This window comes from Hyla sarda, chromosome 3 (genome assembly GCF_029499605.1).
Source record: "Hyla sarda isolate aHylSar1 chromosome 3, aHylSar1.hap1, whole genome shotgun sequence".
Classification (NCBI taxonomy): domain Eukaryota; kingdom Metazoa; phylum Chordata; class Amphibia; order Anura; family Hylidae; genus Hyla; species Hyla sarda.
The window spans coordinates 76,918,794-76,990,882 of NC_079191.1; the positions used below are offsets into that span (position 1 = coordinate 76,918,794).

At 42.3% G+C, this 72,089-nt stretch overlaps 1 protein-coding gene across 1 annotated transcript; it reads right to left on the minus strand.

Annotated features, from left to right (window-relative positions):
* Positions 1 to 12,637: 12,637 nt before the first annotated feature.
* LOC130360969 (alpha-1,4-N-acetylglucosaminyltransferase-like) lies at positions 12,638 to 43,024 on the minus strand. The gene is made up of 3 exons (XM_056563529.1): positions 42,943 to 43,024; positions 25,288 to 25,709; positions 12,638 to 13,222 (listed from the first exon to the last, which is right to left on the minus strand). The coding sequence occupies exons 1-3, from the start codon at positions 43,022 to 43,024 to the stop codon at positions 12,638 to 12,640; spliced, it is 1,089 nt and encodes a 362-aa protein (XP_056419504.1).
* Positions 43,025 to 72,089: the final 29,065 nt, after the last annotated feature.

Genomic DNA, 72,089 nt, shown 5'->3' on the forward strand with positions numbered 1-72,089 from the left:
ACCATTTTCCATACTGTAGATTTTTTGTAACATGAGGGTGATGACATGATGAAGATAATAAAATAGAATTACCTACACAAATTTTTTAAATGGACTGACCATTGGCTGCTCATTCTTATGACTAATAACTATATAATAACTATATAATTGTATGCTGTCACTTCCATATTCTCCTGTAAATTGGAGTGTTTTATTGTTGTTATTATTGATGCATGCCAAGAACTCTTCAAATTTAACCTATTCTTCTTTCCACACAATAACCAGGTTGTCAACATAACTGTAATGTCCGTTTGTCTGTATTTTGTATTTTCTGCTTTGGGTCCTGTTCAGACATTGTTTATGTCTAAGCAGTTTATGCGTTAATTCTCCCTGGGAGAAGGGAGGAGTTATCCTTCTTGACTTCAGCACTGCGAGGATATATAAGACCTCTTCAGGTGCTGTTCTGTGCTGGTTTAGATCTGTATTTTGGCCATGTTGGCTTGATGTTCACTGTGTCTGTCGGTGCACATATCCTGAGTTTCAACCATGGTTATCCATATTGTTAGATATATAGATTTTAGCCTGCTTTTTTTTAGCACATTTGTTGGGTTTTAATATTTGTGTATGTTCATTCTGCATTTGCTTTGTGTTGCCTTAGTCTGTATTCATACTGTGTGTTTTGTCAGTCCTGTTTTGACCTTATTTGATCCTGCAACTCCAAGGATAGAATCCTTTTCTGAGCCTTGGACTAATCAGTCTATTTAGAAGTGAGTGGGTCTTTTGTCTGTGTTTGCTTGTATTTAGTATTTTTCTTTCCTCCTAGGCCAGTATCCTGATGACTCTGTGGAGAGTGCCCGCTGGCTTGGAGCCTATTTGGCTTTGGTATTGATGTCCCTCCATGTTTGGAGTTTGGTGTCTAGAGTGTTCCTTGTTCTGAGTCCAGTGTGAACAGTGCTCGTGATTTCCTGACCCGTTTAGTGTTCTGACATTCAGTTAACCTGTTCATCTCCTGCATCTCCTGGCTTTGTCTGCTGTAAACTTATCCTTATAGCTAGTCTGGTTCATATTAATATATCTGCTGTTTATCTTGATTCTGGTTTCTGAACTGTATGTTAGTATGCTATATCCTGTCCTGTTTGTATTTATATATCTGTTTGTTGGTTATTGTTTCCTGTTATGTTCCTGACTTGTTCCCTGACTTTGTACAGTTCTGTTTGTTTTGTTGACTTTGACACCAATGCACTTTAGCGCAAGGAAGGGACCGGCTCCAAGTTGTCCATCATTTAGGTTGGGTGGGTAAGTAGGCAGGGAAAGTGGTTTATAACAATAACGACCTAGCCATTGTGTGTAATCGATGAACAGGTTATTGGGTGTGAATACATAATCTCCCTATAGGACATATAGATGTTAGCTGAGGATAGAGAAAATTTGCCACCCATGCCCACTCCCATGCCCACTAATTTGCAAGTAATATTTCCCATTAAAAAGGAAAAAAATAGTGGTCAAAAGAAATTGCAGAGCCATGTTGATAAATGCTTTTAGTTCATTTCTGTAAGTACTGTATTTATTCATGTACCATTTGGTACAGGATAATCCCATATCATGGAGAATAGCAGAATAATTAATTTTCCAGATAAGAGCTAGCCTACAGCTGTGGCATGGATCCAGTGCTTCTGCTCCTGTGGATGAATCTGAAATGAAAAACAATTACATTGTTATTAAGCAACTCAATGTGTTATGTATAGTACAGTATTAAATCTTTACTATAATTATATTTTCGATATGAATTTGACAAGGAACTAAAGCACATTGTTTAAACATAAATGTATATAAGGGGTCACATGCATTCTCTGTCTATTCTGTACAATCCCAAGTAGGTTTTGTGATGTAATAGACTCCGTGTCTGTTTGCAAGTTCTTTACTATGCTGTTTTACGGAAAACCTCTAAAAAACAAGGTTTTCCACATATTGTGCTTCTTAACTGACAAGTTTGATTTTGAGTCTTTAAAAAGTCGGCTAAACCTTCCTAGTGATTTTTCAGAAGACCTTGTTTAGTCTTTAAACTGGAAGCTCTGTTTCAATTGTTTTGCACACATAAGACTCAACAAAGTCTTTAAATATCATGTGAGGAAGATTACATACAGGGAGGTTTCAGGGCATTTGGTCAAAGATGTCATTTGTCATTCGAACATTGTTGAAGTTGCATGTTTAGTGCAAATCGAGTCTCTAGACAGCCGACCAAGTACTATTTGATATATTCTTTCTCCTTCTTTGAACTATTATTTTTACTTATTTACTTTTCTTTACTTGCTATAGTTGTATAGTTCATATGAACTTCAGTATTGTACCTCAGTAATAAAGCCTTATTTATTATTTTAACTTGTCATGTACTCTTTGTTGAGACAGTTCAAACAAACAGGTCAAACAACTAAGCTCCATTGAGCTAACAACTATCTGAATGTATTTTAGGAATACCAAAGGTTAAGTTAGGAGGGAGAGAAATAGTGAATCCCACTAATATACCCTAAGTTTGGGTTCACTCCAGTTTTTTAGATGATAGGGTCTCATGCTGGGTACACATATGATCAGGGGCGTCACTAGGTTAAAACATTCTGGGCCCATGCCTTGAATGTAAAGCCTGGTGCCCCGAATTTCAGCTGCCATGCAAGTCTTGGTCGGGTAGTCACTAAGAAGCAGATCTCCACACACAGCACAGTGACTACCCTATCAATACCTGCTCTGTATCTCTAGATGAGCGGTTCCCAACCCGTACTGTAATTGCCTGGACTGTACCTTCTGTACAGCTGATTCCTTCAGTGCCGAGAAGGGAGAAGAACAAATCACATGACTGCTCATCATGTCATCTGCAGGGAGACAGAGAGGAGGCGGGGCTTGGCCCCAGTGTTTGGAAGTGGAGTATGAAGAGCCTTTGAAGATGCCCTGGAGAAGTCATAGAGTGTGCAGGCAGGTGTGTAAATAATGTGCACCAGGGTGCTGAACTACAACTTCCAGCAAGAAACACTGAGCTACACAGAAACGGAATGGACCTCCAGCTGTTGCAAAACTACAACTCCCAGCATTATAACCAAGGTGCCTCCATTCTGGGAGTTGCAGTTTTGCAACAGCTGGAGGTCCATCTATTTCATAGGATAGTTTTATTCTGGTGTCTGGCTCTGAGGGGGCATATTAGAGTTCAGGGGTCATAGGAGCACTGGCTACATAGTTGTCATTATGACTGCAAAGGGGGGCATAGTGGCTACAGAGTGGGCTACAGAGTGGACCCCCCTGTGATTGATTTAGAGAAGATGTCAAACAATGTGTAGTAGAAGTAATGGCTCTATACCACCCCAGTTTAATTACCCCACAGACTAAGAACCTAGAGAAAAACTAATAAAATATAGGGGTGTCGCTAAAATATAACATTTAATATTTTCTTTTTTTTTAAATCACCAGTATCAGGAAAGTGATACCCAGGAAAAAGCGTGTAGGGATACAAAGTAATAGGTCCAGATCTATCCCTTATAGATATGCGGGAATAATCAATGTGGACCTAACCAAAGTAGTATGAGGGATCTATAAGACTCATCTCTCATAATACTTAATACATCACAATTTGTATTACACACAACCAAAGGTATTCCCTTAAGGTATGCCAATTGTTCCCTACGCATTTCTGTCCGTGTGCCAGTGAGAACGCACAAGGACCTCCTTAGGGGAAACTATTAATGCTGTAGTAGATGGATGTAACATATAGCATATAATATAGAATGTGATGCAGACGGGCTTAAATTGCCCCCAACATAGTTTTCATTTTATCCAGGGAAATAGTCAGCCCGATTTTAACATGTGGGAACCAGTTAGCGCCGTCTGTGTACTAGTATAGATGGTCCTGCAGTGGCAGGAGAGGCAGGAAGGTGTCCCGGTCTCGGCATGGGGCTCAGTGAAGCCGGCGTCACTGAGCCACACACCGAGACCGGGTCACCTTCCCGCCTCTCCTCTACAGAAACGCGTAGGGAACAATTGGCATACCTTAAGGGAATACTTTTGGTTGTGTGTAATACAAATTGTGATGTATTAAGTATTATGAGGGATGAGTCTTATATATCCCTAATACAACTTTTTTTTAGGTCCACATTGATTATTCCCGCATATCTATAAGGGATAGATCTGGACCTATTACTTTGTATCCCTACACGCTTTTTCCTGGGTATCACTTTCCTTATACTGGTGATTTAAAAAAGAAAAAAGGAAAATATTAAATGTTATATTTTAGCGACACCCCTATATTTAATTAGTTTTTCTTTAGAGAAGATGTCCCCTGTGACTGACTTAGAGAAGATGCCCTCTGTGAGCCTATAATATCATGCTGTATACTACCTGATTGTGTCCCAGTTATGTTTAGTGAAACAACTACTTCCAGCATGCTTATATTGTATTGGGAGTTGTAGTTTCACTTGGTGACATTTTATTGTTGTTGAAATAATTTTCTGCAACCCTCTACACCACGGGCACCTGTCACGACAAGTAGGGAACCTGTTAAAAATTTAGCCCCCCCTGCTGCCGCTGCTGTCACCTGGGCCCCACCTTATCTTAAAGGGGTACTCCGGTGAAAACCTTTTTTCTTTTAAATCAACTGGTGCCAGAAAGTACAACATATTTTTAAATTACTTCTATAAAAAAATCTTAATCCTTCCAGTACTTATTAGCTGCTGAATGCTACAGAGGAAATTCCTTTCTTTTTGGAACACTGATGACATCACGAGCACAGTGCTTTCTGCTGACATCTCTGTCCATTTTAGCAACCGTGCATAGCAGATGTACGCTAAGGGAAGCATGGTGGCTCAGTGGTTAGCACTGCTGCCTTACCGGGCTGGGGCCTTGAGTTCAAATCCCACTATGGACAACAATAAATAAAGATTTATTATTATTATAATGTCAGCAAAGAGCACTGCGCTCGTGATGTCATCAGAGAGCATTCCAAAAAGAAAAGAATTTTCTCTGTAGTATTCAGCAGCTAATAAGTACAGGAAGGATTAAGATTTTTTAATAGAAGTAATCTACAAATCTGTTTAACTTTCCAGAGCCAGTTGATTTAAAAGAAAAAAGGTTTTCACCGGAGTACCCCTTTAAAACATAAAGTGGCCTCACTTATACATGCGTGCTATGGGTATAATGCTCGCTGGCTTGAAGTAGCATCAACTGACAGCCAATAAGACTAACCCCTCTCTCTGACCCCTATGTGTGGAGCAAAACTTTGTATGGTCATGCAATATTAAAGGGGTATTCCGCCCCTAGACATCTTATCCCCTATCCAAAGGATAGGGGATAAGATGTCAGATCGCCGTGGTCCCGCTGCTGGGGACCCCCGGGATCCCCGCTGCGGCACCCCGCTATCATTACAGCACAGAGCGAGTTCGTAATGACTGGCGATACGGGGGACGGAGCAGCGTGACGTCATGGCGCCACCCCTCGTGACATCACGGCCCGTCCCCTTAATGCAAGTCTATGGGAGGGGGCGTGACGACCACCACGCCCCCTCCCATAGACTTGTATTGAAAGGGGCGGGCCGTGACATCACGAGGGGCGGAGCCGTGATGTAACGATGCTCCGGCCCCTGTACCGCCCATCATTACGTGCAGAGCGAACTCGCTCTGTGCTGTAATGATAGCGCGTGCCGCAGCGGGGATCCCGGGGGTCCCCAGCAGCGGGACCACGGCAATCTGACATCTTATCCCCTATCCTTTTGATAGGGGATAAGATGTCTAGGGGCGGAATACCCCTTTAAGTGGCCCCACCCCCTTGACCCCTCCTTTTTGTGTCTCTGCCCTTAGCCATGCCCATGGTCCATGCCCCGGATCTTTTTGGGACCTAATAACACCCATGCATATGTTGTTACAGATTCACATGTTTTCTAAAAGTAGCTTAGTGTACATTGTGTCATATCAATACGTTTTTGGTTGATCAATAAAAAATGTATCTGGAAAAGTAGAAGGTAGACTGCTTTTAACAGCAAGATTTTGTTTAACTTGGCACAATGTTTAACTTTGTTTAACTTTGTTTGCTTGGCACAATGAACTCATTTAACATCTTTTTAAGGAGAACTTCCCATGGACACAATAAATTATAGTCTGTGACAACGTGAACAATGAAGCCAAGCATGGACCAAAAGCTTGAAGCAAAACCTCCAAATGTGCAATACAATGCCAGTAGAGGAGCAACTTCTAAAGCATGTAGGATAGCATGTTCTACTCCTATCTTAACTAACATCGTTAAACTGGTTAGACATGTAAAGTTAAATATTTTTGCAACTACATATAGATTATATATAAGATATATTTTTTTTTATTTACCTACCCACTAGCCCGACCACACACATAGAATGTAGTGGTGGTCAGTAACCTAGGAAACAAAGGGAGGAAAGCTGAATATCTGAATTTCTGAATATAGTCTAGAGATAAAGATTGAAGCAGTCTGATGCAAGAGAGGCTAAATTACATCTGTGTGGAATATGAAAGTGGGAGGTGTTTTTGAGAAGGGAACGACATACAGTTCTTAAAGGGAACCAATCAGCATATTTTAGCATATATAAACCACGCCCCTTTTCAGGACGACCATGCCCCCTTTGCGGTAGGCCACGCCCCCTTTTTTTGGCTTTTCACAGTGCAATGTCGGGTTTGTCGGATTTTCCGGGAGCACACTGGCGCAGACTGGCGCAGACATGTCTCAGACACTTTGCACCAAAATAACCAGACAAAAACTGGTCGGTTTCAGCTTAGTAAATGAGGCCCATTGTCTCTGAGAGATTGAAGCAGGGGTCTAAGCTGGCATCTCTTTTGGAGGGTTATCCATGACAGGTCCGGCATCAACTGAATAGATGTCCAGTCAAAGTCAATGGTAGGTTGGGACCTAGCTTTTAGCATTATTTCTTCCTTTAACAAGCAATCCGTGATACAGCAAATCACATCTCTAGGAAGAGGAGAGGACCCCTTAAGTTTCAGAGCCCTTTGGGCTCTATCCATTTGTGGCGGAGCTTTTAAAACTGACTTAAAGATCGCCTCCAGAGTAGCTTTCAAATCCTCCTCTTGTGGGGCTTTGGGTAGGCCCCTCACATGGATATTGTGTCTTCTCCCTCTGTTATGCAAGTCCTCTAGGTGTCTCTGATATTCACAGAGGGTAGAGTGTTGATCAGAGACTGTTGATTGTAATTATGAAATGTATTTGTGAGTGACATCGTGATCTTCTTCCAGGGTGTCTACTCAATGTGCCACTGAGCGTATATCTTGTCTCACAGTTGCGATCTCTGACTTGAGAGTGGCCTTCATGTCAGATAAAAAACTGTGAAAATCATCTTTCTTGGTAGTTGGCCAACATAATTTCTCCAGTCGGTTTCTCCCTGACAGGAGGCATTGTCGGCATGGGAGCAGGAAGGTTGAGGAGACCATGAAGTTTGATCCAGTCTCTTTCACAACGGAGAAGAGGACTGTTCAGTGAAGTCAAAGTCCCAAGATGCTGTAGAGGAAAGTGTCTTCTTAACATTCAGTGGAGGATATTTAGATTTTCTTTGTAGCTGAAGTTTGTGAAGGCATTGTGTGATTAGGTTGTTGTTGTTGGATATCCAACTCCACAGTAGATGCAGCTAGGAGTGAGTAGTCAGGTGTTTCCAGCAAATTTTCAGAGATAGTGCCGTCCCTGGAAGCAGAATCTTCCATAATGCTAGGGGAACTTGAGGTAGGAAGAGCTATGTTAATGTCTTGAGAAGAGTCAGAGAGGTCTTGAATTGGATTAAATCTATTAGACAGAGCGGTTGATAGCGCAGAGGTCGGTGAAGATAGAGCGCTGTAAGCGCTGTAATATGTCAGATCGTTTACATGCAGCAGCAGCTGTGGATTTGGATCCCAGAGATCTTGGCTTTGGTGTTGGATCTTTCTGTTTTTTTTTATGTCCTCCCATATGAAGACTTTAGGGACTGTGGAAGAGATAATAATCACTAGAATAATGTCTGATGGGTATTAAGTCAGATAACAATAAATATTCTTCACAGTAACTTGATGAAAGCTATCTGATAGAATAGGGTGCAATTCACAGATTCGTCTGAAGATAGCAGCAGAGTTCAAAACCTGTCCAGAGGAAAAGTTGCACAGTTGCCCATAGCAACCAATCAGCTTGCTTCTTTCATTTTTAACAAGGCCTCTAAAAAATTAAAGAAGCAATCTGATTGGTTGCTATGGGCAACTGGGCAACTTTTCCTTTGCACAGGTTTTGATAAATCTCCCTTAATAAGCTGTTGTAAGGCAATGAGAAAATCTTCCACACTGTAAATTCCTCCTTTCTCCAGCAACCTCTTTTGGAATTAAATCGTATTATCCTTCTGTTCCTGTAGACCTTTCAGCTCCACAGGTAAGTTGGTGTGAGCCAGGTAATTACAGCAGAATAGGAATGCAACCTCTATCAGTATTGATGTATGGGGTAATTCACACAAGTAATGTGGATATGGGTGAGAGCAAAGCTGAGGTAGAAGTATACCATATAAAAAGGCACAGGCTGCTGCAGGGAATTAACTAAGGAGCAGAGTTCACTGACCCTTATGGTACCTCAAGATGGCGGCTGTGGGGAATGTTTAAAATGGCGGCTCTTAGGAGTCCCCTTCAGGCCCTACACTCTGTTCGACTTGGATGAATGTATGAATACAGAGGAATTAAGGACGCAGAGGGGTAATGCTTTTAGTGCACTTAGCTTTTTGTACAGAGGAGGAGATCCTGTGGTAGAAGCTTCGGACTGTTAGTCGCTGCAGTGTTGTGTGAGGCTCCTGGATCCAGGTAGCGGACTACAGTGTCCCCTCTCTCTCCCTCCAGATCTCTGGACACTTGATTTTTCGGGGTCAGCAGTACCTCCGGAGGCTTGGGGTACCGATCTGGGTTCTCCGATATTTGCGCCCACGTCTCCCGTGCAAGCGGTGAGGAGGGGAGAATTCAAGCAGGTCTACGTCTCCCCAGGGTGATCAGAGGGCTGGACTGAGCCAAAAAAAAGTACTGGGGTAGTCAGGTAGGTGTCCACAATCTTCCCAAGTGTTGGATGTGTGGAAAATTTGCAAATTGGCAGGGTAAATACTACTTTTAATAGAAGCCAGGAGTGGAGCACGGTGAGCTTGCTTTCTACTCCATCTACTTCCGGCCAAGCCCGACTTGTCACTTTTTATAAGGGGGTTTGCGATTTAACATCATACATTTGTGACCACTGCAAAGTGAAAACTAAAATTTGCTTAGGTAAGGCTGTTTGTAGCTTTTTGCTTACTCAGACAAGTCGCACAAAAAAAGTAATAGGCGCATGTGCGACTTTCTGTGCGACTTTTCTATCCCAAAAAAGCTTCTAAATACCTTGATAAATTTCCCACATATCTCTAATCTATTCTCACTGTGATATGGCAAACATAATAAAATATAAACTGCTTTTATACTATTTTCCACAACTTTACTCTCATGCCTCCCAACTTTTTAAATAGTCAAATTTCAAAGTATGGATTGGACATTATTAAATACAATATTACACTGAGCTTGTATGAGAAAAGTGCTTTTTGCTGTGTGCTTGCATCCAACATATACCGTGGCATACTTGTGGCACCATAGAATAGTAGTCTATTTGTGGCTATGTTCGGCCTGTTTCACTGCAGTATACATTATTTGTAGGACAGAACAACATAGTCTACCACTTTTCCTACAAATAAAACACATATTATAAGGAATATGAACAGTGTATTTATGGCAATACAAAATACAATTTGTTAGTGTATCAAATATAATGAATATATGTCTGTCATTTAACAAATTATGAGGAGGTTTTGTAGTTGCTTTAGAGAGAAAAAGAAAATAAAGAAAAGGAAACAAATGTCATTATACAAAATAGGAGAATTGTATCTGATCACAACTTTGAAGGCAATGGACACCTCTGCACTTTGTCAATTTGTTTTCTAAATCCAGAATGAAGCAACATTATAAATAATCTTTATTAGAAATGTTATACATTTTAGCTACTAACCGTACAAAGATTGAATAAGTCTGTCAGAGTCAGTTTTAGTGATAACATCAGGGGGAGGATACAGATGAGCTCACATAGTAAATAGGGGGTGGGGGGAGGGGTGGGATTAAGGAAACAGGGGAGAACAGTGTGCTGGAGGGAATCATATAGGTGTGTGTACAATAATAATGTGTACAATAATAATGCAAATACAGCTCATAAAACACATTGACAGAGAATGTACAAGCAAAAGTATCAGGGACAGATTTACCCAATGGTCTAAGAGGCTGTAGGGCATGAACCTCTACTGCTAGGGAAGAGGGGGTGTGGGCTCTGATGCCATACTGATTCATGTGTTTTCTTTTTAAACATCAACCAGTCACAGCTTGTCCTCTTGTTGGTTGTGGCTTGGGTGACACCGGGCCTTTTGCTGAAGGAAGGTCCTACTCCGGGTTAGTCGCCCCACTCTGATAAAATAGGTTCCATGACATCTCAGATGTGTCCCTACCATGCCTGCTTTGAGCAGGTGAAGAATGTAAATTCTGCTCCTTATGTGCTGGTAACCAACAGATGGTTTGGGAAGGACAGAGGGGTCTGAAAAAGGGCAAAGGGGTCTGGAAAAAGGCAAAGGGGTCTAGGAGAGGATAGAGGGGTCTGGGCAGGACAGAGGGGTCTGCAGAAAACAGAGAGGTCTGGGGAAAGAGGGGTTTGGAGACAACAGAGGATTCTGGGTGACAGGGATTTTGAGGGTACAGAGGGGTCTGGGGAGGACAAAGGGGTCTGGGGAGAACAAATGAGTCTGAGATACAGAGGGTTCTGAGGGAGGACAGAGTGGTCTGGAGAGGACAGGGGGGTCATGAGAGGACAAAGGTGTCTGAGGAGGACAAAGAGGTCTGGTGAGGATAGAGGGGTCTGGAGGATATATAGGTCTGGGGAGGACAGAAGGATCTGGTGGAGGACAGAGGGGTCTGGGGAATAGAGGGATCTGAAAAGGACAAAGGCCTCTGGGGGACAGAGGGTCTAGAGAGGACAAAGGAGTCTGAGAGACAGAGGGGTCTGGGGAGGACAGAGGGGTCTGGAAAGCACAGAGGGGTCTGGGAGGACAGGGAATTCTGGGTAGAACAGAGGGGTCTGGAGAAGACAGAGGGGCCTGGGGGACCAATGGGTCTGGAAAAGACAGAGGGATGTGGGTAGGACAAAGGTGTCGGGGGGAAAGATGGGTCTGAGGGACAGAATGGTCTGGTTAGGACAGAGGTTATGGGGGAGAACAGAAGGGTCTGGAGAGGACTGAAAGGTCTGAGGGTGCCCAATAGCCCAGGGGCCTACAATTTTTTAATCCAGCCCTGGTGGTGTGGCATTCAAGGGTATAGATCAGGGAATATTTTCCTTTAACGATATGGATTATACGAGTGTGTCCACTTTCACTTTTACATAAATTGTACATTTTAATTCACTATCTAGCATTTTTATATGGCAAATATGGACAAAATCCCAAAACCCCTTGAACAGCACGAGTGACTGATCAATGGTAATATTTTTTGAAGTGTATACTTCTTAAAAGTTTTCATTTAAATCAGTCTGTGGTGACCTAAATTTAAATATTCCGTCATGGTTGGGGCCACTAGGGACAGGGCACTGGCTTTTGAATCTGGAACTATGAGAATATGCAGCCCTTTGGAGTAATTCCATTGGAGTATCATATAATGCATCATTAGTCCAATAGGATGCCACATATGGCCTATTGCATAATAAAATGTGGGGTGACTGGACAGAATCCGAATTGTTTACAGATTGCTTTGTGTTACCATAAAGTCATCTGTGGAAAAAAAAAAATTGTAAAAATTCCAAGTCTCTAGTGTACATTTTAGTGTCAGAACTGAATACCCATTTTAATGGTATATGTTTTTCTAGATCAAGTAGAGAAAGACTTCAAGTTCAAGTTGAAACCAAATTATTCTGCAGGTTAAAGATAAAAGGGAGATTCATCAGGACCCGTGAAGAGAAAAAGTTGACCAGTTGCCCATAGCAACCAATCAGATTATTGTTTATTTTTTATTTTTCAGAGGTCTTTTCAAAAATGAAATAAGCGATCTGATTGGTTGCTATGGGCAACTGGTCAACTTTTCTTATGCACAAGTTTTGATGAATCTCCCCCAAAGAGATTACAGAAGTTACTGATGGACTTGGCTAGTTTGTTTTATAATAGCTATAGAATTTTACAGTGATTACCTGGATCGCCTAAATCTACGTAAAAAATAGATTAATTGTCGCACAAACATGTCAAAAGTTTTGATTGGTCAGGATCTGAGTGTTCTGACCCTGACCAATTTTTAAAACAAGCCAGTAGAGCTTGCTAAGTGCGTTCTCTGCTGACTCTGTGCCACGTGTCTGTGAAAAACTTACGATGTATGCCCATGGGGCAGTCTCAGTTGCCGGCACAGAGAGTAGGGAGAGAAGTGCTCAGCCCTGTATTTTTCTCCCTACTTGTTCTAGATATCAATCGGGGTCCTAAACACTCATACCCTGACCGATCAAAACTTTTGACATGTCTTTTTGACATATCAAATGTTTTTAAAGTGACATGTACACCTTGACTTTTGGATAGTGTTTAGAAGCAGACATGAGAGATAGTCAGAGTAGGTAATTTTTAGTGTTTGTTGGTTGCATTTAGTATTGCAGCATATATGAAAGGACAGTACTCTTTATATAGATGTTCTGCTAAAGTGTTACTGCCAGGTACCATAGTTAACTTGTCTTTATTTATGAAGTTCCGGGGATGCACTCCATAGGAGTCGCTGAAAGTTGGCAATTTTTTCCAAATCGGGTAATATTGTCTCCACGCTGGATAACTGATAGGGTAAAAGCGCTGAGGATTGAAGAGAGTAATATTTGCACACATGACATTGTCAACACCATTAAATACAGGAACATCACAAAATGTCTTTAAAATACGCGTAAAGAGACGCGGTCCTTGCTGTCCCCATATACTACTATCATACTTCCGAACAAAGTCCTCCAAACATTCCTGGGTGAAATTATGATGAGAAGAGAAGCCGAAAATACCATTGCTAGACTGTTGAGGGCTTTCTAGAGACAGGAAGTTCTGAATAGGAATGGGTCGGATTGTGATGAAGTCCGTATCCATATATATGCCTCCATATGTCCAGATAAGAGCCAATCTACAGCCGTCAGAACTGACATGCAACCAGTAGTTCTGCTTTTGAACATCAAGCTGGAAGTAAAATAGAGAATATTTAACTCAGTGCCCATATGACATTATTAAGCAACACAGTCTGGTAAGTTATTTTAACTTTACATATGATATTACATATGAACTTCATAAGTAACAAAAGCAAATTAGTCAACCATAGATGCACATAAAGTATTACATACATACTTTTAGCATGTCTATTCTGTACAGTGCTTCTGCCTACAACTTAAAGGGGTATTCCAGGCAAAACCTTTTTTTATATAAATCAACTATCTCCGTAAAGTTAAACAGATTTGTGAATTACTTCTATTAAAAAATCTTAATCCTTCCAATAGTTATTAGCTTCTGAAGTTTTCTGTCTAACTGCTCAATGATGATGTCACGTCCCGGGAGCTGTGCATGATGGGAGAATATCCCCATAGGAACTGCACAGCTCCCGGGACGTGAGTCATCAGAGAGCAGTTAGACAGAAAACAGCAACTCAAATTCAGAAGCTAATAACTATTGGAAGGATTAAGATTTTTTTAATAGAAGTCATTTACAAATCTGTTTAACTTTCCGGAGCCAGTTGATATATAAAAAAAAAGTTTTGGCCTGGAATACCCCTTTAATTTGACCAGGTAGTTGATGTGATGTAAAGAAATCCTGGTCTGTTTTCAAGTTCCTCTCAATGCTGCCTTCCTTACATTGTACTTTTTAGCTGATCAAGACCCTTATAACTTGTCTCTCTTTTCCTAGATATCTTGTAGATGACCTTCTTTACCTTTAAAATTGAAAGTTTTGTTTCAATTTTTTTGTATACAGGCATACACATTAGATTATTTAGATTTATTTTTAGTCACCATTGATCTAGTGTGTATGGCCAGCCTCAGAAGACTTGGCATTGTTAGTAGAATATATCTGAAAATCTCATAGACCAATGATTCTCTTCTTTATTACCATTACCATTTCCACATTCAATAACCATGTAAAACATTGAAATAGTTTTTAGGTCAGCATTCTGGATAAAATTGGCCCTAGTGGTAAGCAAGCCGAGCTAGGCAAACCCGGATTCAAGCCTTCGCTGAACTTTAGAACTTTTACTGGTTCATTTTGCGCGAACTGGTAAAAGCGCAAAAACATATAAAAAGCATGGCGTTTTGGCGCCCAGAGGAAGCAGGAAGAGCCGGTGGTGGTGGCATGATGTCAAGGTGACCAGCATATCACATGATAACCCAGGTTATCATATGATTTGCTGGTTTCAGTGTCAATCAGCTCAAAGACCAATAGGAGAGAGCAAGGGGGCTGGGGGCAGTTTTACACAGGTGAAAGCTAACAAGCCAATCAGTGCAGTCTGAGCAGCAGAGAGAGAGAGAGATAAATAAATAAAGAGAGAGAAATACAGATAGGACAGACAGTGGCCCTCATTTACTATTGCAAACCCGACATGTTTTGTCAAGTTGTGTGCCAGATTCTGTCGTATTGCGACAGATTCTGTCGCATTGTGCCAGAAATTCTGCCAGCGTCAGATTTTGCTCCAGAATTTGCGCCAGAATTGAAAAAAACCTGACTAACTCTCCATTTTGCTGAGAAAACCTGAAAAGGGGGAGTGGCTGTCGGGAAAAGGGGCGTTACCTCAGAAAAGGGGCGTGTTCCCGACATTTTCACAAAAAAACTACATATTTACTAAGGTTTCCACATAAAATGTGGTGGATTTCAGCTGAGGAAAACCAGACAGATCAGAGCATATGTAAAAAAAAAAAAGCAAAATGTGGGGAAAGTGGAAAATGTAGGGAAACCTTAGTAAATACTGTGGAAAATAAATTGTAGGGAATTAAAACCCACAAAGAAACCTACACTCCACTCTTGGTAAATAAGGGCCAGTGTGTGTGATCAGGAGCCACAATCCTCAAAGAGGATATCCAGCGGTAAGAAATGTATCCCCTATACATAGGATAGTTGATAAATATCTGATCGTGGGGGGGGGGGGGGGGTACGACCACTGGGACCCCTGCGATCTCCTGTACAGGGCTGCAGGATAGGGGATAAATTTCTTACCTCTAGACATCTTCTTCAACCACTTAGGGACCAAGGGCGTATGGGTACTCCCTGGCTCCCTGGTACTTAACTCCTTGGGGGCGGAGGGCATACCTATATGCCCTCAGCCCAATCCCTTTCTATAACTCAGGGCCACATAGCAGGTCATGCCCGTGGCTAATAGTGCGCGACACTGATCGCGGTGCCGCATGCTATTAACCCTTTAGACGCGGCATTCAAAGTTGAACGCCGTGTCTAAAGTGAAAGTAAAGCACTGCCGGTTAGCTCAGGGGGCTGTTCGGGATCGCCACAATGAAATTGCGGCATCCGGAACCACTGAAAAGACAGCGGGAGGGTCCCTACCTTCCTCCATGCTGTCCGATCGCCCAATGACTACTCAGTGCCTGAGATCCAGGCCTGAGCAGTCAAGCGGCAGAATCCTTGATCAATGGTTTCCTATGAGAATGTAAAAGATCAGTGTGTGCAGTGTTATAGGTCCCTATGGGAGCTATAACATTGCAAAAAAAAAGTGAAAAATAAAAAAGTTATAGGGGTCAGAAGATGACAATTTTAAATGTATAAATTTTCCTGCATGTAGTTATGATTTTTTCCAGAAGTACGACAAAATCAAACCTATATAAATTGGGTATCATTTTAATCGTATGGACCTACTGCATATAAACGGAAGCCCCCAAAAGTTACAAAATGGCATTTTTTCTTAAATTTTGTCGCACAATGATTTTTTTTTTGTTTCGCCATAGATTTTTGGGTAAAATGACTAATGTCATTACAAAGTAGAATTGGTGGCGCAAAAAATAAACCATCATATGGATTTTTAGCTGCAAAATTGAAAGGGTTATGATTTTTAACAGGTAAGGAGGAAAAAACGAAAGTGCAAAAACTGGAAAACCATTCTAGTCCCCGCCGCTCACCAGGCTGGGACCGGACCAGGATGCCTCCTGAAATCATTCAGGAGGCACCCCGTGCAAACCCCTGGGGGGATCCTGAGACAGGCGATCTGTGGCGATTCCGGGTTATACGGGTCTCCAGTGAACAGGTGACCTGGAAAATAAGGGGAATCGGAAGTATCAAAGACACCCACGATCCCCCTGAAGGGATAGGAGAGAGGTGGAAGGGATGACACCCCTCCTATCCCTGCTATTGGTCGGTCAGAAGCAACCGACCAATAGAAGATTGGGGGCAGGTGGGGTTAAAGTTTGGTTCCCCCGTTCTGCCCACCCACAGTATTCCGGGCAGAACGGAGGACGGTGAGTTGCCTAGCAACATCTGGAGGGCTACAGTTTGGAGACCACTATACAGTGGTCTCTAAACTATAGCCCTCCAGATGTTTCAAAACTACAACTCCCAGCATGCCCAGACAGCAGTTAGTGTAAAAAAAATAATTTTTTTTTACACTAACATGCTGGTGTTGGCCCATACTTTTTATTTTCACAAGAGGTAAAAGGAAAAAAAGACCCCCAAAATTTGTAACGCAATTTCTCCTGAGTACGGAAATACCCCATATGTGGGCGCAAAATGCTCTGCGGGCGCACAACATGGCTCAGAAGTGAGAGCGCACCATGTACATCTGAGGCCTAAATTAGTGATTTGCACAGGGGTGGCTGATTTTACAGCAGTTCTGACATAAATGCAAAAAAATAAATACCCACATGTGACCCCATTTTGGAAACTACACCCCTCACGGAATGTAATAATGGGTGCAGTGAGCATTTAGCCCCCACAGGTGTCTGACAGATTTTTGGAACAGTGGTCTGTGAAAATGAGAAATGTAATTTTTGATTTGCACAGCCCACTGTTCCAACGATCTGTCAAATGCCAGTGGGGTGTAAATACTCACTGCACCCCTTATTAAATTCCGTGAGGGGTGTAGTTTCCAAAATGGGGTCACATGTGGGGGGGGGGGGGGGGGGTACACTGTTCTGGCACCACAAGGGGCTTTGTAAATGCACAAGGCCCCCGACTTCTATTCCAACCAAATTCTCTCTCCATAATCTCAATGGCGCTCCTTCTCTTCTGAGCATTGTAGTTCACCAGCAGAGCACTTGGCGTCCACACATGGGGTATTTCCATACTCAGAAGAAATGGGGTTACAAATTTTGGGGGCATTTTCTCCTATTACCCCTTGTAGAAATGTAAAATGTTGGGGAAAACCAGCATTTTAGTGAAAAAAAAAAATTATTTACACGTCCAACTTTAACGAAAAGTCGTCAAACACATGTGGGGTGTTAAGGCTCACTGTACCCCTTGTTACGTTCCCTGAGGGGTGTAGTTTCCAAAATAGTATGCCATGTGGGTGTTTTCTTGCTGTTCTGGCACCATAGAGGCTTTCTAAATGTGACATACCCCCCAAAAACCATTTCAGAAAAACTCACTCTCCAAAATCCCATTGTCGCTCCTTCCCTTCTGAGCCCTCTACTGCGCCCGCCGAACACTTGACATACACATATGAGGTATTTCCTTACTCGAGAGAAATTTGGTTACAAATTTTAGGAAGATTTTTCTCCTTTTACCCCTTTTAAAAATTCAAAAACTAGTTCTACAAGAACATGCGAGTGTAAAAAATTAAGATTTTGAATTTTCTCCTTCACTTTGCTGCTATTCCTGTGAAACACCTAAAGGGTTAACACACTTACTCAATGTCATTTTGAGTACTTTGAGGGGTGCAGTTTTTATAATGGGGTCATTTGTGGGGTATTTCTAATATGAAAGCCCCTCAAATCCACTTCAAAACTGAAATGGTCCCTGAAAAATTCTGATTTTGAAAATTTTGTGAAAAATTGGAAAAATGCTGCTATACTTTGAAGCCCTCTGATGTCTTCCAAAAGTAAAAACATGTCAACTTTATGATGCAATTATAAAGTAGACATATTGTACATGTGAATCAATATAACATTTATTTGGGATGTCCATTTTCCTTATAAGCAGAGAGTTTCAAAGTTAAAAAAAATGCAAAATGTTCAAATTTTTCATCAAATTTGGGAATTTTTCACCAAGAAATGATGCAAGTATCGACAAAATTTTACCACTAACATAAAGTAGAATATGTCACGAAAGAACAATCTTGGAATCAGAATGAAAAGTAAAAGCATCCCAGAGTTATTTATGCTTAAAGTGACAGTGGTCAGATTTGCAAAAAAGGCCTGCGTCCTTAAGGTGAAAATGAGCTGCGTCCTTAAGGGGTAAAAGTAGAATATGTCATGAAAAAAAACAATCTTGGAATCAAATTCATAAGTAAAAGCATCCCAGAGTTATTAATGCTTAAAATGATAGGGGTCAGATGTGCAAAAAATGAAAATGGGCTTGGTCCTTAAAGGGTTAAGCCGCAATCTTTATCCTGGAGCCACAATGCTTATCCTAATTTTAACATCCGCAATGCACAAATCCTATAGGGGCTATACAAGGATCCACGGAAAAAAAAGTCATTATTCCCAGCCTCTATGTGTGGGCTGATACTAGGAAAACCTCCTGTGTATTCCTACACAAGCTTAATATTGTACCACAAAGCCCAGCAAGCTTAGCATGTCAAGGCTCATAAAAAAAAAAAAAGACCAGAACAAATACTGAACGGAGCAAAGTTGTACTGTGGCAGACCTGTCTCATAGCAATACCTATGCAAAGCGCCCTAAATGTAGCATAGCACTTTTACCCACATATACAGGGATTAAAGGGGTACGGTGAAAAACTTTTTTTTTTTTTTTAAATCAACTGGTGCCAGAAAGTTAAACAGATTTGTAAATTACTTCTATTAAAAAATCTTAATATTTTATTAGCAGTTTATTAGTATTAGCTGCTGAATACTACAGTGGAAATTCTTTTCCGTTTGAAACACAGAGCTGTCTGCTGACATCATGAGCACAGTGCTCTCTGCTGATATCTCTGTCCATTTTAGGAACTGTCCAAGGTAAAAGGAAATCCCCATAGCAAACATATGCTGTTCTGGACAGTTCATAAAATGGACAGAGATGTCAGCAGAGAGCACTGTGCTCGTGATGTCAGCAGACAGTTCTGTGTTTCAAAAAGAAAAGAATTTCCGCTGTAGTATTCAGCAGCTAATAAGTACAGGAAGGCTGAAGAATTTTTAATAGAAGTAATTTACAAATCTGTTTAACTTTCTAGCACCAGTTGATTTAAAAAAAAAAAGTTTTTCACTGGAGTACCCCTTTAATAGCAAAATCAGCATACTTACAGCTTGCAACTGACTAAAAAGTGTGTTTCAATCAAAATGCATCAGCCTGATTAAAACACTGTACATTTATTTCTCTGGTTCAATAAAACATGCAGTATATCTTCCTAGTTGTTAAATATCAGCAAAATAAAAAGGTTGTGCATGTGTCACAAGGATCTGCAGTTTTCATGGATATTATTGGTTTCCTGAAACACGTATTGTGTCTTCCTAGTTGTGTGATATCAGCAAGGTAAAAACCGCCTGCAAGTTACATGCATTTGCCCTGGTAATACAGTTTTCTTGGATACTATAGGTTTCCTGAAACATATATTACATCTTTCAAGTTGTGTGATAGCAGCAAAGTTAAAACCACCTGCAAGTGACGTGCATTTGGCTTTTTAATACATTTATGATGAATACTATTAGTTTCCTGAAAGCAATGGCGTAGCGTGGAGCTACTATATCCAGAAAGCACTGTGTGACACTATTGATTTCCTCAAACACATCTTATGTCTTCCACATTGTTTGATAGAAGCAAAGTAAAATCCGCCTGCAAGTGACATGCATCTGCTCTGTAAACAGAGTGTTTGTGAACATTATTGGTTTAATCTAACAAAATCTTTAACAATACCCGGAAATATGTCTAGAAAAAAGTATTCTAGTACAGGGGCACCGTCAGGTGGTGATGTACCTAGCTCTTTATGATATCCTGCCGTGTGGAAATTCTTTACTATGTTACCAGATGCAGAAAACCAAACACAGTGCCGTATCTGAAGTGAGAAAGTAAGGCACAGCCAGGCTCTGACTTTAGGAATTAGGCCTCTATGTCAGAACATGGAGAGGCATCACAAAGCCTGACTAGAAGAATACCCAGTCCACCAATGTCTCTTGTCTGGTGGCTTCAGCTAACACTACCTCACCACTGCCTGTCGCTACAGTTACCACAAGTCCCCGCTGTACACAATCATGTGGTGCTTAGACTGGGCCACGCCATGTAAATGTCAGTGTGCAGAAAAATCCGTGCTGAAAAGAATTTGACTACTCCCCGTCTATCTGGCAAAATTATAATTAACTCAATTTTATAACCTACTGCTATCTGCAGGCTACTACTCCTCTCGCCAGTCTGCCTCTTCCTGCTGTATTCTGGCTACTATTACTGCCACTTGTCTGCCATCAACATTGCTGATGCTACTTACGACCAGGTCTGGTAAGCCTGGCAAACTTTCAGAGACCTACATTTTTAAACCTCCTGCTGTCCACTGGCTACTATCAGTCCCTCTAGTCCGCCATCACCCTTGCTTCATCTACCTCCAGCCAGGCCTTGAAAACCCATCCATACATGGGAATAGTGTTGAGCGGCATTGGCTATATTCGAATTCGGGAATATTCACTAATATATATATGAATATATATTCATCATATATTCGCTAAATTCGCATATTCGTAATATTCTCATTTTATTTTTGCATATGCGAAAATTCTCGTATGCAAAAATTAGCATATGCAAAAATTAACATAAGCGAAAATTTGCATATACGAAAATTTGCACGCCAGTCTCACACAGCAGTATTAGAGCCTTCTTTAAACCACACAAGCTGGAAGCAGAGAGGGGTGATCACTGTGATGTGTACTGTGAAAAAAAAAAAAAATATTCGTAATGACGAATATATAGTGCTATATTCATGAATATTTGTGAATATGCGATATTCACGAATAAAATTCGCATTGCGAATATTCGCGAGAAACACTACATGGGAAAAACATTCAAACTCAATTCAGATGCTTCCAGTTCCTCTAGTCCAGCCTCACACTTACTGCTGTTGCAACCTCCAGCCAGGCCTGGCCTGGGCTGCCTGGTCAAATTTAAAAAACAAACAAACAGATTTTCCAACATCCTGCTGCTACACCTCTTACCAGTCCACAGGCTGCTAGTCCTCTTACCAGTCTGCTTCTTACTGCTGTATGCTTGTTACTACAAGTCCCACTAGTCCACCATCACCCTTGCTGCTGCTTCTACCTCAGGCCAGGCTACAACGCTTACCAGTCTGCCTTTTCTGCTGTATGCTGGCTACAACTAGCCTTCTAATCTGCCATCACCTTTAGTAATTTGAAAAACCAAAATTTTTGAACCTCCTGCTGTCTGCAGGCTACTACAGCCCCTGCCAGTCCACCTCCTGCTGTTCTTTTGATTCTACAAGTCCGTCTAGTCTACCATAACCCATGCTGCTGGTAGTTTCAACCAGGTTCTCACATGCACAACCCATGATCCCCAAAAAGGGTGTTTTTTGTACCTATTAATACAAAAGCGAGTTGATCTTGACTATTTTGGGACACCAAAGCTGTTCCTACTCCAAAAAAAGGAAAAACGTTTTGAACCCTTGACAAAATCTATGTCATCTTTGCTTGGCAGACTAAAAAGCTGCTGCTATTCCCAAAAAGGGGAAATTTTTTAAACCCTTGAAAATATCCATGCCATCTTCTTTTCTTGGCCGACTAAAAAGCTGTTGCTACTGCCAAGGAGGGAAATTTAAAACCCATGCCAGCTTCTTTGTTTTTAAACTGGCCTTCCTTCACCTTCAGCGGCAAAATGGTCTACCTCAACACAGCTTTATTTGGGACATTCCACCATGGAACTCAACATTATACATGTTGGACATGCTGTACCAGCAGTGCAACAGACAGTGACAGACTTCCTAATGCAACAGACTGATGATTTTTCCAGCCAGTTTGACTTTCAGCTGAGGGATTGACAGGTAATCAGGGACAAGTATCAAGTGCTTTGACCTTGTGAGGAGGCTACCAGGTTTGTCAGCAAGCAGAACAGTGGAATTAGTGACACAATGCTGATAATATTTCTTTTAGAGCAAACGTTAAAGGAGATGATTGAAGAAGGAGGGATGGAGGAGAGTTCGCATGGTTGGCAGCAGTATGGATATTCTCCTTGAGGAAAACTTGAATGTGGAGGTAGAGAAAGGGGGACCTGAGGATGAGGATGGACTCTCTCGAAGGGATAGGGGACCAGGACCCTTTGCAAGGACACACTGATGATTAGGACCATGACCAACCTGGCAGTATGGGATGGAGACAGGGCAAGCTGATCCCTCAGAAAAACTGGCAAGGGTGGCTAGCTGAATGCTTTCTTGCATGCACAGAGACAGGCATATTGCGAGCTTAAAGGAAAAAAAATGACTATTGGATAGCAACACTCTTAGACCATCGGTATAAAGCCAAAATGGGTTTTGTTTCTTGTTTTTTGTTTCTGAGAACGAGGCTAAATAAGAATTCTATTAAGAGAAGCTGCACAGCCAGTTTGCCATGGCTTTCCAGCACCAAACACCTGCAAAACCGAGGTCCAGTGTCTGCTCTTTGCGGAGTCAATGCGTTACTTTCTCTGCCAGCACTACCCCTGCAGGAAGATCAGGAGCAGAAGCAGCATCTTCAAACCGGAGCACATGATTACAAAGTTTCTGCTTCTGGTATTCCCCCCTGACATCAATCACAGATGTGAACCACCACCTGAACAACCAGGTCTACCTCAACAGTGTCCTTTCTCTTACAGACACCATGGCCCACATTTATCTTTGTCTTTAGACTGTTTTTTGTGTCTAAAAAAGGGGCAAAAAAGGCGCAAGCAGGGTTTTTGGCGCCATTTTTTGACCCCTTTTTGTTTACACCTTTCTGCTGATTTTGAGTTGCAATCCACTGATTTTGAGTTGCAATCCACTGATTTTGGCAATAGACATGATATGGAAGGGATTTATCATTGCTCCTTTTTGTAAAAAGGAGCAAAAAAAAGCTCAAAGCCACTGAAAAGTCTCCAAAACTACTCCAGCCCAGACATGGTGTAGCTTTTTGGTGTATGTGTGGACAGAAATTTCCAAAAATGTGACCTGCACAAAATTTATCAAAGCTCTTTTACCTTTTAATAAATTTGGTGCTCCTACACATTATCAGCACACACAAAAAAAAAGTGTAAAAAAATGCTTCACTTGCACTGCAATGATAAATGTGGGCCCATGAGCCCAGACCCCATGGACTTTGGGTCACCAGATTAGACCACTGGTCAGAACTTGCCCAGTTTGCCCTGGGTCATCTGTCTTGTCCACCCTCTAGTGTAGCTTCAGAGAGAGTGTTCAGCTCAGCAGACAGCATCTTCACCCTGAAGTGAACAAGATTGTCAGCCAGCAATGTGGAAAAACTGAATCAGGAATGGATCAGTGAGGAGTTTAAACCATTCAGGGCCAGATGGCACTGATTAAATACTACTACCACTACTCCTGTACGCTGACTACTACTAGTAACATCAGTCCTCCTGCTGTACCTTTGTTAATGTCAGCCCGCCATCTATTGCTGTACGATGGCTAATGCTAGTATGACGCCATCTGCTCTACACTGGCTTGTGCCAGTCTGCCAATTCTGTTGTTATTCCCAAAAAGGGATAAGTATTTGAAAGCTTAGATAAATCCATTCCATTTTCTTGTCTTGGCAGACCAAAAAGCTCTTGCTACTCCCAAAAATGAATAATTTTTGGAACACTTGGAAAAAGCCACTGTGGCTTCCAATACCTCTGTATGCATTTTAACACCTGCAGGCATCTATCCACTACCAAGGATACTTGATGCTGCTTTATTTAAGTGTAAATAAGCCTCAAAAATCCACCAGCGTATTCAAGAAGCTGTTAGTTACCATGGGTTACCACATGTTGCCATAACTGAGCCTTAAAGACACTTAAAAACTACTGGAATACTCTGCCACTATCACCAGGAAACTGCACCACCATGTACATACTTGAATGCGCTTATTGGTGTTGTGTCATTTTACACAACAGAACAAGCTGAGGAAGACCCCCACATGTGGTTTTTGTTTCACCTTATGTTCATACTGTGATTCTAAATGATATTGCCCTATGAGGAGCTCTGCTCTCTTTTTATAAATTATTTGCAGAAATGCATTTGGGGCTTATTTAATTGCTGGTTCACATTGAACCAAGCCAAATTAAACCGATAAATTTAAAAAAGTTTGGCGAAACCGGCCGGTCAAACTTTTTAAAAGTTCACACAAATCTAGTGGCAGAATGAGGTAAAAAGTCATTTTTATCAGACTAGAAAAACAAACATCCTATAAAGTTGTGCAATTGCATTATTTTGTATTTTTTTTTACAAAATCATCCCACAAATAATATTTTTCATTATACAGTTAAATAACAGGTTCTGTTAAAAAGTACAACTTGTCAATGGCAAATAGCTCAGATAAAGGAGTACTCCGTGATAAGAAAACGTATCCCCTATGTTAGGGATAGGGGATAAGTTTCAGTTTGTGTGGTTTCGACCGCTGGGGCTCCCTGCGATCTCCCGTATCGGGCCCCAGAAGTCAGTGCATCACTATGGGAGAGCCGGAGCACTGCATTCGACAGTCTCCGCCTCTGCCATAGAAATGTATTGAGGGTGCGTGTCATCTGCCACGTCATGTGGTGGTTGAAACGTGCTATTTCGGCAAAGTGCCGAGGGCCCCGTATGGGAGATCATGTGGGGTCCCAGCGGTCGGACCCCCATCAATCTGAAATTTATCCTCTATCCTTAGGATAAGGGATAAGTTTCATATCCTGGAGTTCTCCTTTGATGGTGTAACAAAAACCTTATGGATCTTAGAAGATGGGGAGGGAAAAACACAAGTGAAAAAATGAAAATCTCTGATTTATTACAGTCACAACACAAGTCTCAGATGTCAGACCGTGTGAAGTAACCCATTAAGCAGAAGTGGCGGATGTGCCCTGTGTACCCACATAGGTTACGTACGGCTGCCTTGAGATGAAAGGCTGCTTTACATTTAGTCACATTTGCTATATCATTACAATATTTTTTTTTTTAATTTGGCTGCACTTTACCTTCATGAACCATGAGTGAAGTGGTGTGCCAGTAAACACTTCCTCAAACCTCAAGGGGAAGAAGAATATGTTCTTTAGAGTTGAGAGCACTGAGAAATGTTTCTTCACCGTTTCTTCGATGTTGGTATCATTTAACCCTTTCATGAAGAAGGCCACTGGTCTGTCTTTATACACACGAGCTGCTGACTCTAGTGCACATAAAACTAATGGAGGGGGCTGTAGTCTATCTGAAGTTTCCAATAATATAATCCCATTATTTTTTTTTAAAACTTCAGATGGAGCAATGTTCACCGGAACACTTTCTGCTTTTGTGTAGTATGACCAACCATGTATGGAACTCAGCATAAATGACGTGAATCTATTTAATCGATTTCCTCCTTTGATAGAATGTATGTTACAAATAACAGTTTGTCTGTAATAGCCTGCACAAAAGATCCCAATGGTTATCAATAGAAGCAGGAAAATTACTATCTTCAGTGGCTTTAACATTACCGCAGCATATAGTTGATTATCAGACTGCAAAACAAAATATATATTTTACAAAGAAATGTAGTTACAAAATGTCAAGTGAAAAAATAAGCACAATTCATAGTTACATACTGACATAGTTAATAAGGTTAAAGGGGTATTCCAGGCCAAAACTTTTTTTTATATATCAACTGGCTCCGGAAAGTTAAACAGATTTGTAAATTACTTCTATTAAAAAATCTTAGTTATTAGCTTCTGAAGTTGAGTTGTTGTTTTCTGTCTAACTGCTCTCTGATGACTCATGTCCCGGGAGCTGTGCAGTTCCTATGGGGATATTCTCCCATTATGCACAGCTCCCGGGACGTGACATCATCATTGAGCAGTTAGACAGAAAACTTCAGAAGCTAATAACTATTGGAAGGATTAAGATTTTTTAATAGAAGTAATTTACAAATCTGTTTAACTTTCCGGAGCCAGTTGAAATATATAAAAAAAGGTTTTGCCTGGAATACCCCTTTAAAAAAAAAAAAAAGACAAGAGTCCATCACATTCAACCTATATTCCTTATTCCTACTGTGTTGATTCAGAGGAAGGGAAAAAATAAAAAATAAATAAAAAAAAAACCTTATGAGGCGGATGCCAATTGCCCAATAACAAGGGAAAAATTCCTTCCCATCTCCAAATATGGCATCAGAATAAATCCCTGGATCAATGTTGTGTACTATAAATGTAATATCCCTAACCTGTAATAATATTACCCTCCAGAAATGCACCCAGTACTCTTCTGATATTTTCTACTCTCTGGCAGAGAGTTCCACAGTCTCACTGCTCTTACAGTAAAGAACCCCCGTCTGTGCTGGTTTAGAAACATTCCTTACTCTAGATGTAGAATATGCCCCCTTGGTATACTGTAGATATAGTCCTTGGTATAACCCCATAAGGACATCATTTTTTTTAATATTTTTGTGCACTTTTAGTTTTTTCCTCCTTGTTCTAATAGCCCTAATGCTTTCAATTTTCAACCTACAGACCCATATGAGGGTTTATTTTTTGCACCCCCAATTGTACTTTGAGCACTTTATACAGCAGAAGAAGGACTATGGCATCAATGTATGTCTGATGTCCCCAAGGAGGGAGGGAGGGAGAGAATCAACCATTATCAAGCTTACAATGTGAATGGATAAAACCCTATATATATATATATACATATATATATATATATATATATATATATATATATATATATATATTGTGGCAGTGTGGCAAGGAAAGGGTGTATTTCCCTTGCTATCTCTGCAGAATGCTCCACCTGTGGCCTGATTAATGAGATATCAGGGAGGGAAAGTGTGTTTAAAAGGAAAAGAAACAGAATAGTTGGGTCTCTCCCTGGGTAACAGCATGTCGCTGTAGGGGGAGACACACGGACCCTGTTGAGGAAACACACAGCGAACTGTGAGCAGTCCAAGAAGTGAAGAAGTGGTGTGAACTGTGAATAACAGGTTGCAGGGGCACATGTTTTATGCTGGCTGAGGGTAGCTCACCAGATAGTACTCAGGGCATGCTGATATGTGTAGTCAGTGACCAGACGGTCTAGGACTTTGGTTTGTTCCTGAGTTATGTTTTGTTTTACCTGCAACTTGTCTAAATAAAGCTGGCAAGGTGCCAGGCTTGCATGAATAACCGTTGTCTGCGGGTTGATTGAGTGGAAACGTGTCCCGTGGCAGTGTCCAGGATGATCCCGGAGCTATCCCCAAGGAGGAATCCTTACAATATATATATATATATATATATATATATATATATATATATATATATGGAGCAGGTTGCACGCTGCTGTGGCAAATACAAAGTAAACAGGAAGTTTTTTTTAATTAATAGTGGATCCAGCATGTCACCCAGTCAGAGGCTGGAGTAGAAAAAGCGAGTTAGAGTCCCATCTGAAGTGAGGCCACCTCCGCGTGGTGGATGGGGGACACATTTTGATCAAAAAGTGCGCTAAGAGCCTCCATTTTTTTTGACCAAGAGTGCTGCTGCAGCCTTCTTTTTTGTGTGCCGTATATACTCGAGTATAGGTGGAACCGAATATAAGCCCAGGCCCCTAATTTTACCCCAAAAACCCAGGAAAAGTTATTGACTCAACTATAAGCCTAGGGTGGGAAAAACCTCATCCAGACCCCCGTCATCATCCCCCCCCCTTCATCATCACTGCCTGTCAATCCCTTCATCAATGGTCTTCAAACTGCGGACCTCCAGATGATGCAAAACTGCAACTCCCAGCATGCCCGGACAGCCATCGGCTGTCCGGGCATGCTGGGAGTTGTAGTTTTGAAACCTCTGGAGGTCCGCAGGTTGAAGACCATTGCAGCCTTTTTCATAACCCCCCCCCCTTCATCATCACCGCCTGTCAATCCCTTCATCAGTGGTCGTCAACATGCGGACCTCCAGATGTTGCAATCCTACAACTCCCAGCATGCCCGGACAGCCATCGGTTTTGAAACCTTTGGAGGTCCGCAGCTTGAAGACCACTGGTGAAGAGGCCCCCCTGGTGAAAATGGACAGCCTGCAACGACTAACCATCCCCACCAGATGGTCCCTGCAGCATAGATGGCCCGGACCAGCTCACCCTAACTTCCCGCCGAGGAGAGGTGAGTACAAAACAAAAGGGGGAAAGGGGGGGCTGGATGATGACAAAGGCCGCAGTGGTCTTCAACCTGCGGACCTCCAGAGGTTTCAAGACTACGACACCCAGCACCCTTGCTGGGAGTTGTAGTTTTGCAACATCTGGAGGTCCGCAGGTTGAAGACCACTGATGGAGGGATTGACAGGCGGAGAGTTCACTCGAGTATAAGCCGCGGGGGGGTCGTTTTCAGCACGAAAAATTGTGCTGAAAAACTCGACTTATACTTGAGTATTTACGGTACTTTGTATTTGCCACAGCAGTGTGCACCCGTGTATTAGGTAGCTGTGCTGGCTATCTTTCTTTCTTTTTTTTTTTTTTTTTTTGCTATGCAGGTTATGGGGAGTGGCCCCCTCTGTAGCCATGCACCCCTCCCTGTGTGTGTGTGTGTGTATATATATATATATATATATATATATATATATATATATATATATATTCCCTTTTTATCATTAATATATTGAAACCCTTATATAAATGTAGTATCCAATGTAATAAGTCATCTAAAAGTCTTAGATCACAATGTAAATAATTATATATCTTCTCATGAGGCTGTTAGCACGCTTCCTAGACAATACATATCTCAATAATCACAAAAAGAAATAATTATAAAATAATTATCTATATATATGTATATACTACAAATCAAATGATATGATCATGCTATATCTACCAACCAGGGGTCTTTTTGTTCACAATGTATTAAGATCCTTTTCTTCTGCTTTCTTTCTTCCTTTCTTACTACCCTTACACTGAGACCTCAATTTTAGTCATTGACTTTCATGTGTTTTATCCTGATTGGCTGTATTGTTTCTTCATCATGTGTCAACTCTTTGGGATTTATGTCCACGATATAACAATAACTTGTAATATAGCTCAATGGAACCGGTTTTGTGACTGAGAAATTGAAACTCACAGTGATTTGCAACACATTTGCCTGACTTGCACATGCGTTTTAATATTAGTGTTGAGCGGCATAGGCCATATTCGAATTTGCAATATTTCGTGAATATATGGACGAATATTCGTCATATATTCGCAAAAGTCGCATATTCGTAATATTCGCGTTTTATTTTCGCGTATGTGAAAATTAGCATATGCGAAAATTAGCATATCCAATAATGCGCATATACGAAAATTAGCATATGCCAGTCTCATACAGTAGTATTAGAGCCTTCTTTACACCACACAAGCTGGAAGCAGAATATTTGTAATTACGAATGTATAGTGCGCAAATAAAATTTGAATTGCGAATATTCGCGAGCAACACTATTTAATACATCCACTAAAATAGAGAAATGACCATACCTGTCATGATCCCTTCTTAACATTAATATTTACACCTTTATATAAATGCATTATCTGCAGAACTGTGTATACTATTACTGCTATAATTATGTTATTGTCACAAGACTACGTGTTAACATCCTACACCAACATTTATTGACTTTATCCTGAAAACAAAATTGATGTGCAGAGAAAAAGTTGACTTGTTGCCCATAGCAACCAATTATATTGTTTCTTAAAATTTTCAGAGGCTTTTTTCAAAATAAAAGTGTCAGGATTCGGCAGGCTGGAGGTGGATCCTCTGTGTCAGAGAGGGATTGGCGTGGACCGTGCCGGCGGACCGGTTCTAAGTTGCTACTGGCTTTCACCAGAGCCTGCCGCAAAGCGGGATGGTCTTGCAGCGGCGGTAGCAACCAGGTCGTATCCACCGGCAACGGCTCAACCTCTCTGACTGCTGAGATAAGCGCGGTACAAGGGATTAGGCAAGAGCAAGGTCGGACGTAGCAGAAGGTCAGGGCAGGCAGCAAGGATCGTAGTCAGGAGCAACGGCAAGAGGTTTGGAACACTGGCTTGGGATACACAAGGAACGCTTTCACTGGCACAATGGCAACAAGATCCGGCAAGGAAGTGAAGGGGAAGTGAGGTAATATAGGGAAGTGCACAGGTGAACACACTAATTAAAACCATGCGCCAATCAGTGGCGCACTGGCCCTTTAAATCGCAGAGAGCCGGCGCGCGTGCGCCCTAGGGAGCGGGGCCGCGCGCGCCAAGACAGCACAGATGGGGAACGAGTCTGGTAAGCGGGTCGGGATGCGCACCACGAGCGGGCGCGTCCCGCATCACGAATCGCATCCCAACTAGGGACATTATCACAGCGCACCCGGTAAGCGGGTCTGACCCGGGCACTGCGAACAGGAGAACGCTGCAAGCGCTCCGGGGAGGAGCGGGGACCCGGAGCGCTCGGCGTAACAAAAAGAAGCGATCTTATTGTTTTTTTTTTTTATTTGTGGCAGCTTTGTACCCAAATCTTCCCCCGAGACTGTCACAATCCGGAGACAGAGATGCCAGTAGTCCCTTAGATTTGCACGAGGCTTTCTATAAATACATATCCAAATAGTTTAGAAGAAAGTGTTGGGCTCAGAAGTTGCAGTGAATTTTAAACAGAAATTCTGCCATTGGGACCAACATTGGATGTACGCCTCACCTTTAACCATATATTTTAGTGGTGGTGATTATTTTTTTTCTAATTTTCTATTTTAGTGAGACTTCCTATTCTGTACACATCATTTCCCAGTAATGCCTTTTTTTAAACCACAGACAGGATTATAGTAAAAGCTGACCCAGCATATAGATAACAGTGGCACATACAATAACATTGCTCACAGATCAGCCATCCCCTCCCTGTAGAATAACCTGTGAAAAGTTTGACAAGCAGACGCCTTTCTTATTTATGTGAATGGGACAGCTTCAGTTTATTGTTGCCTTTGTCCATAAGCCTTGCTATAAAACAAATCTCTATATACTCTTAACCAGTTAAGGACATAGGGCGTAGGGGTACACCCTGACGTCCTTGTAGTTAAATGGGCACTGTGAGATACAAAAACTTTTGCTATGTTGTAAAGCATGCAAAACCTATACTGCCCCCTCCCCTGTTGGTTTGGACACTATTATTCCTGCTGTGTCCATGCGTCATCACCTATGTCATGGACACACTTCCTTGATTGACGGCTGTGAGCGCAGGGCTCACAGCTGGAGGAAAAATACTCCCACTGTCAGCTTGTGTCCCGCTACTGTCAGTGACGACAAACTGGGAGTTGTAGTTTTGCTAATGCTAGGGGAGATGTGAGCAGACAGCATACTCAGGGAGGCGGCAGAGACCTGAACAATGAGGCCAAGCCCCCTCCCTTTGAGAGGAATTCAGATAGAGAGCTATATTAAAAGTTTAATAAAAATAAATAAAGGTGCTAGACACATAAAAATTAGGTGTACATGGTCAGGATTAGGTACTTAGTAATATATTTTAAAGTTTTTTGTTGGATCTGACGGCGATGCTTTTTGGACACAGGGCATACCTGTATGCCTGTGGAAATTTGCTTACCGGGCAGGGACCGGACCAGGATGCCTGCTGAAATCATTCAGCAGGCACCCCGTGCAAACCTCTGGGGAGCCTGAGACCCCCCATGTTAGTGATCGCCGCAAATCATTGATCAATTCAGTTGGATATGAAAATGAAAAAAAAAAAATTTCACTAAAATGCTGGTGTTACCCTACATTTTTCATTTCACAAGGGAAAATAGAAAAAAAAGCCCCCCAAAATTTGTAGCCCCATTTCTTCTGAGTCTGGAAATACCCCATATGTGGATGTAAAGTGCTCTGTGGGCGAACTACAATGCTCAGAAGAGAAGGAGCGCCTTTGGGCTTTTGCAGAGGGAATGTGTCCGAAATTGAAGGCCATGTGTGTCTACAGAGCCCCCATACTGCCAGAACAGTGGGCCCCCCACACACGTCACCCCATTTTGAAAACTACACCCTTCACGTAATGTAATAAAGAGTACAGTGAGCATTTACACCCCGCAGTTGTCTGACAGATTTTTGGAACAGTGGTCCGTGAAAATGAAAAATTAAATTTTCCATTTGCACAGCCCACTGTTCCAAAGATCTGTCAAACTCCAGTGGGGTGTAATTGCTCACTGCACCCCTTACTACATTCTATGAGGGGTGTAGTTTCCACAATGGGGTCACATGTGGGGGGGGGATCCACTGTTCTGGCGCCATGGGGGCTTTGTAAACGCACTTGGCCCCTTCCTTCTATTCCAACCAAATTCTCCAAAAGCTCAATGGCGCTCCTTCTGTTCTGAGCATTGTAGTTCGCCCGCAGAGCACTTTACATCCACATATGGGGTATTTCCATACTCAGAAGGAATGGGGTTACAAATTTTGGGAGGCTTTATCTCCTGTTACCCCTTGTGAAAATGAAAAATGTGGGGCAACACCAACATTTTAGTGAAACAAATAAATGTTTTCCTTTTCACGTCCAACTTTAGCAGAAATTTGTCAAACACCTGTGGGGTGTAAAGGCTCACTGTACCCCTTGTTACGTTTCTTGAGGGGTGTAGTTTCCAAAATAGTATGCCAAGTGTTTTTTTTATTTTTTTTGCTGTTCTGGCACCATGGGTGCTTCCTAAATGCGACATGCCCCCCCAAAAACCATTTCAGCAAAATTTACTTTCCAAAAGCTAAATGTGACTCCTTCTCTTCTGAGCATTGTAGTGCGCCCGCAGTGCACTTGACACCAACACTTGGGGTATTTCCATACTCAGAAGAGTTGTGTTATGAATGTTTGGGGGCATTTTCTCCTATTACCCCTTGTAAAAATGTAAAATTTGGGGGAAAAAATGCATTTTAGTGAAAAAAAAAATCATTTACACATCTGAATTTAATGAAAAGTTGTCAAACACCTGTGGGGTTCCTTGAGGGGTGCAGTTTCCAAAATAGTATGCCATGTGTTTTTTTTTTTTTTTTTTTTTGCTGTTTTGGCACCATTTCCTAAATGTGACATGCCTCCAAAAACCATTTCAGCAAAATTTGCTTTCCAAAAGCCAAATGTGGCTCCTTCTCTTCTGAGCATTGTAGTGCGCCAGCAGAGCCTTTGATGTCCACGCATGGGGTATTTCCATACTCAGTAGAGATGGGGTTATAGATTATGGGGGGCATTTTCTCCTATTACCCCTTGTAAATATGTCGTCAAAAAGTCGTCAAACACCTGTGGGGTGTAAAGGCTCACTGTACCCCTTGTTACATTCCTTGAAGAGTGTAGTTTCCAAAATAGTATGCCATGTTTGTTTTTTTGCTGTTCTGGCACCATAGGGGCTTCCTAAATTTTACATGCCCCCTAAAAACCATTTCAGAAAAACTCAATCTCCAAAATCCCATTGTCGCTCCTTCCATTCTGAGCACTCTAGTGCACCCACAGAACACTTTACATCAACATATGAGGTATTTCCTTACTCAAGAGAAATTGGGTTACAAATTTTGGTGTGATTTCTCTTCTTTTTATCCCTTGTAAAAATTATAAAATTGGGTCTACAAGAACATGCGAGTGTAAAAAAAAGATTTTGAATTTTAACACACTTTCTGAATGTCATTTTTAATCATTTGAGGGGTGCAGTTTTTTATAATGGGGTCATTTATTGGGTATTTTGTATATGAAGGCCCTTCAAATCCACTTCAAAACTGAACTGGTCCCTGAAAAATTCTGATTTAGAAAATTTTGTGAAAAATTGGAAAATTGCGGCTGAATTTTGAAGCCTTCTGATGTCTTCCAAAAGTACTTTATGATGCCAACATAAAGTAGACATATTGTAATTATGAGTAGAGAGAGTTAACCAGATCCTTGGTAACTATTTGCGACATTTTGTTTCCTCCCGCCAGGACGATTGGGTCGACCTTCTGCCCTGGGCTGAATTCTCGTACAATTTCAAAAACTCTGAATCCTCCGCCAAATCCCCGTTCTTTGTGATGTACGGCTGTCACTCTCTACCCCCCCTCCCCATTCCCACTTCTTCTGGATTGCCTGCCGTTGATGAAGTTACCCGGGACTTCTCTATCATCTGGAAGGAAACTCAAAAGTCGCTCCTACTGGCCTCGTCTCGTATGAAGAGACATGCCGATAAAAAGAGAAGAACTCCTCCTGTCTTCGCTCCTGGGGACAAAGTGTGGCTCTCTGCCAAGTATATTCGCTTCCGTGTTCCCAGCTATAAGCTGGGACCACGTTATCTTGGACCTTTTAAAATCAAGTCAAATCAATCCTGTCTCCTACAAACTTCTTCTTCCCCCTTCTCTCCGTATTCCTAACTCTTTTCATGTTTCTCTTCTCAAACCTCTTGTTCTTAACCGCTTCTCTCCCAAGGTTGTCGCTCCTGCTCCTGTCTCTGGCTCCTCCGATGTCTTCGCTGTTAAGGAAATCCTCGCGTCCAAAATGGTCAGAGGAAAAAAAAAAATTCTCGTAGATTGGGAAAATTGTGGCCCCGAAGAGAGGTCTTGGGAACCCGAGGATAATATCCTTGACAAGGAGCTCATTCGCAGGTTTTTGGGTTCCAAAAAGAGGGGGAGACCCAAGGGGGGGGGGGGTACTGTTACGCCGAGCGCTCCGGGTCCCTGCTCCTCCCCGGAGCGCTCGCGGCATTCACCTTCTTGCAGCGCCCCGGTCAGACCCGCTGACCGGGAGCGCTGCATTAATGTTACCGGCTGGGATGCGACCCGCGTAGCGGGACGCGCCCGCTCGCGGCTCGCATCCCGGTCTCCTCACCCATCCTGTTCCCCGACGGCTCTGTCCCGGCGCACGCGGCCCTGCTCCCTAGGGCGCGCGCCACGGCTCTCTGCGATTTAAAGGGCCAGTGCGCCACTGATTGGCGCCTGGCCCAATTAGTGCTCACACCTGTGCCCTCTCTATATAACCTCACTTCCCCTTCACAGCATTGCCGGATCTTGTTGCCTTGTGCCAGTGAAAGTGTTTCCTTGTATGTCCCAAGCCAGTGTTCCAGACCCTCTGCCGTTGCCCCTGACTACGATCCTTGCTGCCTGCCCTGACCTTCTGCTACATCCGACCTTACTCTTGCCTAATCCCTTGTACTGCGCCTGTTTCAGCCGTCAGTTGGGGTTGAGTCGCTATCGGGTGGAACGACCTGGGGGTTACCTGCCGCTGCAAGTCCATCCCGCTTTGCGGCGGGCTCTGGTGAAAACTAGTAACCCTTTAGACTCCATTCCCCTGGTACGGCCCACGTTATCACCCCACTGACACAGACGATCCACCACCAGTATCCTCACAGTATCCGGATCCTGACATGTATTCTCCTGTTGCTGTATATTTAGCCCAGCAGCTTGAACCTGTAAGCCAGGTCCATATAATAGTTTGGAATCAATAGTGCTGGCTAACTTATGCTTTTTTTGTATTACACATACGGGGGAGTGGCTACCTCCATGTTGGCTCTTGCACCCCACCCACCTTTATCAGGTGTATATAAGGTGTCTTGGATGTTTCAGATCCTGCAATGCCTGCTGAACTGATCACACAGAGGCAAATTCATAGTGTAGGGTCCATCCCAATGAGGTCACCTTACCGTGGTGGGATGGTCCAAGCAATTTGGCCGCCAAATTGCAAGCTAAGTACCTCACCATTTCATAACTTCATAATTTCATATTTCCATTTATTGCACCATAGCTGTATAGCTTTTCATGTTGTATCTATATAATCATGTTTTATCTATATCTTTGTGATAGCAGGGTGCTGCTGTATTCTCCTGTTGCTTTATTTATATATATATATATATATATATATATATATATATATATATATATAAAATTACAATACACACTAGTTGAGTACCCGGCATTGCCCGTTTTTTTCTTCCTAATCCTTGTTGGGGAGGAAAATAAACAAAGGAGGAAGCTTTTGACTTCATATCCCGTCCTCCTATCCCGTCCTCCTATCCTGTCCTCCTATCCCGACCTCCTATCCTTACCTCTTATCAGACCTCCTATCCTGACCTCCTACCCCGTCCTCCTATTCTGACCTCCTATCCCGACCTCCTATCCCGACCTCCTATCCCGACCTCCTATCCCGACCTCCTATCCCGACCTCCTATCCCGACCTCCTATCCCATCCTCCTATCCTGTCCTCCTATCTCGAACTCCTATCCCTTCCTCATATCTTGACCTCCTATCTCTACCCCCTATCTCGACCTCCTATCCCGACCTCCTATCCCGATGTCCTATCCCGTCCTCCTATCCCGTCCTCCTATCTCTACCTCCTATATTGACCTCCTATCTCGACCTCCTATCTCGACCTCCTATCTCGACCTCCTATCTCGACCTCCTATCTCGACCTCCTATCTCGACCTCCTATCCCGACCTCCTATCTCGACCTCCTATCTCGACCTCCTATCTCGTCCTCCTATCTCGACCTCCTATCCCGTCCTCCTATCTCGACCTCCTATCCCGTCCTCCTATCCTGGCCCATCCCGACCTCCTTTCCCGACCTCCTATCGCAAACTCCTATCCCGTCCTCATATCTCGACCTCCTATCCCGACCTGCTATACCGTCCTCCTATTCCGTCCCCATATCCCATGCTCATATCCAGTTCTCCCATCCCGACCTCCTATCCCGACCCATAATATGTGTACCAGGTATTGAAATATCTACAGCCGTACAGAAGTTATGTGGGAACATACATTTCCCATTGATTTGAATGGGACTTTAAACAAAAACCCTGACCCTGGGTAAGGGTTAAATCACTTATCCTATGTTTGTTGTTGACATATAAGTAACATGTGTGCCACATTTCATGTTAATATCTTTAGCCGTTTGGTCGTGATGCTGGAACATACACACATATATACATACACACATTGAGTTTTATATACATAGATATATACCATTATTAATTTGTTTTCTGAAACATGTACTTTTTATCCACTTACCCATTTTTTTTTTTCTATTTCCATAGGCCTAGACATGGGAGAAGCAGAAAAAATGGTGGAAAAAAGTGTTTTTTTTTTCTGCTTGATCAACAATGGTTACACAAATTGTGTAAGTTCCCCAGTTGTAGGGATGGGCACTTATGCAAATTTCTTTTTTCTTTTTTCTTTCTTGCATGTCTTTTAGTTTCTTACCACTAGATGTCACTTTCTTTCATATCATATATTAATTGCATTATGCACTTTAATATTATATATCAATTGCATTTATTTTAATCTTTATTTATTTTATTAGCTGTTGCGTGCATTAATTGACAAACCCATCATTAATTTGTTACTTTTTGCACATTAGTGCTTCCTGATATATGTACATGCTAAACACTTACCTCTGGTTCTTTTTTTTTTTTTTTTTTGCCCCGTCATGGCCCTGGTCAAAGCCTCTTGATACATCCAAAAAAAGTTGAGTTGCTGCAGCACACTTATGGTGCAAAACTTAGCTTTTATTCCAAACCAAAAATGTATATGAAATGATAACTTATTTTATATATGTGACTCCTTCTAATAATATGTACTTTATTTGTGGATCCTGATATCCACCATATATCTATACCTATCTATCTATTCTCCTGACGTTGCCCGGTTTTTCCTTCCTAATCCTTGTTGACCTCCTATTCCGCCATGCTATCTTGTCCTCCTATCCTGACCTCCTATCCCATCCTCATATCCCGACCTCCTATTCCTTCCTCATATCCCGACCTCCTATCCCGACCTCCTATTCCTTCCTCCTATCCCGACCTCCTATCCCGACCTCCTATCCCGACCTCCTATCCCGACCTCCTATCCCGTCCTCCTATCCCGTCCTCATATCCCGTCCTCCTATCTCGACCTCCTATCCCGTCCTCCTATCCTCTCCTCCTATCCCGAGCTCCTATCTCTACTTCCTATCCCGACCTCATATCTCGACCTCCTATCCTGACCTCCTATACCGTCCTCCTATTCCGTACTCATATCCCATCCTCATATCCAGTTCTCCTATCTCGACCTCCTATCTCGAACTCCCATCCCGACCTCCTATCCAGACCCGTAAAATGTGTACCAGATATTGAAATATCTCCAGCCGTACTGAAGTTATGTGAGAACATACATTTCCCATTGATTTGCATGGGACTTTAAACAAAAACCCCGACCCTCAAAAATGGGGGTAGTTAAGGGTTAATTTAACTATCCTATATTTTAAGTGGACATATAAGTAACATGTGGCCAAGTATTATCGAAATATCTCCAGCCGTTTGGAAGTTATGCAGTAACATATATTTCCCATAGACTTGTATGAGACTTTAAACAAAATCCCCGCCCCTGGCAAATGGGGGTGAGTAAGGGTTAAATCACCTATCCTATGTTTGTTGTTGACATATAAGTAACATGTGTGCCAAGTTTCATGGTAATATCTTTAGCCGTTTGGAGGTGATGCTGGAACATACACACAATGGGGGAGATTTATCAAAGGATTTAGACTGGTTTTTCTTGTCTAAATTTGTCGCACAGAAAGTCGCAGTCTAAATATGTGCGAATTTTCTGCCACTTTTGCTCTAGAGGATTTTTAGAACATGATGCATGCTCGTCTATTTTAGACTGAAATGCATTGAAAAATGCATTGGTGCTGAATTTATCAAAAGCGACTTTTCAGAGACAAGTCGCATAGGCTGAAAGTACGCCGAAATGTCAGACCATGTTGGAGCAGGTTTAAATATAGACTAAAGCATAGATCATGCAGTCTGTGCACAGAATTTATCAAGAGCTGTGCGTCATTTGATAAATTAGGTGCACAATAGACCAGCCAAACACTCTGTAGTTTGGTCTATATTGATGCGGGACATAGACAACTTTGATAAATATCCCCCATTGAGTTATATATATATAGATAAATACCATTATTAATTTGTTTTCTGAAATATGTACTTGCTATCCACTTACCCCTTTTTTTTTATTCTTTATTTATTTTCCTACTTACATAGGCCTAGACATGGGAGAAACAGAAAAAATTGTGGAAAACATATTTTTTTTCTGCTTGTGCAACCTCTTTAAAATCAATGGTTACACAAATTGTGTACGTTTCCCAGTTGTAGGGATGGGCACTTATGCAAATTTCTTTTTACATTTTTTATTTTTTGCATGTCTTTTAGTTTCTTACCACCTACAGTATATACTCGAGTATAAGCCGAGTTTTTCAGCACGATTTTTCTTGCTGAAAACACCCCCCTCGGCTTATACTCGAGTGAACTCTCCACCCGCAGTGGTCTTCAACCTGCGGACCTCCAGAAGTTTCAAAACTACAACTCCCAGCAAGCCCGGGCAGCCATCGGCTGTCCGGGCTTGCTGGGAGTTGTAGTTTTGAAACCTCCGGAGGTCCGCAGGTTGAAGACCACTGCGGCCTTCGACATGATCCAGCCCCCTCTCACCCCCTTTAGTTCTGTACAGTACTCGCCTCCGCTCGGCGCTGGTCCGGTGCTGCAGGACTGTCCGGAGAGGAGGTGGTCCGGTGGGATAGTGGTTCCGGGCTGCTATCTTCACCGGGGAGGCCTCTTCTAAGCGCTTCGGGCCCGGCCCCAGAATAGTCACGTTGCCTTGACAACGACGCAGAGGTACGTTCATTGCCAACGTACTTCTGCGTCATTGTCAAGGCAACGCCTCTATTCTGGGCCTGAAGCGCGGAGAAGAGGCGCCCCCAGTGAAGATAGCAGCCCAGAACCACTATCCCACCGGACAACCTACTCACCGGACAGCCCTGCAGCATCGGACCAGCGCCGAGTGGAGGCGAGTACTGTACAGAACTAAAGGGGGGTGAGAGGGGGCTGGATGATGTCGAAGGCCGCAGTGGTCTTCAACCTGCGGACCTCCGGAGGTTTCAAAACTACAACTCCCAGCAAGCCCGGACAGCCGATGGATGCCCGGGCTTGCTGGGAGTTGTAGTTTTGAAACCTCTGGAGGTCCGCAGGTTGAAGACCACTGAGGGCGGATGATGACAAGAGGATGATGAAGGGGGGGTGTGGGATGATGACAAGAGGATGATGAAGGGGGTGTGTGGGATGATGAAGGGGGGTGGGGATGATGACAAGGGGATGATGAAGGGGGGGGTGGGATGATTACAAGGGGATGATGAAGGGGGGTGGGGATGATGACAAGGGGATGATGAAGGGGGATGTGTGGGATGATGACAAGGGGATGATGACAGGTGATGATGATGAGGGTCTGGATGATGACAGGCGGTGATGATGATGAGGATGTTAATGACGGGTCTGGATGATGACAGGGGGGGATGATGTATTTCCCACCCTAGGCTTATACTCGAGTCAATAACTTTTCCTGGGATTTTGGGTTGAAATTAGGGGTCTCGGCTTATACTCGGGTCGGCTTATACTCGAGTATATACGGTAGATGTCACTTTCTTTCATGTCATATATTAATTGCATTATGCACTTTCATTTTATATATCAATTGCATTTATTTTAATCTTTATTTATTTTATTAGCTGTTGCGTGTATTAATTGACAAACCCATCATTAATTTGTTACTTTTTGCACATTAGTGCTTCCTGATATATGTACATGCTAAACACTTACCTCTGGTTCTTTTTTTTTTTTTTTTTTGCCCCGTCATGGCCCTGGTCAAAAGCCTCTTGATACATTCAAAAAAAGTCGAGTTGCTGCAGCACACTTATGGTGAAAAACTAGCTTTTATTCCAAACCAAACATGTATATAAAATGATAACTTTATTTTGGATATATGACTCCTTCTAATAATATGTACTTTATTTGTGGATCCCGATATCCACCATATATATATATATCTCTCTACTAGTTGAGTACCCGACGTTGCCCGGTTTTTCCTTCCTAATCCTTGTTGGGGAGGAAAATAAACAAAGGTGGAAGCTTTTGACTTCATATCCCGTCCTCATATATTGTTGCCATATCCCGACCTCCTATCCCGACCTCCTATCCCGGCCTCCTATCCCGGCCTCCTATCCCGGCCTCCTATCCTGGCCTCCTATCCTGACCTCCTATCCTGACCTCCTATCCTGACCTCCTATCCCGTCCTCCTATCCCGACCTCCTATCCCGTCCTCCTTTCCTGTCCTCCTATCTCGACCTCCTATCCCGACCTCCTATCCCGACCTCCTATCCCGACCTCCTATCCCGACCTCCTATCCCGTCCTCCTATCCTGACCTCCTATCCCATCCTCCTATCCCGACCTCATATCCCATCCTCATACCCCAACCTCCTATCCCGTCCTCCTATCCTGACCTCCTATCCCGACCTCCTATCCCGTCCTCCTTTCCTGTCCTCCTATCTCGACCTCCTATCCCGACCTCCTATCCCGACCTCCTATCCCGACCTCCTATCCCGACCTCCTATCCTGACCTCCTATCCCATCCTCCTATCCCAAACTCATATCCCTTCCTCCAATCCCGACCTCCTATCCCATTCTCCTATCCTGTCCCCCTATCTCGACCCCCTATCCCGACCTCCTATCCCGACCTCCTATCCCGACCTCCTATCCCGACCTCCTATCCCGACCTCCTATCCCGTCCTCCTATCCCGTCCTCCTATCCCGTCCTCCTATCCCGTCCTCCTATCCCGTCCTCCTATCCCGACCTCCTATCCCGACCTCCTATCCCGTCCTCCTATCCCGTCCTCCTATCCCATCCTCATACCCCGTCCTCATATCCAGTCCTCATATCCCGTCCTCTTATCTCTACCTCCTATCCTTACCCCTATCCCTTCCTCATATCTCGACCTCCATTCTCGAAATATACCTGTGGGGTATAAATGCACACTGTACCCCTTGAAATTTTTGTGAAAAATTGCTGCTAAACTTTGAAGCCCTCTACTGTTAAAAACTACAGCTCATCCTGCAAAGAAATGAAAATGGTATATCAACTGGCTCCAGAAAGTTAAATAGATTTGCAAATTACTTCTATTAAAAAATCTTAATCCTTCGGGCTGGAAGATGGGGGGTTTGGTGGGCGTGGCTTGCCTCTGCCAAAGATGGCCGCCTGAGTCCTGAGCTTCGCACCTCGTGGCCGCTAAATTAGCTTCATCTGCTTCCTACAGCCCCCCTGCCTCATGAAGAGGGGTGCCCAACTCCGCAAGAGGAACCCAACCGCAGGTCTGGACCCTCAGGCCCCTCAGGAGGGATTGTGCGCTATCTCCACCCATCCTCCTTGCCAGCCCCGACCTCCCCGCCTGTCTCCCCAGGCCCTGTGTGCTCGCGCTCAGTAGGGGCTGCTGCTGCACGTACCTGCCCAGGTCTCGTCCTGCCGGACGGACCCTCTGGAAATCAGGATGCCCTGTCCCAGCTGCTCTTGCCGCCTGCCCCGACCTCTGGTCCAAGCGTCAAGTGCGATGCAGATGCCCACCCGCCATTTTCCGCTTCCTCCACTGTGGCTGCTGCAGTACTGCCGGACCAGCCATAACAGGCCCCTGGCTGGGATCCTTCTGCTGCCAGCACCTCACCTCCGGTCAGTAAAACCTCTGCCCAGCTGCCGTCGGGGCCTATCTCCCCACCCCAGGATCTCACCTTGTGCCCACAAGCTCCTTAACCTCCCTCTCCACTGGGAAGTGGACAACTTTCCTGGGATGAGAAGGTCAGGGACTCCCCACCTTCTACAGTGGAGTCCCCACCATTAAGAGACCCAGCTGCCTGCATTCAGCATCCCTCTCCCTCTGGGCTCTCCCTTGTGGCCCCACCTGACTGGCCCACTGCCCCTGCTCCATTCTCTTCCATCTCTGCATTGCCCTCTGGTGTCTTTCCCAAGCCGCAGAGGCCCATGTCAACCCTCAAGCATGCTGAGGGACCCCCAGGATGGTGCCCCTGCAGGGCCTCTAGTATACCTTGAGGTCCCCAGGGGCCCTCATAGTCAGCCATCCAGCTTGGGACATTGGAATGGAGTGTTCTGGGATACCTGCCTCTATCCTGCTTCCTATGGACTTCAGCCAGCTTCCCTCTCAATCCCTACTAAGGAAGATTTTAAAGCTCTCATTACAGAAGTTAAGGATGCATGCTGGGCAGAAATCTCCGTGCTCCACCAGGATCTCCAGCAAGTCTCTCATGGTGTGGAGGACTTGGAGGAGGCCCACAATTCCACACGGTCCTATATTGCTAAGCTTCAAAACACCTCATCTGCTCAGTCTGACTTCCTCAGTGATCTACATTCTCACATGGAGGACATTGACAACAGGGGCAGGCATACTAACATTCGAGTGCGTGGTCTCCCTGAGGCTACACAAGCTGAAGATTTGCATGTTACATTAGAGGATATCTTCAACATGATTCTGGGTGAGCCCCGTCGCACAGGATCAAGCTGGATCATGCCCATCGGGCCCTCCGTCCTCGCCCCACCAATGGTCCCCCCCCCCGTGAGGTCATCTGTTGTGTTGCTGACTTCATATTGAAGGAAATGATAATGGCCAAATCACGCTCCCTCTGGAACTTTGACTTCGACGGAGCCCCCATTCAACTGTTCCAAGATCTATCATGGATCACTCTACGCAAAAGGCGGCTGCTGCAACCTCTCCTGCCGGCCCTGCGATCTGAACAAGTTCCCTACCAATGGTCTTGTTTGCTCTACAGGCTAGACGTGATGGACGCTCTGCTGTGCTGCGGTCCATTGCTGATTTGCCGGATTTCTGTGCTACCCTTCACCTCCTGGTCCCTGACCTTACGGACTGGGGCCGGATTCCTCTGCCCCCCCCTTACCTCCAGTGTGGCAACCTGTGCGTGGGAAGCGCCACAGGGCTGACCAGGTTGTACCCTCTTCAGGCTCTCACGGCCCTTGTTCTGACCCCCCCCCCCCCTGAGGACTTGTAGGGATGTCCTTTTGCGTGGCCTCCGAGTGGGACTCTTGTTTCTGTGAGTGGTCCCCTTTGGTGCATTCTTCCACCTTCCCCCCTTTGAGGCCATGGTAAAAGACGGAATGTTTTTGTTACACTCCTATGTGTTGTTCTGTTCTGCCAGTATGATCTCCTCTCTGGCTTTTATGCCATTGGTTTATTTATGATTCTGTCTCATGCTTGTTCCCTTCCTTTTTGTTCCTGTCCATCTGTTCCTTCCTCTGGTCCTTTGTCCTGCCAGTCTTGACCTTTGTCTGCCTCTCCTTTCAGCTTTCCTTTTTCTTAGGTCCAGAAGAAAATCATGGTGGCCTCCATCTTCTGCCTGGTCTGCTCGAGACATTCTCGCTGGTCTGAGTCAGTATGCTACTACACTTGCACCCCTTACCCACCTGCCTCCTCATGGCTAAGTGTGTCTCCTTGAACGTAAAGGGTCTTAACAACCCGATTAAGCGTCGCCTGCTGCAGAGGGAGTTGGTAGCCCTGAAGGCGATATTGTCTACCTTCAGGAGACACACTTTGACAAGAGGGGGTCTCTACTCCTCTCCTACTGCTTCTCTAAAGCTTCCACATGCCTCTTCCCCGACCTCTACCCTATACAATGACACTAGGCAGGGCTGCCCGTTATTATTCCTGATCTTTGCCCTATGGATAGAGCCGCTTTCAGCCTTTATCTGGGGGGGATCCGGACATCTCTGGTATAGCCCTTCATGGCAGGGACTTTAAGATCTGCCTCTTTGCAGATGATGTTCTGCTTACTCTTACTAATCCCCTCCTGTCTCTGCCTTCTTTGTTTAAACTCCTGCATGCATATAGTCTGGTCTCTGGATACAAAGTCAACCTCTCTAAATCGGAGGCCATGCCCATTAACCTCCCTACTTCCATGGTTACCCTCTTGCGGCCAAAACTACTTTGATGGTGCCTCTTTGCTAAGTACTTAGGAGTGTCGCTTTCTCCATGCTATTCCTCTCTGTATTCCACTAATTTTCCCCCTTTGTTTTGAGAGCTGTGTGCTTTGATGGAAAAATGGAGGTCACAGTACATTTAAGATGTACTGTTAAGATGACTATTCTTCCTAAACTGCTCTACTTTTTTGAGACGCTGCCGGTGCAGATCCCGTTAGCCATGTTGCGCTCTTTTCAATTGGCCATTTTCCGATTCATCTGGGATGCCAAAAGGCATCGGCTCCCAATGTCCGTCATGTTGGTGAGTAGGTTTTTTGGGGGGCAGAGTGTTCCGGACGTGACCAAATACTATTGGGTGGCCCAAATACTATTGGGTGGCCCATCTGGACTTTCCCGCTTCCCTCCCCTACCCTCCCCCTTTTAGGGCCAATGTTGTTTTCCCGATATGTTTGGACCTATTGCTCTAGGCGATTTAGGCTTCTTTCCTCTTTCTCTCCCTTACAATATTTTCTTTATCACCCTGATTTCTCTCCTGGTCTGACTTCTTGTATGGTAAGGGAATGGGGCTCTCGAGGTCTGTTTTGCTGGGCGGATGTGGTGGACCCCGTCTCCCGCTCCCTTCTAACCTTTGATCAGATAACTACCCGTTGGAGTCTTCCCGCCTCTGAACAAGCCCACTATATGCAACTTTGTTACTATCTGTCCTCTAAACAGGGCTCGAGAGGTTGTGTAGGAGTGGGACTCAGACGAGGGGAGTGCTCTCCAGTATTTACTCTCTCTTGCTATCCCCCCTGGACGGGTCTCTTCCTTCCCATCACTATATGGGCCATTGAGAAGGGGCCTTCAAGGCTACTATTTAAATCCCTCAGTGGCATGTGATCTGGGAGAGGGCCTCTAAGGCTTAAATTTGCATGGCCTATAAAGAAACACAATTTAAGATGCTCATAGGGTGGTACCACACACGTTCCTTCTCAACAAATTGAACCCTAATATCCCTCCCCAGTGCTGGAGATGCGGGGTGGGATTGGGAGATGTATTCCACATATTTTGGTCTTGTCCATTAATAGCTACATATTGGTTGCAGGTGCAGAAGTTGATCCATACAGTTCTGGGGGTTGTAATCCCCCTCGACCCGTTGGTCTTTCTTTTACACTTGTCCACTAGGGCTTTGGCTAAGAAACTGTTTAAACTCTTTCTACACATTGTCCTGGCAGACAAAACCATCATTGCCAAGCACTGGAAGCAATCCTTACCCCCCTACGAAGATGAGCTGTGTGGCTAGATCCACTCTCTTGAGTCCCTCACTGCCTCTCTGAACAACAATGTCCTCGTGTTTTTCTCCTTATGGGATCCATGGGATAGATTAACTGATTCAGGCAACCCTCCTGAATTTCATTCTATTTCCTCCCATATGCTTGGACTTTCTCGCTATTCTTTTCTTCTCTTTCTTCTTCTTTCCTCCTTTCCTGGTCCCTCTTCCCTTCTGTGTCTCCTTTTTTTCCTTTTTTTCTATTGTTGGTTCTAATAAAAACTGTAATCCAATAGTGTTTCCTGGATATTTTCATATATCAAACAGAAAAAGCTCTAACGTCATACACCATTGGTGCAGATTACCTGGTTGCACAACTAGGCCTTATTTACACTATATATATATATATATATATATATATATAGTGGGCTATTAAAGAGGGAAAATACAATCCCTTACTAAAATGCCAATTCCTACATAATTCCTCATGTTTCGCACAGTCATTATTGACAGGGAAGAGGCTCCCTCTGTCACCATTGGTATGCAGCAATCACAATCGCTACAAACCAATATGTTAGCCGGGAACATGACACACACACTCAGGACCATGGCTATAGTGTGTACTATTAGGCTGTGCCATCATGAACGCCATTAAAAAACACCAGAAAAAAAAGGAGAGGGGTACTCCAGCTGTAAATTTTTTTTTTTCTTTTTTAAATCATGGCCAGACTGCAAACATAAAAAAGAAAAACCGCTGCTTAACTCCTGCCACTCGACCAGTGCCTGCTGTTTTGCTGCCTGGGCTTCCCATGCAATCATCTTTATGGTGCCGAGGGTGGACATGTCAGACTGCAGCTCATCAAATTGCTGTCTTCCTGTAAATTAAAGAGGTACTCCACTGGAAAACTTTTTTTTTTTTCCAACTGGTGCCAGAAAGTTAAACAGACTTGTAAATTACTATTCAAAAATCATAATCCTTCCAGTACTTATCAGCTGCTGTATGCTCCAGAGGAAGTAACTTTCTGGCAACAGTTGAGCCACAGCATCAGACTCTTTCCAGCGCCCAATATGTCCCCCTGTGCTAAACCATTTTGTTTTATGCCAGCAGCGTGACCTTCATTTTGAAAAACAAAAAACAAGTTCACTGCTGTTTGAAAACATCGGGTGATGGAATGTCCATGCTGTACAGAGGCACAGTGCCCTGAAACGGGGTTCATCTGATGTCTTCAGAGTATTGGGGCCTGAACTATTTCTGTGCCTCGCTGTCTGCTGTCTTGTGAATGCTAAAGTGTCAGACCTGTCCTCACTTTATAGCATAAGATGATAAAACGTCACCTCCGATGCTTCTAGTTCCTTCCCAAGATGAAGCATCTCAAGATGACATCCTTTGGATTGCTTTAGATCTTGGCCACTGTCTTCAAACCTGACAAATCTGGAAAGAAATGCTTCCTTTAGGAAACAAGAAAACCTGCTAATGGTATCTTTTCTGGGCCCAACAGAGGCTTTAAAACCTCCAAAACCTATTTATCATGCACAAGAGACCACAGCCTTACCCTTCTCATCAGAAAATCTGAAACTTTAGAGCTTTCTCAGAAAACATTCTACCAGGGCTCTATCTATTCCTGTAACTGAGCACTCCTTAGTTTCTAAAGAATGGATTTGTGGGTAAATCTCATAGTAAATGCTAAATACATAATCATATCAATAGAAGATCCTTTGGAAGATTTCTTCTAAGATCTGTACTTGGGATATTTACCTGGGCATTCTTCCTTTTACATTTCCACAATTGTGCTGCTAATTGGACATAAGCAAAGTTTACAATTTAGAATTTAAATCTGTTTTAATCTTAGTCTTTTCTGCAGCATAAGACTACCTCCCTTTTTATAGACGGTCGGCAGGCAATAAATTAAACAAGGGGGTAGAGTTTATGGTGTCCATTATAGTATAGTTTATTAACCTCTTAAGGACCAAGGACGTATGAGTACGCCCTTGGTCCCGCACTCGTGATATAACGCGGGGTCCCACGGTGACCCCGCATCATATCACAGTGGGCCCAGTGTCATAGTGAAGCCGGGACCCGCCGCTAACAGCCGCGCGCTATTAACCCTTTAGCCGCACGCTCAAAGCTGAGCCACGCGGCTAAAAGTGAAAGTAAAAAGTGCCGGTTAGCTCAGTAGGCTGTTAGGGATAGCTGCGGCGAAATCGCGGCATCCCGAACAGCTTACAGGACAGCCGGAGGGTCCCTACCTGCCTCCTCGCTGACCGAGCAGTCAAGCGGCAGAATCATCGATCACTGGTTTCCTATGAGAAACCAGTGATCAATGTAAAAGATCAGTGTGTGCAGTGTTATAGGTCTCTATGGGACCTATAACGCTGCAAAAAAAAAAGTGAAAAAAAAAGTGAATAAAGATCATTTAACCCCTCGCCTATTAAAAGTTTGAATCGCCCCCCTTTTCCCATAAAAAAAATAGTGTATTAAATAAAAATAAAAATAAACATATATGGTATCATCGCGTGCGGAAATGCCCGAATTATAAAAATATATTGTTAATTAAACGGCATGGTCAATGGCGTATGCGCCAAAAAATTCCAAATTCCAAAATAGTGCATTTTTGGTCACTTTTTACATCATGAAAAAATGAATAAAAATTGATCAATAAGTCCTATCAATGCAAAAATGGTACCGATAAAAACTTCAGATCACGGTGCAAAAAATTAGCCCTCATACCGCCCCATACGCAGAAAAATAAAAAAAGTTATAGGGGTCAGAAGATGACAATTTTAAACGTATTAATTTTCCTGCATGAAGTTATGATTTTTTCCAAAAGTACGACAAAATCAAACCTATATAAGTAGGGTATCATTTTAATCGTATGAACCTACAGAATCAAGATAAGGTGTCATTTTTACCGAAAAATGTACTACGTAGAAACGGAAGCCCCCAGAAGTTACAAAACTGCGTTTTTTTTTCAATTTTGTCTCACAATGATTTTTTTTCCGTTTCACCGTAGATTTTTGGGCAAAATGACTGATGTCATTACAAAGTAGAATTGGTGGCGCAAAAAATAAGCCATCATATGGATTTTTAGGTGCAACATTGAAAGAGTTATGATTTTTTAAAGGCATTGAGCACAAAACTAAAGTGCAAAAACGGAAAAAACCCCGGTCCTTAAGGGGTTAAAAGTTTCTTTCCTATCAGTTTGCAGGGCAGAGAAATCTCCAGGTAGGACTTAGGGAGAATAGATTTGGATTGTAAATTATATATTTCGCCTGTAGTGGCAGTGCAGAGGATGTTATCACCTCATGGGAAAATTTTTGTCATGATGTTATTTTAAGTGACTCTGAATCGTCCTACACACTCAACACTGTTTTAACTGTTACTCACTAAGAGCCTTGAAGACTGACACCGAACCCAACTTTGATTCTGTTCTTAGCCTCTCAAAAATAGTGTATATTTCTTCTAAAAATGTTAAGAAGAGATGTGAAGTGTGTAATCTTGACTGACTTTTTTTGTTGTCCTATTAAGAGTATGGGAGCTTACTGACCCCCATTTAGAAGTTTCTTGCTACCATACCTTCGAACTCAAAGGAGAGATGGCCAGTCATGCACAAGTTTCTTTTCTTTAAAGTCAACATAAGTTACAGAAAGAACTAGCGCACAAAATTTCATTAATCTTTAAGGCATAAATTCTCAAGAGTTAAATATATATTGACATTTTGTATGTATTTTGTAATTTATTGTGATGGATACAGCGGCATTCCACAGTACTGTACAGAGAACTTACTCACAGTTTATAGACAATAGAGACAGTTTTATAGAGATGGATTATTATGATTTAGTACAGCTATTAACTAAGCCCAACATTCTTCAGTTGTGACAATAAAGGATTAGTAGACCATAGGCCCAGGGCTATTCCTAAAGCTTGACTTCTCCCTTCTTTAAAGGTATCACCTAGATTATTATTATTATTATTTTTTTTTTTTTTTTACTGATCAGATACAGAAAAATCTATTTTCTGATTGGAATTTTTTTTTTCATTCTATTTGTCGTAAATAATTATGGGGACTTTCGTCTTGCCTGAGCTGTTTTAACCCCTTAACCCCTTAAGGACCAAGCCCATTCTTGCCATATGGACACAGCCACATTTTTCAAATCTGACCTGTGTCACTTTCTGCCCTTAATAACTCTGGGATGCTTTTACTTATCAATCTGATTCTGAGATTTTTTTTTGAGTGACATATTCTACTTTAATATAGTGGCAAATTGTTGAAGTGCATAATTTCTTTGTGGAAAAATGCCCAAATTTTATGGAAGAATGGAAAACTTAGCATTTTTCTAAATTTGAAATGCTCTGCTTGTAAAGAAAATGGTCATTCCAAATAAATGACTTATTGATTCCCATATACAATATGGTTTTTTTATGTTGGCATCATAAAGTACACGTGTTTACTTTTTGAAGACATTAGGGGGCTTCAAAATTTTGCAGCAATTCTTAAATTTTTTCCTTAAAATTTCAAAATATTAATTTTTCAGGGACCAGTTCAGTTTAAATTGGATTTGAGGTGCCTTAATGCTAGAAATCCCCAATATATGACCCAATTATAAAAACTGCACCCCTCAAAGTATTCAAACTGACATTCAGAAAGTCTGTTAACCTTTTAGGTGTTTCACAGGAATAGCAGCAAAGTGGGGTGAAAATCGCCCCCGCCCCCCAGTTCCGCCCCAAATTTTAACTGCAGGATTTTTATAAAATATAGCTAATAAAATTGAAAATTTTAGAAAATATTACCAAAAATTCTTAAAAAAATAGGGTTAACTTAAAAACTTGATTTACCGTATATACTCGAGTATATGCCGACCCGAATATAAGCCGAGGCCCCTAATTTCACCCCAAAAACCCAGGAAAAGTTATTGAATCGACTATAAGCCTAGGGTGAGAAATACATCATCCCCCCCCCTGTCATCATCCAGACCCCCGTCATTAACACCCCCTTCATCATCACCCTGTCATCATCCCCCCTTCATCATCACCACCTGTCATCATCCCCCCGTCCTCATCCAGACCACTGTCATCATTCCCCCCCCCCTTCATCATCACTGCCTGTCAATCCCTTAATCAGTGGTCTTCAACCTGAGGATCTCCAGATGTTGCAAAACTACAACTCCCAGCATGCCCGGACAGCCATCAGCTGTTGGGCATACTGGAAGTTGTAGTTTTGAAACTTCTGGAGGTCCGCAGGTTGAAGACCACTGCAGCCTTCGTCATCATCCAGACCCCCCATTTAGTTTTCTACTCACCTCCCCTCGGAAGGAAGGAAGGGTGAGCTGTTTCGGGCCATCTATGCTGCAGGGACCATCCGGTGGGGAGGGTTAGTCGTTCCGGGCTGTCCATCTTCACCGGGAGGCCCTCTTCTCCGCTCCGGGTCCGACCCCGGACTAGTGACGTTGCCTTGAAGACGACGCACAGGGATGTCCGTGAACGTACCTGTGCTTCATCGGCAAGGCAACGTCACTAGTCTGGGGCCAGATCGGAGAAGAGGGCCTCCCGGAGAAAATGGACAGCCCGGAATGACTAACCCTCCCCACCGGACGGTCCCTGCAGCATAGATGGCCCAGACCAGCTCACCCTTCCTTCCCACCGAGGGGAGGTGAGTAGAAAACTAAAGGGGGGGTCTGGATGATGAAGAAGGCTGCAGTGGTCTTAAACCGGCGGACCTCCAGGTGTTTCAAAACTACAACTCCCAGCATGCCCTGGGAGTTGTAGTTTTGCAACACCTGGAGGTCCGCAGGTTGAAGACCACTGAGAAGGGATTGACAGGCGGAGAGTTCACTCGAGTATAAACCGAGGAGGGCGTTTTCAGGACGAAAAATCGTGCTCAAAAACTCGGCTTATACTCGAGTATATACGGTAAACAATTGGTAATTTTCTCATGACACTTTCCTTTTCATGGTGCCATGTAAAGTCCAGTCAACCCTACTTTTGCATGTTAGAAGTTTATTTTAATTGAACAATAAGCCCTTGTCCTGTTTGTATTAATAACCTGACGTCTGAATGTTACCATTCCACTTGTCAGAAATCCATAAGTTACGCCTTACACACTGACTATGTAGAATCATTGCTGACAGTATTAGACTTGTGTAGGGAGTGGGACATATTCTTCTGACAAGAAGAATGGTAACACCTAATTTTCAGTTATACCTTAGCTAACAAAGCCTATTTATTTTTTTTGTGATATGTGAGGATTAACTACAACATACATGTCAGCAGAGCCTACAACCTCTTTATAAATGCAAAGTATAGGAAAACTCTCCAGCTCAACACATATACCAGGGGTAGGCAACCGTCGGCACTGCAGATGTTGTCGACTATATTTTCCATGACGCTCTTACAGCCATAATGCTGCCAAAGTCCAAAACACTGTATACACAGTGGTCTCCAAACTATGCCCTTCCAGATGTTTACAAACTGCAACTCTACATGCATGGACAGTAGGAATATAGAATATATCCCTAGTGGTATAAATTACACAGTATACATATAGCCCAGTGGTATAAATTATACAGTATACATATAGCACAGTGGTATAAATTATACAGTATACATATAGAACAGTGGAATAAATTATACAGTATACATATAGCCCAGTGGTATAAATTATACAGTATACATATAGCCCAGGGATATAAATTATACAGTATACATATAGCACAGTGGTATACATTATACAGTATACATATAGTACAGTGGTGTAAATTATACAGTATACATATAGCAGAGTGGTATAAATGATACAGTATACATATAGCACAGTGGTATAAATTATACAGTATACATATAGCACAGTGGTATAAATTATACAGTATACATATAGCACAGTGGTATAAATTATACAGTATACATATAGCACAGTGGTATAAATTATACAGTATACATATAGCACAGTGGTATAAATTATACAACATACATATAGCACAGTGGTATAAATTATACCATAGGCGTGCGCAGCCTATTGCATTAGGGTGTGCACCCTAAAGCACAAACTCACGCAGCGCACGCGTGTGTGTGTGTGATATATATACACACACACACACTCTTGCTTGCATGCACACATACATAAACATACCTACACTCATAAATATCAATACAAACAAAATGAAAAACTTTATTAAAACTTTTTTTTGGATTGGAGACTTTTTTTTGGATTGGAGGCTCCATTATACATACACTGTACAGCAATCATACCTCCATTATACATACACTGTACAGCAATCATACCTCCATTATACATACACTGTACAGCAATCATACATCCATTATACATACACTGTGACTGTACAGCAATCATACATCCAATCCATTAATAATGGATTGGATGTATCATTGCTGTACAGTCACAGACAGTGTATGTATAATGGAGGTATGATTGCTGTAGAGTGTATGTATAATGGAGGTATGATTGCTGTAGAGTGTATGTATAATGGAGGTATGATTGCTGTAGAGTGTATGTATAATGGTGGTATGCTTGCTGTACAGTGTATGTATAATGGTGGTATGCTTGCTGTACAGTGTATGTATAATGGTGGTATGCTTGCTGTACAGTGTATGTATAATGGAGGTATAATTGCTGTACAGTGTATGTATAATGGAGGTATAATTGCTGTACAGTGTATGTATAATGGAGGTATGATTGCTGTACAGTGTATGTATAATGGAGGTATAATTGCTGTACAGTGTATGTATAATGGAGGTATGATTGCTGTACAGTGTATGTATAATGGAGGTATAATTGCTGTACAGTGTATGTATAATGGATGTATGATTGCTGTACAGTGTATGTATAATGGATGTATGATTGCTGTACAGTGTATGTATAATGAATGTATGATTGCTGTACAGTGTATGTATAATGGATGTATGATTGCTGTACAGTGTATGTATAATGGCGGTATGATTGCTGTACAGTGTATGTATAATGTATGTATGATTGCTGTACAGTGTATGTATAATGGAGGTATGATTGCTGTACAGTGTATGTATAATGTATGTATGATTGCTGTACAGTGTATGTATAATGTATGTATGATTGCTGTACAGTGTATGTATAATGGATGTATGATTGCTGTACAGTGTATGTATAATGGATGCATGATTGCTGTACAGTGTATGTATAATGGATGTATGATTGCTGTACAGTGTATGTATAATGGAGGTATGATTGCTGTACAGTGTATGTATAATGGATGTATGCTTGCTGTACAGTGTATGTATAATGGCGGTATGATTGCTGTACAGTGTATGTATAATGGATGTATGATTGCTGTACAGTGTATGTATAATGGATGTATGATTGCTGTACAGTGTATGTATAATGGATGTATGATTGCTGTACAGTGTATGTATAATGGATGTATGATTGCTGTACAGCGTATGTATAATGGAGGTATGATTGCTGTACAGTGTATGTATAATGGAGGTATGATTGCTGTACAGCGTATGTATAATGGAGGTATGATTGCTGTACAGTGTATGTATAATGGACAGGGCCGTCTTTAATTTTGATTGGACCCTGGGCAAGCAATTTTTTTTGGTCCCCCCCGGTCCCCCACCCCCATCCCACACACACTTGGGATCAGTACAGGATCAGTAATGTAATGTATGTACACAGTGACCTCACCAGCAGAATAGTGAGTACAGCTCTGGAGTATAATACAGGATATAACTCAGGATCAGTACAGGATACGTACGGGGGAGGGGATTATCAGATTATGCATGTGAGGGGAGGACAATAGTGATTATTATAATCCTCCCCTCACATATATGTAACATCTCCCCCTCACATATATAATCTGATAATCCCCTCTTCACATTGATTATCCCCTCACATATATATATATATATATATATATATATATATATATATATATATATAATATCATACTCAGATTATATGTGAAGGGATTATCAATGTGAAGAGGGGATTATCAGATTATATATGTGAGGGGGAGATGTTACATATATGTGAGGGGAGGATTATAATAATCATTATTATCCTCCCCTCACATGTATAATTTCCTCCCTTCTCACATTATATAATAAATCCCCCCTCACATTATATAATAAATACCCCCCACGCCCACACTATATAATAAATACCCCCTCACATTATATAATAAATCCCCCCACCCCCACACTATATAATAAATCCCCCCTCACATTATATAATAAATCCCCCCCACCCCCACACTATATAATAAATCCCCCCTCACATTATATAAATCCCCCCCACACTAAATAATAAATCCCCCCTCACATTATATAATAAATCCCCCCCACCCCCACACTATATAATAAATCCCCCCTCACATTATATAATAAATCCCCCCCACCCCCACACTATATAATAAATCCCCCCTCACATTATATAATAAATCCCCCCCACCCCCACACGATATAATAAATCCCCCCTCACATTATATAATAAATCCCCCCCACCCCCACACTATATAATAAATTCCCCCTCACATTATATAAATCCCCCTCACACTATATAATAAATCCCCCCACCCCCACACGATATAATAAATCCCCCCTCACATTATATAATAAATCCCCCCCACACTAAATAATAAATCCCCCCCACCCCCACACTATATAATAAATCCCCCCTCACATTATATAATCCCCCCCACACTATATAATAAATCCCCCCTCACATTATATAATAAATCCCCCCACCCCCACACGATATAATAAATCCCCCCTCACATTATATAATAAATCCCCCCCACACTAAATAATAAATCCCCCCCCACATTATATAATAAATCCCCCCCACCCCCACACTATATAATAAATCCCCCCTCACATTATATAATAAATCCCCCCCACCCCCACACTATATAATAAATCCCCCCTCACATTATATAATAAATCCCCCCCACCCCCACACTATAGAATAAATCCCCCTCACATTATATAATAAATCCCCCCCACACTATATAATAAATCCCCCCTCACATTATATAATAAATCCCCCCCACACTATATAATAAATCCCCCCTCACATTATATAATAAATCCCCCCCACACTATATAATAAATCCCCCCTCACATTATATAATAAATCCCCCCCACACTATATAATAAATCCCCCCTCACATTATATCATAAATCCCCCCCACACTATATAATAAATCCCCCCTTACATTATATAATAAATCCCCCCACCCCCACACTATATAATAAATCCCTCCTCACATTATATAATGAATCCCCCCTCACATTATATAATAAATCCCCCCTCACATTATATAATAAATCCCCCACACTATATAATAAATCCCCCCTCACATTATATAATAAATCCCCCCACACTATATAATAAATCCCCCCTCACATTATATCATAAATCCCCCCCACACTATATAATAAATCCCCCCTTACATTATATAATAAATCCCCCCACCCCCACACTATATAATAAATCCCTCCTCACATTATATAATGAATCCCCCCTCACATTATATAATAAATCCCCCCTCACATTATATAATAAATCCCCCACACTATATAATAAATCCCCCCTCACATTATATAATAAATCCCCCCCACCCCCACACGATATAATAAATCCCCCCTCACATTATATAATAAATCCCCCACACTATATAATAAATCCCCCCCTCACATTATATAATAAATCCCCCCCACACTATATAATAAATCCCCCCTCACATTATATAATCCCCCCCACACTATATAATAAATCCCCCCTCACATTATATAATAAATCCCCCCCACATTATATAATAAATCCCCCCTCACATTATATAATCCCCCCCACACTATATAATAAATCCCCCCTCACATTATATAATAAATCCCCCCCACATTATATAATAAATCCCCCCTCACATTATATAATCCCCCCCACCCCACACAGACACACACACACACACACACACACACACACACACACACACACACACGCACGCACACTATATAATAAATACCCCCCAACACACACATTATACATACTCACATATCCGGCGGTGGGTCCCCTGCTGCGGCCTGGATCCTTGAAGCGGCCGTGTGGGGACTGAGAGGAGCGGGAGACTCTCTCTGCTCCGCTCCTCTCTATGATGCCGCCCGTGACGTCGCACGTCACGTGACCATCTCCCAGACAGCCATTGCGGTACTGGCTGCCTGGGGATGAGTGACGACGGCGGCGAACATAAGAAGGTAGCGTGCGGCGCAAACCCGCCCCCCCCGGCCCTCTCCTTCCCCCTGGTCCCCCTCCCACTAACATTTTGGCCGGGCCCCTGACGCCTGGCCCGCCAGCCTTTATCAGCTTTATCAGGGTCCATGGGGCAAAAGGGGCGAGCTGCTTTCGGGCCCCCAGGAATTACAGGGCCCGGGGCAGCTGCCCCTTTTGCTCCACGGCCGCGGTGATTAGGGTGTGCCTGGGCACACCCGGCACACCCTGTACGCACGCCTATGAATTATACAGTATACATATAGTACAGTGGTATAAATTATACAGTATACATATAGCACAGTGGTATAAATTATACAGTATACTTATAGTCCAGTGGTATAAATTATGCAGTATACATATAGTACAGTGGTATAAATTATACAGTATACATATAGCCCAGTGGTATAAATGATACAGTATACATATAGCACAGTGGTATAAATTATACAGTATACATATAGTACAGTGGTATAAATGATACAGTATACATATAGTGCAGTGATTTAAATTATACAGTATACATATAGTCCAGTGGTATAAATTATACAGTATACATATAGCACAGTGGTATAAATGATACAGTATACATATAGCACAGTGGTATAAATTATACAGTATACATATAGCACAGTGGTATAAATTATACAGTATGCATATAGTACAGTGGAATAAATTATACAGTATACATATAGCACAGTGGTATAAATTATACAGTATACATATAGCCCAGTGGTATAAATTATACAGTAAACATATAGCCCAATGGTATAAATTATACAGTATACATATAGCACAGTGGTATAAATTATACAGTATACATATAGCCCAGTGGTATAAATTATACAGTATCCATATAGCACAGTTGTATAAATTATACAGTATACATATAGCAGTTGTATAAATTATACAGTATACATATAGCCCAGTGGTATAAATTATACAGTATACATATAGCACAGTGGTATAAATTATACAGTATACATATAGCACAGTGGTATAAATTATACAGTAAACATATAGCCCAGTGGTATAAATTATACAGTATACATATAGCACAGTGGTATAAATTATACAGTATACATATAGCACAGTGGTATAAATTATACAGTTAACATATAGCACAGTGGTATAAATTATACAGTATACATAAAAGCAGAGTGGTACAAATTATACAGTATACATATATCCAGGGCCGGATTAAGAGCATCATGGGCCTGGTGCTGAAGATTTTAATGGGCCTTTTTATAGAAATATATAAAATGAAAACTCAACACAAAGCAATTTTGTTTAACACAAATAAATTGCATTCGTCACATGTTTTAAGCACATTAAATTACCAGGATAAATGAGTATATGATAGCGTATGGAAACTTTGCAGATCTATATAGAATAAAAAAATAAAAATCACTTTTATAGGGGCCCATATAAGCAGATATGCCATTCAGGAGCATGAAAAAGCTAGGTGAGAAATTATCACCTAGCTTTTCTGGGCTCCTGAAAGGCATATCTGCTTTTCATAGCTCAGCTATTATAGACAGATTTGACTAAAAGTTATAGGTAAATCTATTTATAATAGCTGAGCTACGATAAGCAGATATGCCATTCAGGAGAATGAAATAAGCTAGGTTAGAAATTGTCACCTAGCTTTTCTGGGCTCCTGAAAGGCATATCTGCTTTTCATAGCTCAGCTATTATAGACAGATTTGACTAAAAGTTATAGGTAAATCTATTTATAATAGCTGAGCTACGATAAGCAGATATGCCATTCAGGAGAATGAAATAAGCTAGGTTAGAAATTGTCACCTAGCTTTTCTGGGCTTCTGAATGGTATATAGCTCAGCTATTATAAGCAGACATGCCATTCAGGAACATGCACCTTTGGGGAGACTACAGAGGCAGAGACCGCCGGCGGGACCTCAGGCAAGCAGCAGAAACTGTGGGCTAATACTTCAATCTTAGCTGAACTAAAATGCAGCACATACGCTGCTTTTTCTAGAAATGGGGAGGAGCCTCCTATGCTACCCTGATGTCACGTGGGGCACGCGGGTCAAGAGGTTAAGCAGCTCGCAGTCCACATCACCACCCAGGGCCGTAGGTAAGGAAGCAGGGCTGGCCTGGGACATCACATGGCCGCAGAGGCGGCTCTAGACTTTGTGAGGCCTTAGGCGACATGTGAACATGAGGCCCCACATAATTTTCAGCAGTCCTCCCATGGTGATCCGATCCTGCACTCAGGGACCGGTGCAGGACACCGGAGGCCCCATAGGAGCGCTGGAGGTGAGTACAGGTTTATTTTTTTTATATACTAGATATAGGCATACTTCTGAAAATAAAACCCTTCAGCCAGATAGCCACTTTAACAGTGTATTGTGACATCACTGTGCATATTAACCCTGTACTGGAATGTCACGGTATATATTAACCCTGTATTTTGATATCACTGTGCATATTAACGCTGTACTGTAAATCACAGTACAGGGTTAATAAGCACAGCACCATCACAGTACATGATTAATATACACAGTAATATCACCGTACAGTAGGAGGCCATGCTGCAAAGTACAGGGTTAAGCAGTGATGTCACAGTACAGCGTCAGTGCTGCACTGCACATAGTAGTAGGGAGGGCATATAGCATGATGGGTTTCATGGGTGGCATGGGCCGGCCAGGGCATGGTCAGTGTTATCATGACTGTGTAATGTTTTTGTAGACGGCTGCTACAGAGTAGTGGAGCATGGTGGTGGGGGCAAAGGCACAGGAGGCTGCTGTCTGTGTTTACATACTGTGGTGCATGGGTGGACTGACAACTCATGGGGCCACCATGCATCCATCCATGTGCAATACAAAAAATTTATATCTTAACTCCTTTGAGACACAACTCCTTTTGGCCTTGAGCAAAGATAGAAAGATCAGTGTTTCCCAACCAGGGGGGCTTCCTCTGTTGCAAAACTACAACTCTCAGTATGCCCATACAGCCAAAGGCTCTTTAGGCATGCTGGGAGTTGTAGTTTTGCAGCAGCTGGAGGCACCCTGGTTGGGAAACACAGATAGATAGAAAGATAGATAGATATGAGATAGATATATACAGATACAGATAGATAGATATGAGATGGAGAGATAGATATGAGATAGATATGAGATAGATAGATAGATAGATAGATATGCGATAGATATGAGATAGATAGATGCGATAGATGGATATGACATAGATATGAGATAGATATGAGATAGATAGATATGAGATGGATAGATAGATAGATATGAGATGGATAGATATAAGATAGATATGAGATGGATAGGTATAAGATGGATAGATAGATAGATATGAGATAGATATATACAGATATAGATAGATAGATATGAGATAGATAGATATGAGATAGATGATAGATAGATATGACATAGATATGACATAGATATGAGATAGATATGATATAGATATGAGATAGATATGAGATAGATAGATATGATATAGATGATAGATATGACATAGATATGAGATTGATAGATAGATATGAGATAGATAGATAGACATGAGATTAATAGATATGAAATAGATGATAGATAGATATGAGATAGATATGAGATAGATAGATAAGATAGATAGATAGATATGAGATAGATATATACAGATGCAGATAGATAGATATGATATAGATGATAGATATGACATAGATATGAGATAGATAGATATGAGATTAATAGATATGAGATAGATGATAGATAGATATGAGATAGATAGATAGATATGAGATAGATATATAGATAGATATGAGATAGATGATAGATAGATATGAGATAGATATGAGATAGATAGATAGGTGCTAGATAGACAGATAGATCAGTGTTTCCCACCCGAGGTATCTCCAGTTGTTGCAAAACTACAACTCAGCTGTCCGGACATACTGAGAGTTGTAGTTTTGCAGCAGCTGGAGGCAGACTGTTGGCAAGCATAGAAAGATAGATAGATAATCACATATCTATCTATCTATTTCATATCTCTATTTCATATCTATCTATCTAGCAACAGAAGAATGCAGCAGCACACTGCCAGCACACGGAAATAGGTGAAACATGAACATGCAGTTAAATCATGGACAGCTATACAGCTATGGTGTAATAGATGCAAATGTGAAACTATGAGATAGTGAGGCACTTAGCTCGCAAATTTGTCTCCGCCGGCGGTCAAATAGCTTGGACCGTCCCACCGCGATAAGGTGGCCTCATTGGGACGGACCCTACACTGTGAATATGCCTCTGTGTGACCGCCGGCGGAGACAAATTTGCGAGCTAAGTGCCTCACTATTGCATAGTTTCAAATTTGCATCTATTACACCATAGCTGTATAGCTCTCCATGTTTTAACTGCATATTCATGTTTCACCTATATCCTTGTGCTGGCAGTGTGCTGCTGCATTCTTCTGTTGCTGTATATCTAGCCTAGTAGCGTGCACCTGTAGGCCAGGTCCATATAATAGTTTGGTATCAACTAAAGTGCTGGCTGACTTATTCTTTGTCTGTATCTATCTATCTCATATCTATCTATCCATCTATCTATCAATCAATCTATCTCTCATATCTATCTATCTATCCATCTATCTCATATCTATCTCTCATATCTATCTATCTATCTATCTATCTATCTATCCCCATCCATCTATCTATCTCATATCTATCCATCTATCTATCTGATATCTATCTATCTGCGTTTTCCAAACAGGGTGTCTCCAGTTGTTGCAAAACTACAACTCCCAACATGCCCAGACAGCCGTTGGGAGCATGTTGGGAGTTGTAGTTTTGCAACAGCTGGAGGCTCACTGTTTTGAAAACACTGGGGGATTACCACCGATCAAAATGAGAACCCATTAAGGCATCCTTACCTCAACAGGACTACTAACTGCACAACAGATGATCTCCGCCCTCCCCCCCCCCCCCCCCAGTGGTACAGTTCTTCTTATCTTCTACGCAGGCAGGTCTCAGGGGAATGAAGCAAAGAACTTTTCAGAGCAGGGAGGCGCGAACTGCTCACTTGTCCACCATCACTGTGGCAATGGGGGGGGGGGGGGTGTTTCAAGGTCACTGAGGGGGCACCTGAATAAGGCAACAGGCAGCCACGGATGTGATGGCACTGAGGGCCGGCGCTCCTTTCTCCCGCGCTCCTTCTTTCTTTCTTTCTCCCGTGCTCCGGGGCAGGGACATAGGGTACTTGTCTGCGCGCGGCACACTCAGCAGCCCAAGGAGCCACTTGGAAGCGGCTCTTCCATTAGACCACTTAGGGCTTGATCTTTGGTCGGGGGACCAGAGCGAGGCCCCCACCAGAGCGCGGCCTTAGGCGGTGGCCTAATGAAAGAGCCTCCTCTGCATGGCCGGCCCTCTTTTTCTGTAAATATAGATGTTTTCGGGCCGCCTGTGCTATTCGCTGAGCCTATTTTACCATAGGGGCCTGGAGCGGCAGCTCCATCCGCCCCTATGTTAATCCGGCCCTGCATATATCCCCTGTGGTATAAATTATACAGTATACATATAGCACAGTGGTATAAATTATACAACATACATATAGCACAGTGGTATAAATTATACAGTATACATATAGTACAGTGGTATAAATTATGCAGTATACATATAGCCCAGTGATATAAATTATACAGTATATATATAGTACAGTGGTGTGAATTATACAGTATGCATATAGCCCAGTGGCATAAATTATACAGTATACATATAGCCCAGTGGTATAAATTATACAGTATACATATGGCACAGTGGTATAAATTATACAGTATACATATAGTCCAGTGGTATAAATTATAAAGTATACATATAGTACAGTGGTATAAATTGTACAGTATACATATAGCCCAGTGGTATAAATTATACATTATACATATAGCCCAGTGATATAAATTATACAGTAAACATATAGCCCAGTGGTATAAATTATACAGTATAGATGTAGTACAGTGGTATAAATTATACAGTATAAATATAGTACAGTGGTATAAATTATACAGTAAACATATAGCCCAGTGGTATAAATTATACAGTATATATATAGCCCAGTGGTATAAATTATACAGTATACATATAGCACAGTGGTATAAATTATACAGTATGCATATAGCCCAGTGGTATAAATTATACAGTAAACATATAGCACAGTGGTATAAATTATACAGTATACATATAGCACAGTGGTATAAATTATACAGTATGCATATAGCCCAGTGGTATAAATTATACAGTAAACATATAGCACAGTGGTATAAATTATACAATAAACATAGAGCACAGTGGTATAAATTATACAGTATACATATAGCCCAGTGGTATAAATTATACAGTATACATATAGCCCAGTGGTATACATTATATAGTATGCATATAGCCCAGTGGTATAAATTATACAGTATACATATAGCCCAGCGGTATAAATTATACAGTATGCATAGAGCACAGCGGTATAAATTATACAGTATGCATATAGCACAGTGGTTTAAATTTTACAGTATGCATATAGCACAGTGGAATGAATTATTCAGTATACATAAAGTGAAGTGGTATAAATTATACACTATGCATATAGCACCGTAGAACAAAGTATACAGTATGCATATAGCACAGTGAAATAAATGAATGGGATTCTGCTGCACTGTGGATACTGCCAAATTTATGTAGTACAAATTCTGGACTCAAAAAAATGTGCAAATGCATGTCTGATCAGTCCTAGTGCTGATTGATATCGACAACCACTGCTGCATACAGAATGTCTGAATTTCTGAGTGTAAATCAGCACTACTGGACATGTCCTGGGGAGCCCCCCCCCCCCCCCCCACCCCCGCCTTGCCGAATAAGCAACCTGTGCTTGGCTATCTTTCACACTTCCACATGCAATGACTGGTGCGGTGGTCTAGTCTGCACACTATTGCTCCATTCAGAGTCTTGTTCTGGAGTTCAAGTCCCTGTAGTTAGGCCCCTGCAATCAGACACTAATACCCTATCCTGTGGATAAGTGTCCATGGTGGATAAACTTTTATAAGAAGCAAGAGAAAGGAAGAAACTACCATCTGTCACAATTGTGTTAACATAAAAATCATTATTAGTTACATCCGGTTACTCACAGTTGTCATTTTCTCTGAAGGAGTCCTACAGCTTCCTCGCCTGCTCCCTCCAGCCCAGACTACTGCTCCCTCCAGCCCAGACTACCTAGACAACTTTTTCCGGCTATTTCTTGTTTCTGCAGAGTTTTCAACAGAAGTATCTTTAAAGGACAACTGCAGTGGTACACTTTTATATATGCCCGTGCCCGGGCCTCAAAAATAAACAAAATAAACTCATACCTTCCTACGAGCCCCCGTTGGTCCGGCACAGGCCTCACGGTCCGGCAGTGCTGACGTCACTCCACTTCATGGGGACGGGCAAGCCGCAGAGCCGTCGGCGTATCACCGGCCGTAGCAATGTCCCGCCCCGGTCGGTGATAGGCTGAGCTCACTGTCACGTAAGGAGCTCTGGTAAAGAGTGAGAGAGAGAGATAGATAGATATATGCCTAAAGGTGTGTAAAACATACCAGCATGTGAAATCTCAAGGAAGAAAACAACAAAAGTATGTGGTTAAAAATATTTGTTACTCTATTTAATAAAAGGTATGCATACAAAATCAATCAAGAAGATATATATATATATATATATATATATATATATATATATATATATAGTGGGAACTGGGGCGAGAGGTCCTGTATAGGTAAAGAGATAAATATATATTGCATAAATATATGCCACAGGGGCTTGACTCTGTTACGTAAAGTTCTAGTGCTTCAAAGTGCAAATTAAACCAGATAATAAAAGTGCAACAACAAGTGTTGGACTAATGCATAAACAATATACACTCGTGTAATAAGTGTAAAAAAATCTCATCAAAGGCATATGATAAGAAAGAAGGTGACTGTGAGAATAGCAGCAAATAACCATGAGAATAACAGCAGATAGTATAAATGGCAGGCTCGTGCAGAGAAAGCAGGACTCACCCCAGGCCCACACCACAACTCTGACATGTTTCACCAAGAGTGGCTTTATCCAGGAGTGGTGTGGACTAGGATAACCATAGTATATATACAGGACATGCACCAATGAAAGAACTGGGAACACACCTGATCCGTGGTGACCACTGGCGTTTTCGGTCCCGTCCCGTCTCTGCTCTGCATTACACCACGGATCAAGTGTGGTCCCAGTTATTTCATTGGCGTATATATACTATGGTCATCCCAGTCTACACCACTCCTGGATAAAGCCACTCCTGGTGAAACACATCAGAGTTGTGGTGTGGGCCTGGGGTGAGTCCTGTTTTCTCTGCACGAGCCTGCCATTTATACTATCTGCTGTTATTCTCATGGTTATTTGCTGCTATTCTCAAGGTCACCTTCTTTCTTGTTATATGCCTTTGATGAGATTTTTTTCACTTATTACACGAGTGTATATTGTTTTTGCATTAGTCTAACACTGGTTGTTGCACTTTTATTATCTGGTTTAATTTGCACTTTGAAGCACTAGCACTTTATGCAGCAGAGTCAGGGCCCTATGCCATATATTTATGCAATATATAATTGTGTCTTTACCTATACAGGACCTCTAACCCCAGTACCAACTTTTTTATATATACATATTTCTATATTATCTTATTGATTGATTTTGTATGCATACCTTTTATTAAATACTAGCGGAGTACCCGGCGTTGCCCGATTTTTCCTTCCTAATACTTGTTGGGGAGGAAAATAAACAAAGGAGGAAGCTGTTGACTTCATAACCCGTCCTGATATATTGTTGTCATATCCCAAACCCATATCCTGTCCTCCTATCCCGACCTCCTATCCTGTACTCCTATCCCGTCCTCCTATCCCGACCTCCTATCTCGACCTCCTATCTCGACCTCCTATCTCGACCTCCTATCCTGACCTCCTATCCTGTCCTCCTATCCCGACCTCCTATTCCGACCGCCTATCCTGACCTCCAATCCCATCCTCCTATCTTGACCTCCTATCTTGACCTCCTATCTCGACCTCCTATCCCGTCCTCCTATCTCGACCTCCTATCTCGACCTCCTATCCCGTCCTCCTAACTCGATCTCCTCCTCCTATCTCGTCCTCCTATCTCGTCCTCCTATCACGACTTCCTATCCCGACCTTCTATCCCGTCCTCCTATCTTGACCTCCTATCCCTTCCTCCTATCCCTTCCTCCTATCCCTTCCTCCTATCTCGACCTCCTATCTCGACCTCCTATCCCGACCTCCAACCCTGACCTCCTATCTCCTCCTCCTATCCAGTCCATCTATCCCGTCCTCCTATCCCGTCCTCCAATCCCGTCCTCCTATCCCGACCTCCTATCTCTACCTCCGATATCGACCTCCTATCCCGACCTCCTATCCCGACCTCCTATGCCGTCCTCCTTTCCCGACCTCCTATCCCGACCTCCTATCCCGTCCTCCTATCCCGTCCTCCTATCCCCACCTCCTATCCCCACCTCCTATCCCCACCTCCTATCCCGTTCTCCTATCCCGTTCTCCTATCCCGTCCTCCTATCCCGTCCTCCTATCCCGACCTCCTATCCCGACCTCATATCTCGTCCTCCTATCCCGACCTCCTATCCTGTCCTCCTATCTCGACCTCCTATCTCGACCTCCTATCCCGACCTCCTATCACGACCTCCTATCTTGACCTCCTATCTCGACCTCCTATCCCGACCTCCTATCCCGACCTCCTATGCCGTCCTCCTATCCCGTCCTCCTATCCCGTCCTCCTATCCCGTCCTCCTATCCCGACCTCATATCTCGTCCTCCTATCCCGACCTCCTATCCTGTCCTCCTATCTCGACCTCCTATCTCGACCACCTATCCCGACCTCCTATCACAACCTCCTATTTTGACCTCCTATCTCGACCTCCTATCCCGACCTCCTATCCCATCTTCCTATCCAGTCCATCTATCCCAACCTCCTATCTCGACCTACTATCCCGACCTCCTATCCTGTCCTCCTATCCCGACCTCCTATCCCGACACGTAATATATGTGTACCAGGTATTGAAATGTCTCCAGCTGTAGTGGAAGTTATAAGGGAACATACATTTCCCATTGATTTGCATGTGACTTTAAACAAAAACCCTGACAATCACAAATGGGGGTAGTTAAGGGTTAAATTAACTATCCTATATTTTAAGTGGACAAGAAACATGTGACCAAGTATTATCGAAATATCTCCAGCCGTTTGGAAGTTATGCAGTAACATATATTTCCCATTGACTTGTATGAGACTTTAAACATAAACTCCACCCCTGACAAATGGGGGTGAGTAAGGGTTAAATTACCTATCCTATGTTTGTTGTTGACATATAAGTAACATGTGTGCCAAGTTTCATGTTAATATCTTTAGCGGTTTGGACGTGATGCTGGAACATACATACATACATACATACATACATACACACACACGTTGAGTTTTATATATATAGATAATAAAATATATTTTAACCACATATTTTAGTTGTTTTATTCCTTAGAGTTTCACATGCTGGTGTGTTTTACACACCTTTAGGTGTTATGTTAATTTGTTGGTTCTTGTGAACCCCTAATTTATTTATTATTATTTATTCTTGGAGTCTACATAGGACAGTTTTTTTGTTTGCAACTATGCACTATAATCTAAATTACAGTGAATTACAGAAAGCGCTCCCTAAAATAGTGCCATGCAGATTATATAGTGCCATTCACCTAATGGCCTCATCAGTGCATGCCAAAGTTCTCCATGGTACAGTTTATGGCGCTAAAATACAATATCTCTCAAGTTTTCCATTTAAAAAATGTGCTATACCCACTGTCCATCAATATCAAATTTAGATTTTTACACTAAAAGTTTACAGATATTGAAGAAGAATCTAGTCCATATAGACACCAGGGGAATTAGATTCCTTATGTGTTTTAGTGTTAAAATGGCTTCATCAGGGGTAATCAGACTGAGACTTCTGTCTACTGCAGGGCTGCCATCAGAAATTTTTGGGCCCCTTACACAGCTCAAGACCCCAGATCTACAAGGGGCTCTGTAGACTATAAAGTATAAGTGATTACAGTGCAGTAACATGTAGTGACTCCCAGGAGGCATCTTCTTGGAGTAGTTCTCTTTCCTTTTCTTCCTTATCTAGCTTTGACCGCTATGAAGTCTTCCTACAACAATTACTTGTCTCCACAGAATCTGCCAGACAAACATATTAGACTTCACACCTTTTCAGCACATTCCCCATCTGTTCCTTACCCCCAGTGCCCCAAATAATGTCCATCCCCTTGGTGCCCTGCATAGTATTAGGTAGTAGGTAAGTGTGTTAAGGGGAAAGGGTAGGGGGATTTAGTAATGCCCCCAGTAGATAGGTAGGAAATCTTCCCTATAAGGTAGAAGCCCCCAGTAGGTTTGTCCCCAGTAATGCCCCTGGGTAGGTAATGCCCTCAGTAGGTAGGTAGTAGGTAATGCCCCGAGGTAGGTATTAGGTAATGGCTCCAGTAAGAAGGTAGTAGGTGATGCCCCCAATAGGTAGTAGGTAATGTCCCAAGGTAGGTAGTAGTTAATGCCACCAGTAAGTAGGCAGTATGTGATGCCACCAGTAGGTAGATAGAAAGTAATGCCCCAGTAGGTAGTAAGTAATTCCCCCAGTATGTAGTGCCCCAAGGTGGGTAATGTCCCCGGCAGATAGTGCCCCCAGATAGGTAATGTCCCCAGTAATAGTGGCCCCAGTAGTTAGTGACCCTGGGTAGATAGTGCCCCCATAAAGGTCCTCTAAAAGATAAATAAAAACACACACACCTTTTCACAGTTTCTGTTCTGAGACCGGGCTCTCAGGATCCTCCAGGGCAGAGTGGGACTTCTATGGCAGGCCACATAATGAAATGACATCTTAATGTGGTCTGCAACATAAGGCTACACTCCTGTACATTCATTGCGAATGCTTTTTTATTAATGTGCATACAGAAGCAGGATACTGCTGTTTATACAGCAGTCTTTTTGCTGGGGCTGATACAGGGAGGTGCAACGGGGCCCGCGCCTCTTACTGCAGTACTGGCTGTACCAACCTGACGGCAGCCCTGGTCTACTGTATGTAAAAGAAAAATCAAGAAATCACTAAGCAATAAAGCTGGCGTAGCACAATGTAATAGGTAACATGGAAAAAGTCATAAGCTATAAAAATGAATGTAGTGTTCTCTAGTCTACCCACAGTTATTCAGGATCTTGAATGCATAAAAATTAAATTTCCACTAAATGCATGTTGCTGACTACCCGAATGTTCAAAGTCAATAGTTTAGAGTCAAGTAGTTAAGACACTAGTCTTTCCTAGTAAAGGCAGTGACCTAATTCTGCTGGATAAGGCATCCGATTATACTGAAAACGTTGTGCAGAACAGTTTAAGGACTGGGAGAAAGAGTTAATGGCATTGACTTGGCCTTTAAAGGGGCACTCCACCCCTTGACATCTAATCCCCTATCCAAAGGATCTCGGCTGCAGCACCCCAGACATACGGTGCACGGAGTGAACTTCGCTCAGTGCGGGATGACGGGCGATGTGGGACGGAAGCTCGTGTCGTCACAGCTACGCCCCACTTGTGACATCACTGTCATCGTCTTGCCCCTCCCATAGACTTGCATTGAGGGGGCGTGGCTGTGACGTCACCTGGTGCAGCAGGGAGATCGTGGGGGTCCCCAGCTTTGGATAGGGGATAAGATGTCTAGGGGTGAAGTACCCCTTTAAATCTCCCAGATCCCAATCCAAATGAGCATCTGTGGGATGTACTGGAAGAATAAGACGGATACATTGAAGCTACACCTAACAACTTACAGAATATAAACTGGCTCCAGAAAGTTAAACAGATTTGTAAATTATTTCTATTAAAAAATATTAATCCTTTCAATAATTATCAGCTGATAAAGTATAGTTGTTGTTTTCTGTCTGGCAACAGTGCTCTCTGCTGACATCTCTGCTTGTCTCAGGAATTGCACAGAGTAGAATAGGTTTGCTATGGGGATTTGCTTCAAAACTGGGCGGTTCCCGAGACACGTGTCATCAGAGAGCACTGAGACAGAAAAGAACAACTCAACTTCAGCACCTCATAAGTACTGAAAGGATTAAGATTTTTAATAGAAGTAATTTACAAATCTGTTTAACTTTCTGGAGCCAGTTGATATATAAAAAAAAGTTTTTTCCTGGATAACCCCTTTAAAGGGGTCAGAGCTGTTATGGTGGTGACACAAAGGACAACTATACAATATAAGGCAAGTGGTTTAACTGTTTTGTTTTTGCTGAACAGTTAACATTAATAATACAATCATCACAATAATATATGTGCCCAAAACTAAGATTGGAAAATACAACTAAACCCACAAAAAATGCCTCATGCAGCTCCATCAATGTAAAATTCAAAAAAGCTATGACTAGAAAAATAGCAAAATGCTAAAAAAAAATGTATTTTTGTCCTCCTGGGTGTTTTAACACACCCATGTTTTCTGTGCCATTTTTCCAGGTGTTGCATTGTTTGTTTTTTTATGGCATTTTTACATTAAAATCTAAAATCTAAAAGAGTAATTTTAAATCACAAAATTTGTTATGGAAAAAACAACTACCCTTTAAAATAAAATAAAAAATGTAACACCTCAAAAACCAAAAATATTTCCTGTTTTTTAGGCGTTCATGTAAGATTCCATTATGTTCAGTTGAGTCAGTATTAGTGATGAGCGGCATTGGCCATATTCGAATTTGCGATTTTTAGCGAATATATAGATAAATATTCATCCTATATTTGCGAATTTCACGTATTCATTATATTCGCATATTCGAGGAAGAAAACAGTGAGGGGGTGGGCAACTTTACTATTGGTTGCTAGGGATGTTGTTGATAACCTCTGACAAGTGTATTTGCATCATTCTAATTGGCCCACAAGTGAAAAGAAGGAATATGCGAATATGCGAAAAAAAGTGAATATTCGTAATTTTGAATATATAGCGAATATATTCGCAATATTCGCAAATTTGCGATAAAAATTTGAAATGCAAATATTTGCGCCCAACACTAGTCAGTTTATAAATCTGCTATATTTACCATGAATCCAGCATTTATACAGATAGTAGAGCAGGTCTGGAGTGTAACTGAAATGAAATATGTGCCTAAGACAAGGCACGCCCAGACTTTGTAATACAAACACAAATACTACTGAGAAAATCTGAAATGTTTTTTCAGCATATTTATATAACCACGTTGAAAGGAATATTTTTTTTCCTTCAAATTAGATGTTTCCCACACATTCAATCCTTCATTTGTTGGAGTAAACCTGTAACTCTGTACTGTGTATATTCTACTGCAAGACTATTAGGCTGAATATAATCTATTACATATAAGTATAAAAGAATAAATACATGGCAGAAAATCCTACCTGAAACACAAGACTCGACCAGAGAAACAAGGATAATAAAAAGCTGTAATAATGTAATGACACATTAGCATCATATCACTTTATTATGTCAAGCACTTTCATATTTTATTATTCATTATTATTTTTCATATCCAGCCTCAAATTA

Coding starts and splice junctions, on each gene's coding strand:
- LOC130360969 (XM_056563529.1), bottom strand. CDS start 43,024: ATGGGCCTCTGCGGCTTGGGAAAGACACCAGAGGGCAATGCAGAGATG. Junction 25,710..42,942: donor AGGGGCAGTGGGCCAGTCAG/GTGGGGCCACAA, acceptor TCTTTTGTGCAG/GCTATTACAGACAAACTGTT. Junction 13,223..25,287: donor TTCACTCATGGTTCATGAAG/GTAAAGTGCAGC, acceptor TTTTACTTCCAG/CTTGATGTTCAAAAGCAGAA.